The sequence below is a fragment of the Pipra filicauda genome, unplaced genomic scaffold (genome assembly GCF_003945595.2).
Source record: "Pipra filicauda isolate LSUMZ 115617 unplaced genomic scaffold, ASM394559v2 scaffold92_size2517590_pilon, whole genome shotgun sequence".
In the NCBI taxonomy this organism is placed as follows: Eukaryota; Metazoa; Chordata; class Aves; order Passeriformes; family Pipridae; genus Pipra; species Pipra filicauda.
In genome coordinates, this window is record NW_024105120.1 from 931,008 (window position 1) to 1,003,096 (window position 72,089).

At 38.3% G+C, this 72,089-nt stretch overlaps 1 protein-coding gene across 2 annotated transcripts; it reads right to left on the bottom strand.

The window, feature by feature from the left end:
* Window positions 1-40,274: 40,274 nt before the first annotated feature.
* PCDH18 (protocadherin 18) lies at window positions 40,275-51,156 on the bottom strand. Of its 2 annotated transcripts, none has more exons than XM_027729666.2 (4): window positions 47,344-49,848; window positions 46,299-46,387; window positions 46,023-46,186; window positions 40,275-41,826 (listed from the first exon to the last, which is right to left on the bottom strand). In XM_027729666.2, the coding sequence occupies exons 1-4, from the start codon at window positions 49,846-49,848 to the stop codon at window positions 41,156-41,158; spliced, it is 3,429 nt and encodes a 1,142-aa protein (XP_027585467.2). In that variant the 3' UTR covers window positions 40,275-41,155. The 2 variants fall into 2 exon arrangements, with proteins under 2 accessions (XP_027585467.2, XP_027585468.2); XM_027729667.2 differs by having other exon boundaries at window positions 41,156-41,826; window positions 46,299-46,384; window positions 47,344-51,156.
* Between the last annotated feature and the right edge of the window lie 20,933 nt (window positions 51,157-72,089).

Genomic DNA, 72,089 nt, shown 5'->3' on the forward strand with positions numbered 1-72,089 from the left:
TGCTGTGCTTCATGGCCCGATCAACTATTTATCAAGCCAATCAACAGCAGAAATAAACTACCTCTAGGCTTTTTATGAACTGACCTGATGTCAGTTTAATAAAGAAACAAAAAAGGCCTGATCTCATTAATCCAAGCTTTTCTTCTCCCATCCCACTTAGGAAGGGTATCCCTTTACCTATTTCCATCAGCCATGGCTGGCTACTGTTTCGTTGGCCATTTGGATTGGAAGAAAGCTTATTTAATTATCATCTAATGAGAGCTGAATGATAATAAGAAAGAAAAGAAAAGCAGATAAGGAGAGGAAAGAGTAAGGCAATTAAGGGATTGTAGGTGGGTGCTGAACTGCAAGCTGCAGTAACATGAGAGGCTGAAGTATCAGGCTTGTGAGGAAGTGGGAGGGAATCACAGCCCTGGTGGGTGGTGTGGGGAATCGGGGAATACAGAGAACCATGCCGTGATGGGAGGCCAGCACATGGCTTGCTGTGATCAAAGGCACTTGGTTCCCACTGCAAGCATCCCAACAGGAAGCAGCTGAGGCTGGGAATGCCACTGGAGGAAGGCTACCCACAATAATGAGAGTTTTTTGGGGACCAAAGGACACGTTTCATGGTTCCAGGAGAGCCTCCAGTTCTTGTCGGGGAAAGGAAGTGTAGTAGATACTCTCCATCAGCCTTGGCTGTTCATTACATCAGTTATCAGCAGGTTTATTTTCACTTCTCTTAATATGGTTTTCTCCAGAGCAGCTAATTTAAATTTTGCCCCCCCCCTTTTTTTTTTATTCTTGCACAAAATTCATTCATCACTAAATTTCTTAAGGAGATGTTCTTTCAGTCATCTAGAAAAACTTTCTCAGTTCTCCCACATTAATTTTGATGTTTCACAAGTATCTGCAATCCTCCTTGACTCAAGTTTTCCACAGTCATTAATAGCAGTTGTTTGGATGCATTTGACACCTGTAGATGCTGGCACTGGCAAAACAAGACAGTAATAAACTCCACCAGCTTCAGTAATTTAAGGCACCTAAAACTCATTAAAGATTACAGCCTCAACACCAGTTTCTGAAACTTGTTCTTGCACTTGTAAAAGGAAATTTGGTGTGAAGTTTCACAGCACATGGTGCATCTGGAAACATCTAATTTGAGCAAAATGTCTTTCTTACTTTATTGTGTTGGGTTTTTTTAACCAAAAATGAGCACCAGGAAAGTTACTCATCAATCTTTTCAGGAACAACAATTTCAAAATCCAAAGTGAAGAAGTATTAAATCAGAACGCTGAGTGAAAAAAAAACCCTAAACCCAATAACTTCTTCCCAACAGATCATATCATAGCTTAAAAAATTGTGTATTACTTAACTCTTCCAAAAAAAAGGCAATCAATGCTACGTCTATAACACCTTAAATAAGTATGAGTTCCTAAGTTAGATCTAGTAGGTAAATAAATTCATATATTTTTATTAGGGAAAACCTTTTCCAGCTTTTACACATCATGAGGAATGTTCAAAGCAACTTGCTGTCATTACTGTGTTGCAAAGTTCATGATGACCAGATTCTTCTTAAATCTTAGTTATATCTAGAAAACACAGTGACACCTTGAAATGTGAGAGATGCTTAAATGTGGTTCACTTTGGGTTATTCCATCTTGAAACTTACTTCCATATATTGAAAGTGTTGGAACAACTCATAAGACAATCCATAGTTTGGGGTTTCAGTACAAATCCCCTTTCTCACATGTGTCTCCAAGGGAAATGGTTCAGCTTGGCAATTTGATATTATTTTTAGATTACAAGTTATTTCTAATGAGGATGGTAATTAGCAATCCCTTTTGCCTATTCAACATGCCATGGAGTTCAAACACCATTTTAGACACTTCAAACAGTACTTCATGCTCCAAAATTAAGTAGATCTGTGTATCCTAGACCTTTATTAGAAACAGTATTCATAGAGATCATAAGTCACAAAATATTAGCCTACTAAGCTTTGGAAAACAGAGAAGATTACACAGTTTTAATTAAAAACAACACAAAAATTAAAATACTCATCTGAGTTTTGACTTAATTTTCTTTCAAAACTGAAGTAAAATATGGATTTAATTTTAAAGAAATACTTGGCTTACAAATCCTGTAGCTGTCATATGTCATACATATCTAATTGAATATAAACAAAATATATAAAAGAAGTGAAGTTCTGTAGCAGCTTTGGGAGTTAGATTAGATCTCAAGATGAACAAATAATAATGACAATGAAATAGAAATGCTAACTATCTTTCATTATACATCCTTCATTGTCAAGTTAATAAGGGTAATGATTTTTGCATATTTTAGACATCTTTCTTCATGAAAGAAAATATTTTGTTACCAAAAATACCTCTATTAAGATTTAGAGCTGTAATTAGAAATACAAACTCAATTAAGAATGCACAATTAAATTAAAACTGTGCATCCCATAACCCAAACTTATTGATGGATAGTACGACTCTAACACTTCATCTCAGCGGTACCTGGGAGAAATAACTCTTAACAGAATCACAGAACAACTGGGTAACACTTGCTGTCCTATCTCTCCTCAATGCTACTGTGAGCTGGAAGAGCCACAGCTCAGTAGTTTGGGGGATTTTTGGGTCTGGACTCCAGGGTCTGCACCAGGGGAACAGGTGGCATGTGAGGACATGTGGGATGTCACTGTACTGCTCTGCCTGTGGCTTATTTGGGGTTTATTTATCTTGGGGTTGTCCTGTGCAGGGCCAGGAGTTGGACTTCAGTGATCCTCGTGAGTCCCTTCCAGCTCAGAACATTCTGTAATAGAGTTATCCAGACTGCTTCCAAGCCAGGAGATCTTTCCAGGGAGAAAGAGTCCCTCCCAAAATACTAACCTCTGTAGGGGAGCATGGCTGTTTCTTCAGGCAAACTGCAGGCCTGTTGCTGTTGTAAACCCTTTTATTTCATGTGGTGTATTCATATGCTTCTCAAACCTATAGTCACTATTTAAAACTATTGGGAACTGTATCAGTGTGGTCATGTCATGGCACTTACAGCAACCCTATATATGGGAAATAAAATGGTCTTGTTCTGTTATATATATAGTGGGCCAAATTCACAGTGCATAAAAATATGTAGCAATATGCTTAATGAAGATGTTTCCCAGTATGGTAGTGCAGCATATGTTTATGTTTTTTGGCTGTCTGTCCATTTTTATGCCTCACAGTATTTATTCCTTTCATTCCTTTAATTTTTCCCAGTTAGAAACAAAGGGAAGTAGTATCATGTAACCAATTAGCTCCTTGAGGACCGCAGGCAAATGTCCCACAGATGGTTTGCAGAACACCATACGTTATGTTCCTTCCACTCCACAACTGAGTCACAATATCCCTCTGCACACACAGAGGAAAAGTTCCCAGGGAGTTTTCAGGAGCATTGTTTCACCCAGAGCCTGGGACCAAGCACTGCAGTTCACTGGTACATGTAGCTCTGCAGACAGACCAGGAGCTTGCTGTATACAGACATAAACCTTGCAGGATTCCCCTCTACTTGTTCTCTATTGCTTGTCCTGTGCTTTCTTTTTATTTTAGTTATGGGGGCAGCAGTCACCAAGGAAGCTGACTTAGCACTTTGAGTGCTAAGAGTACCATGTTACATTTTTCATCTCCCATCTGGCTTGTGCCCCTTCCACCACCAGCTACATGAAGTAATACAGGGAGATGTTGGTGCTTCCCTCCATTTTCAGACTTTGCAGCTGTTTATAGTGAAGAGGACAAAGGGTTCAAGGTCAGAAAAGGTGTCTGTAACAAATCAAACACAAACCTATTAGAAGTGAGAAAAATCTTGTGTCATCAATTCAACATGCACAAATGGAGCAAAAAAAGAAAGTGGTTTCTGGACATTTTGGAAGATAAGAAATCTTCAAATTTGAAGGTAGTGTGCTTTCCACATCACTCTTCAAAAGAAGATGGCAGAACAGGATCAAAGATTTGCTCAGTTTTGCTCTGCCATAGGAGGACTTCCCCCTCTCTCTTCAGGTTCCACTGTAGCCAGGAAGCAAGCTAGTCCTTCAAAAACGTCACATTTTCTCATTTATTGCTCTCACACAGGCCTGAATTTGTCTTTGTTAAATCAAAATTGAAGTTTGTTTCTATACCCGATTTAGGGGTTTTTTTAATAGCATTATCCCATCCTTCCCTCTCACAAGCAAAAATAATCTGGAAAAATATTTCCAGCCCCACTGCAAGAGCTTTTGTTTTAACTCTCAGATGTCTCATCAGTATTCCTAAAAGTGCAGACACATTGTGAAGAGATGTATTATAAAATGAATCAACCTTTCAAAGGAAAGATGTCAGGATTTGACATGTACAAACATGGGAACTTTCAAAGTTGTGTGTTGGGGTTTTATTTTTTTTACTTTAATCTGGTTTCTGTCACCAATTCATCCCGCATGTGGTTCTGGGGTAAGCCACCTTTTTGTTGTTCTTTTTTTGTCCCTCAAAAAGAAAATCTCTGTACCTATCAATCTATGCACAGTATCTATTTAATCTATGGCAAGGATTCAACTTTTTTGTACACAGCTTTCAATTATTCAGCACTTGCTGTCAAGACTAATGCATGCCTATCAGTTTCTATCAATGCACAGTGGATGAATATGACACTGCATTTTTCCCAAATGTCACCAGGTTCAGTATGTAATAAAAGCTCAGAGTTTAGGCTAAATCATAGTACCCTGGGCTCAGATTTACATGAATCTACTTGGAGGGAAGATGTGGGGACTCTTTCATAGCACTGCCATAGCACTCTGCATGTGCTTTATTCCTTGGACAAAAAGGAAAGTTTTGGTATGTTGATTTGGGGCACATAGGACCCAGGTAGAGTGCCTTGATGGAAAGGGTGACAATCCTGCTTTCTCTCTTTCTCTAAACATCCAAGGACAGAGCTGCAAATGCCATATGCTGGGTATGCTTTGTTCTTGCTGTGTCACGGGGATAGCATTTGCTTAAACCTTATTTTTCATCCAGGTTATAGATATTTCTTATAGGTTAGTTCAATTTTGCATCTCTCCTGTAAACTCATCCTGTTGACCTGCAGTAAGCGATGACCATCTGGTTGGTTGCAGAGATCATAATTAAATTAACATTAAATCCTATTTTAGGAAATTCCTTCAGTTAAATTTTATTATATTGGACCAGCTTGAGGATATTCACACAGGTGTAATTTCAAGTAAAAAGCTGTCAATACATCAACTTCCCTTCATTATTTTTTGCAATATTTCTGTTCATGGAGTGCAGAGATTATTGCTACTGACAGTGTTGATAATTTAATTACTAAAAGGAGTAAAATGTAATAAATTCAATTCCAAGCATTATTCCTATTATTTGATATGCATCAAGAAAAGATTATATCTCAGACTGCCCTTATTTATTTATTTGTTGGTTTGCTTAGGTTATTTTTATTTTTTTATCTTAGCTCTCCAGAAAATCAGTAAAGTCGTTACACTAGCAGAGGAGAAACATTTGAAGAAATACTGTGGGGGATTCTGATAGACCATTTAAGTGCACATAATTAAAATAAAGATAGTAAAACTCATTTGGTTGTAGCTCATGTAGTATATAAATTATGGAAAGCATAAATCACAGAGAGTAACCCTTCCTTTTACTGTATTTCTAAACAAAGTCCATGGGACTCTGCTCAGCAACTAACACAGGTTGGGTAGAAACAAGAAGTGAAGCAAGAAGACCTATGGTTACCTCCAATTTGGAAATAAGATGCTTGAACTACCACTTGGTGCAGTATAGAAAGAGCCTTATCGGACTGAATTTCAACTGGACATTAAATGATTCAGGTTGGTTTGGCTCTAATTATAGAAGATGGGAGATGCCACTTAAAATAGCTTAAAGGATAAAATACAGGGAAAAGTTGATGGCATTTTTTCCTGCGTCCTGACATCCCTGTTTAGTCAGCAGTAAGCCCTGTGATTTGCTTCCACTGGCAGATGTATGCAAAGATGGTCATAACCAAGGCGCTTCTGGAGCACAGAGAACTTGAACGGTTACATCAAGGGACTATTTAGTACCATAGAGAAATTAAATGAGCAGAAATTCATCCACTGTCATAAATGCCAAGCTTTAACGTCATTATTGTGCCCATAATTCTCTTGTGATATTGTGCTTATCATTTACTTGTGCTCACCAGCAGGGAAGAGCTGGTGGGGAATGTAGGGCTCCAAAGCAGCCTTGGCTGCAGGGACCATGAGATGGTGCAGGCTGAGATCTGCAGGGCCATGAGGAGGTCACTGCCTTGGGCTTCAGGAGAGCAGACTTTGGCCTCTTCAAGGACCTACTCGGTAGAATCTACAATAATAGATACATATTGAAAGGGAGGAAATTTAGGCTGGATATTAGGAAGAAATTCTTTACTGTGAGGATGGTGAGATACCGGAACAGGTTGCCCAGGGAGATTGTGGATGCCCCAACCCTGGCAGCATTCAAGGCCCTGAGCAACCTGGTCTGGTGGGAGGTGTCCCTGCCCGTGGCAGGCAGGACTGGCACTAGATGATCTTTAAGGTCCCTTCCAACCCTTAACATTCTATGATTCTATGATTCCTGTAGCCTGTGATATAAATAAAAATACTTCTTAAATGTATTGTGATGCGGCATGGTTTTATTCAAGATTTGACACAGTGCACTCAAAGCCTGGTCTTCATGAATATGGACACTGTGAATGCACTGTGCTTTATAATAATGAGGTCTTGTATATCATAGATTTGAGAGCTTATTTTGAACTCCTTGGTTTTATATAGTGTGAGGCAGATTATTACGAAAGCAGTAATGAGAACACAAGTGAAAAGGGGGAAAAGAGGATCTTCTGGCAGGATCGAACAGCAACTACTTCGTCTTCTCAGTCTAAAATTTGTCAAGATTCTGTTTTTAAGAGGAATTTTCCTAATTTGGGTTCTTAAGTGGTTTTTTTAATTGTTTTTTTCTTGCATAGAGAGTTTCCTCCTTTGCATTTACAGCTTGATTTTCAATGCAGATATCTTTCACAGTATGAACTTTCCCGTTCAAAGATCTATAGCTCATTTTTGTACGTCTGTGCCTATCTTGCATACATCCCATAAAGGAGATGTTCCCAGGGTACTTAAACCAGCTACAGTAGTCAAAATTGCCTTAAGGCTAAATCTATTCTAACACAAATTTCGTGGAAAAGTTCCTAGTATTTTCCAGAGGCTATGAAGCTATCATGACTACTGGAGTCTCAAAATCAGAATAGCAAATAAGCAGAAATTCTAATTTCCTCATCTCCAGACAGAAAAAACCAACTCCCCCTCCCTGCAAAATACAACAAAAAAAAGGAAAATAACCCTAAAACTGCATGCATAATTCATTATGTTTCTAGCTTTGAAAATTTAATGCTTAAAAGACAAAAGATATGTTATGAAACAGTATGTTTCATAACAAAATTTTCCTTTAGATTAGCTTTTTGTTTTTAATTATTGTTTGTTGAAGTGATTCACCCTTGGGTAAAAGGAAAAAAAGGGATTGTAACTGACAGGGACATTGGTGAGGTCAATGCTTATAATATTGGTTTTACAAAGGCAAATTATTTTGAGAATTGTGAAACTGAGAATATTCCATCTTTTTTATGTGCTCTGTACAACAATTACAACTTCAACACAATCAAGCATTCAAATATAAATGCTGCTATATCTATTAGTAGCTGGGTCAAATGTTCATATGTGTTTTAAATGCCCAAAGTTAGAACACTGTTGATCCTCTCTTAATTCAAAGCCAAACTATTTTAATGAAATTTCCGTGTTATTTTCCCATAACAACAAGCTTAATTCAGTATCATTTTTTTCTAACATGAAAGCATAGATGTTGTAATTAAGTTTTCACTTCCTAATTATCATTCCCATGAAACTGTCTGTAAAATTAGTAGGCATAGAATGTTTTTACAGTGCCTGAGTGGCTTGGAAGAGTATGTCTCATTTTCAGAAGAGAATAAAGAGCTCAGACGATAATGACTTTCTAGAGGACAGTGACTTTCAATTCAGTCAGCAGCTGATTCAGCATAGAAAACATCATGGAATGACAAAATCTCTCTGTGTTTCAGCCTTGTTTATTGAAGTTACTGTATGCCACTGAGGTTTAGATTAGGCTCATCCATGTACTAAAACAACACATTTATAAATGGTCTGATAATTTTTGTTCTTTTGCTGCCAAATGCTAATCAATAACATGTATTACTGTCATAAAATCAAATTACAAGATATCTAAATGTATACACATACATGAAAAGCTTAAGCTCTAAGATCACACCCAGTATTGGGCATATGTGAGCAGTACCATGAGGGTAAGGCAGTAGCTATAGCAATGCAATTGAGACCACTCAAACAATGAAGAGGTTGACTCCATTTAGAGAGGCCTTAATTGCCTCTCTCAACCACTTCTGAGCTTCTCGTGACCCAAAATTATTTGGTGGTTAACATCCCGAAATAGTTATTTTAGCAGTAACTTTATCCTTGTATCCCAGCAAGACAGCAAAAAATTAAGAAACTGGAGACAAAGAGCTGGAGACAATATTGCTCTTCAGCAGTAGGTACCTTGTAAGATCTTTTGCCTGAAGTGATTTAAATTGGCTTAATCCTAATTCTCTTCAGATCAGACAGGTCTCAGTACTGCTTTAAGTTTTCGTGTCCCAGTTTTGTGTACTGATGATTCCATCTTGCCATTGCCCCTGTAAACTCAGACTAATACAACAAGTAGAGACTTAGAATTTCTGGAAAAATGGAAAAAGAGCAGGACTGTCTGGAAGCTTGAAAGGTTTATTAGCAAAGAATTTGTGAATTGGTAATATCACTGCTGATAGACAATATCTCTGTATACAGCAAACTTACTGATTTGTAGATGAAGGCTGAGTTACTTATTACAGGGGTGCTTATGCTGATCTTGACGTGACTTTAGAACTATTTTTAAAATTTAGGTAGAAACTGAAATCGAATATGGCTTTAATTGTTCCTCTTTCTGGGATGTTGACATAGCAAGAGTTCAAATGATGGATATCAAGTTTCTAACTGGTGATAATACACTTTTTATATGATCTTTTCATAATAAGGCTGTTTATTCTGTGAAACAATTATTAATACATACTAATACAAATGATGGATAAATCAAAACTTCAGAGTTAATTATTTTGTCCGTGATCCACAGCTGAGTTATAAGTGTTCATTCTAACCTAGACCATGTAAAAATGTCTGCTTTCATGTAGGTCTGTGTGAAATACAGAGAGTTCAGCTGCTGATACCAGAACTCTGAACAGCTTTGTTATATGGATTAGTTATAAATATGATCGTTTAATTTTTGTGGCTACATCTCTCCTCTTTTCTTCACCATAAAAAAAAAAGTTTTGCACAGAAGTTGTTTGTTTTTCTTAGAAACTTGGAATTTGCTTTGAAAAATCAGATACATGGGCACATACATGCGCACCCACTCACACAAGAGTATTTTTCTTGTCACAAAGGATGTCCAGGTACTGTTACTCTTTTATACGCTTGACTCAAAGTATACACAGTGTATAAATCAAATTTAGTTTTCATGGTAGATGCAACCATGCAGAATCAATGTAACTGTGATACAACCCTCCCTGTAGATATGAATTAGTGGTGGAAATGCTGGCACATCATTAATGATAATATCCCCTCTTCTCCCATTCCCAAGATCATAAAAATGTGATTCTCTCTTACTCCCATGTAGGGAAGTCATCAAACCTCAAGAGACTCAAGTTGGAGAAATTCACTAAACAGATTCCAGGCTTGTTTTTTTTAAAGCCCCATATCGTGGTTCCTAAATAGTTTGAGTATGGTCTTGAATAATTCATACCCAAACCTTTGTTGTTTCATCAGATAGTAGATTTCCAAAGAAGTCTGTCTCTGTTCCTCAGCTGGCTAACATTATGTCTTGTGCATTCCCATCTCAAAAATATGTTTCTAATTAAGTCACATAATAAGAGTTTCCTGTGCAGGAGAAGGGATTGGGAAAAAAATAGTTTTGAAAGTGGAAGTTTTATTCCACTTAGGCCTGTTAAAATCAAGCCTCATTCTGTTTAAAATAATGAATACATAGAGAGAAAAAAATTAAACATATATTTGTTGTTCAAGGCGATCTGTAGCCTCATCTGTGGCAAGGAACATAATCCTCCTCCCTGAAATAAAAAAGAGCTTCAACCAATGAAATTCATTTTCCGTCACTCAAAGTGAGCTTCTTCACCTGCTGGCTATGAAAGCCTATACTGGAGCATTAGGTTAGAAAATAGATTGTTGGTCATTATTCCATCCTTACAGCAGCCCTTAGGAGTGGAAACAGAGTCTGGGGAGTATGAATTCCCATCCTCTGGGACTCTAAGTCAGCTTTCTAGTATCCTCTGGTTTTGCCACCTTCAAGTCACCTCCTAACTTTTAATTTGATTTTATTTTCCTCATCCTCTGAAATGTATTTCTTAAACAAATTAGCAGATGTCAGCTCTACTAATAAGAAGAAAAGGGAAAAAAGAAATTACAAGGTGGTCCTGGTGCCTCAGGATCTTCTTGCAAAACATGCATCTCTTCTACTCTCTTCTTCTTTTTCATTTCCTCAATAAGCATTTCTTAACTAAAAATGTTTAAATCGTGTCAGATTTGGTTTTGGATTTACCACAAACAGAAAGTTCATTGAAATCTCTGGTTAGTCTGACAACATTTGGAATAGGAAGTTAAAGGAGAATGTAAGTTGTTGCAGTTGTTTTCTCAGTCAAAAGGGAAGCAAATGGAACTTGCTCATCTCCTCATGAATAAGTTATTTAGAACATTGTGTTACTGGAAAAATACCTTCTGGGGTGACACATATCTACATGTCACTGTACAGACAGAAGTTGACAATGTCAAAATGAAAATACTGCTCTTTTAAAAAAAATATTTTTTAAGGATTAGTTTTTTTATTTTCATAAGTATTTTATGATTCTAATAACATTGACAAAAGAAAGCACAGAGGAGGTGATTTTTTTTTGTATCCCTGTTCCTTGAAGGAAGTACTAGATTTTTTCCAGAAAATGGTATTTTAAGTACATTTTTCATAGCGTCACATAGTGTCATAAGGCTTGTGCAGGACAGAACAGGCCCCTGCTAAATTCACGTCTCCTATCTCATATTCCAGGTAAGCTTTGACTGTCTCTCATGAGCATCTCATAGAAATGTTCTGACATCCAAGAACTTGTGCCAGTGAACTCTATGCCTTGCCACTCAATAATTTCATTGTGCAACATTGAATATATTGCTGTTTGCAAGATACAGACAAGTACAAAAAATAAAATCAATGTTAGGCCTTAGAAATTTGAATGGAAATTGCAATAAAGATTGTCATGATAAATTATTACAATGAGGAGAGTGTATGTCTTGCTGGTAAGATGCAACTTTAGTATTAGGCAGTAGATACATGTTATTTGACCAGCTAAGAAACTTAAATCAAAAGACAGACTCTCAAGCATGCCAGATTTCTTTCAGGTAGGAAACAGGGATAGTGGTATTCAAAGCTAAGTACAATTGCTTGAGTTTGCTGATAATATTAATAATATTATTAATAATATTAATACACAGAGTGTATGAGAAAAACATTCACCATTCCAGAGAGTCTTAGATTTCTTACTAAATGCTTGTTATAAGGGATGTAAGGAATGTTTCTTTGTTTTCTTTTGGGGCATTTTTTGGTTGATTTGTTTGTTTGGTTTTGGTTTTGTTTGGTTGGTTGGTTTGGTTTTAAGTTTAATCATCTTCAAGGAATAGGGGAAAAGGTCTCAAATAGTACTTCATTTTCTTTGATATGGCCAGGACAAACACACTTAAACAAGTTCTACCTTAGGTAAGCAACCCCTTGAGTTAGGCTACATTTTTCCATTGCTTTCAAGTTCCTCTTTTAAATTTGAGGTACAGAAACTACTGCTTTTGTTGTTGTTGTTGTTGTTGACAAAATAACTTTTGAACATGTGCAAAGAAGATATTTGTTATTTCAATCTTTTCCGATGTGATTCCAAAGCTTCTATTCTGGCACCATAGCATTATAATTTTTCTGTAGTCTGTGATCACTATGTTCTTAAACATTTACCTCTAGTGTGACCCCAAACAAGTTATGTATAGAAGAACACTGAACAAAGCCATGGTTCTTCCAGAAAGCTGGAGTGTATTCCTAGATGTTCCCATAGTCACTTCCTTCCTTAGTACTGTAGTGCCATCAGTTTAATCAAGAGTTATGATCTTTGAAGGGAACAGAAGGATTTTCCATATGCAAATGAACTGTAAGAGAATGCTGTGGACACAATTGTGACTGTAAGAGCAGAACCAGCTGTCCATTAAACACTGCATACAGCTGTCATACTTTTGCATAAGGTCAACTTTCACAACAGCATACCCCCTAAAACTATGTTTTACTTTGTATTTTGGGAGGGACTAGGTCTTACTTCCCTTTCATCCCATATTCACAAGAGGCAGACAATTCACTCCCATGTAATCAACAGTGTAATTAATTATAAGCACTCATCAGACATCCCCCATCTAAAAGATTAACAAACCTGGTGTTGTTTATGAGTCTGGACTGCTCTTCAGCAAAGTGTAGACTGACCGCAGATAATGAGATAAAACAAGAGAGATGAACTAGCCAGAAGTATTAATAGGTGGGTTATTTATATATCATATATACATTAAAAGCAGATGGATGTAATAAGGGAGATAAAATGTCAAAACATAAGTGTAGCTAACTAAAGTGCTGTTTTCTTTGCAGCTGGATTTCAAACATCTTTTGACTTGAAGTTAACTCAAGCTACATTTCTATTCCGTGTAGAGGAAGATGAGTTAATTGTAGGCAGGGAGAACGCATGGTACCAGATTTCTTGATATATGCAGCTTACTGAGGATATGTGCATATAAAGCCAGATTTTCATGGCAAATCTCCCAAGACTATGAACGAAACACGGAATTGATGAAACCTGTACTGAATCCACTGCCATATTCTGAACCAACTGGGAAAACAAACGGGATTTCTTTGCTGTCAATTTGTTGTTACAGAAAATATTGAGGATACACTTCTGTTTAAAATAAAATTCTAGGCACAGTTATCAGTTTTTAATTAGAGAGCAGGAATTATTGATGTCCTGCTGTTCCCTTCAAGCTTTAAAACCAGAGCCATGTAGACTCAAATCATGGCATGACAGAAGGCCATGTTGCCCTAAAGCATTTTATAATGTTCTTTTCCTCTTTTTGGCTGCAACTTTTCAGCAGTAAAATCAAGTGAAGATCCTAAAAGCAAAAATATTAAAGATGAATCTCCTTGTGTATATGCAGGGAAAATATTTTAAACAAATCACATCTAAACAATAAACCCTTATCCAGTCAAGCTTTGCCACCGTTAGCTTAATTTTCACCAGTTCCTTTGATTGCAACTACAGAGTCCATCTGATCCTAGAGGGTACTTTTACATTTTGAGCAACATGGTCTAGTGGAAGGTACCCCTGCCCATGGCAGAGGGGTTGGAAATAGTTGATCTTTAAGGTCCCTTCCAACTCAACGACTCTATGATTCATTACTCCATGATTCTGTGATTTTAATACATGTACCCACTTGTCAGTGAAAGGAGGCTTCCACATGCATAGTTTGAGTAAATTTTTCTCTCTGGCAATGTCTGTCCTAGGAAAGGTCTTATCAAGAGGGAGCTCATCCATTCAGGCATTGCCTCTGGAAACTTTCACTTGCAACTATTGGAATTCCTGTGAAGGGTCTACTCTGACCACATATATGAATCTTTTATAACAGGTCTCTGGGTAATTGTTGCACAGATCATGTGGTACGGTTGTTAACTGAGAGTATTTCAAATAACAAAAGAGAAAAAATCAGTCTTGCCAGGCTGTTTTCTGCCTATGCTTGAAAACAACCTTCTCCACCTTTTTCAGATATTTTTTCCTCGATACCCTTACTAATCTCTTTATTTCCTGTTTCTAGACTAGCATGTTTGATAAGTATAATTTCTCTGGCATACTGTACTGCCAGGGCTGGCTTTCCAAACAGGTGCAACATTCCTACTTGCTTATCTTTAGCCAAAATTGGTTTTGATTCTATTCCCAGAAGAGATTGTCCCTCACAAGCGTGTTGTGAGAAGTCCTACTGAATCTCCTAGATCCCACTGTGGAGCTGGAGTTCTATACATTGTACCAGTATGAAAAAATCAAGTAAGAGGTAAAGCCTTGTACAGAACTCCAGGGTGGTACCCAGGGTTTGGGTTTGAATGTTTACAAGCAACATGAGATTTGTAAGTTCTTTACTCTGGCCTAGGTCAAACAGCTGGGAAATGATACATCTCTGTGAGGTCAAGTTCATGGTTTTTATTACAGCAAGTTGCTCTTGTCCTTTTTGATATGAGTCTAGATTGCATATAGTAGTAAATAAAGCCAATCTGTAATAAAGCTAAAATTAAAATTTTACAGTATGAAAAATACATGATACAGAAAATACAGTGAAATTGTATAAAATATAATGAACAGGCCCACAGTGAACAAACAGAGATTGCATCTGAACTAAACCACCCAAGGCAAAACCAATTACAAAAGTATCTGGAAGGAAATATGCACTCTATTAATTTTGCATTTTGATGAACATGTTTTATGCATTTATTGAAATATCTTTTTGGCTAAGTAACATTTTAAAGACAAGAAAGAGAAGTAAATATTTTATTTAAACCAGTTGTGTCTAAAATCCAAAGTTTGTTATATGTGCTATGGGTGATTTAAAATTCATAAAGCTGCTCTGGTTTGTATAAGAAGGCAATTTTGCTTTACACAGAGAAACTTACTCGAAAAAGAAAAATGAAGCATTTTGTCAGAAAAATACCTTAAAACTGATATGTCATCATTAATAACAGGTATGGGCTTCTTTTCTATTTTCTTTTGTATTTTTTTTAAATCACAGTTAAGCTGCGAATATTTTTGCCAGAATTTCACTGAACACCTTCTTCTGTGCTTACCTCAAGCTAAAGAGATTTGATTGCAAATCTGTTTCAGGGTTGCCAATCTCTCTGCTTGGAGATTTACTTCTGAAGGTTTTCTTTCATTTTTCTTTCATTTTGTTTTAAAGAGTTTACTAAGAACTAGAATTATTTTTTTTCCATATAGTTAGTAAAAGTCATTAATATTTATTCACAAAGACCACCATTGTGAGAACCTTCAAGGTGTAACACAAGACTAAGGAAAATATCCTTCAAAATATTCTGGAAGGAAGGAAGGAAGGCTCGATAAAGCATAGCAAGGAAGTGATGCAGAACCATAGGTCCTGTTCCTATATAGCACCCACAATATTTCTTTCTACTTGACACACTGGAAATCAAACGATTATTTTGCATTATTTTCTGATATATCTTACAAGGCAGCTGCCTTGTAAGATCCTGTTATGCTACACCCTGTTCAGACTGTTGAACAGTTAAACTGCAGTCAGATGTTGATTGTTCCCTTCTTTCAGATACAGCAGGGAGCAACCACTGGAGAAGCTGAATGGAAAGATAAGGATTAAGATGAGGCTGGACTCTTGGGAAATGGTCATTAGGGACAGGAAGAATAAAAAAATTAAATCCAGTACTGACGTTTTCAAAAGTTATTTTAGGTTATTAGTAGTTTTTGTCCAGACAGACGATATGTGCTTCAACAAACACATGTGGAGGAGAATAGTGCACCAATGAACAAAAGGCTATTCATGCCCTTCTGTTCAGAATATATTTAAAACTGTTCAGCTCATGTACCTCTGATGCTGAAAATTCAGAAGTTAGAGCTGATTTAGGCTTGGGATACAGTTGCCTTAAATCGTCTAAATACTGCCTTTACTGACACTATGGAGTCAGAATTCCTCCTCATCTTCCACTGCTCTATCTCCCTGCTCCCTCAAGACTCCATCAGTACATACCATTATATCACAATATTAGTGCAGAGCAGCACAGGGCTGGTGGGCACAGGTTTTAACCTGCATAAATAATCTTTTTCTTCATTAGAAATACTTAAATAGAATTCAATGCTATTTTCTCTGGTGCACCACTGAATTTGATATATGCAATGAACAAAAGAGGAGATGACATTCTCACAGGAGTGGTTTTGTAATGCTTTAAACATCTCTGAACTTCTTAAGAGTGACTTGTTCATAAACAACCCGTTGTTTTACAGTCTTTGCAAAACATGCTTTCAAGGTTTCTATTCACAACTGTGTTATACAAAAAAATGTATATGTATATACCTTTTATGGTGTGTATTTATAGCATATACATTCAATATATAGAGAGAAAATATGTGAAAATGGAAGAGGACACTGAATTCCCATTTACAGAATAAAACTGTGTTCAAGGGAATGAGAAGGGTTGTGTGGGACAGGAATATCTATGGATGAGGAAGACATGAAAAAATTCTCATATGCTCTGCATAAATGAAAAGCAACGTCAGCATTTTGTAATATGTGTGCCGTTTGTTCAAATCTGCATTAGCTAGTTATACCTGACTGAAAGTTTTCCCTCCAGCAGGACCTAAAACCAATGTCAAGACTGATAAACTCAGATGCCCCAGGCAAAAATCAGGACTGACCATTTTCATGCAAAATGCCTCCTCTTTTATAAAAACAAAGCAAAATTAAATTCTGGCTATTTCAATTTCTGACCTTTGTCTTTTTCAACAAAAAGCAGCGTTTATATCAGCAAAAATATTCGGAAATTTTATTTGTGCCATGCATTGTTTCAGATTTTCTTAAAGAGGTTTTGCTCTATTTGAAACTGTATCAGCTGTAGGAGTTCTACCGGCCTTAAAATCAAGGGTTGTGTTTATTGTACATAGGATTGTAAAAGTATACACCAACCTAAACAGGGAAATAGTGTAGGGTAAGTCAGACACAGACTGGAAAAGTAATTATATACTGGGAATAAGAAGGTGTTTATTATTAACTTTCCTTCCCACTACCTATCAGATGAAGTTTGTTCAACAGTAAAAACTGCTGCAGTTTTGTTCTCTGCTGGTTCTGTATTATAGAGGACAAGCTCGTGCCTACCTCACACCCAGAGACGGGGTCAGCAGGTGGCCTGCTGCTCTCAGCTTGTGCAACCTCACCACGGCCTTTTTTGGGGCCATGGCTTTGATCTGCAGCAGAATTTAAACAATGTAGTTACTTTACATTCTGAAAAGTGAGGAAAACTGCCTGCACTGTAGACTTATGCCAACTGCTATCTCAAATGTAAAGGCAAATTTTGCATAGTTCATTCTCGCCATATAAAGAATTTATAGTGAAGCTAGTTTAAATTAATGCTCCAATTCCCAATAATGCAGTATTAGTGAAATAGCTTTTTTTTTTTTTTTTTTTTTTTTAATGCGGAACTGTTATTACGGATTTTGCTTAATTTCAAAGGACTTTTTCAGTCTCTCCTGACATTTTTTTCCAATGTTGTACCTGGTCAAATGAAACAATGGTTTTATCACAATGAAACATCACATTACATTTGTACTATGTTAGATTACGTGTTGACTTAACATTTCAAAACAAAGTATTGCTTCAGAACAAAGGCTTAGATTTTAATCATCCTGTTTGCTCCTGTTGTATTTGTAAATAACAATATACAGATTTTTTTTTTCCTCAGCATATTTTATTTTCAGTGAAAAAGTACTTTCTAAATAAAAGAAAACTCACTTTGGGAAATTATTGTGCATTGATCCACCTGGAATGATTTGCTCAGCCTTCTTTTATACCATGCTCTGGGTCTATAACAGCTTAGTGGTTTAATGGATCAATGCTGGTGCATAAGTCAAATATACTCACAAGGCAATTTTGTCAAACTATCTTAAAGGCTGGAGTTTGGTTTTTTGATTGGTTTTATTCAGGGGGAGGGGGTGGAGGGAGGAATACACATCCAGGATACAAGCTAGACTTTTAAAAAAAAACTTGGACCCAGTTCAACCTTCCAGCACGTTTAAGAAATACAGTGATAAAGCTTTTTACCCATTGCTCCCAAAGAGCTTGAAAGGCTCGCTCCCATATGCCATTCTGTTTCTCAGCCTAGGGAGATGCTCGCTGTGTACAGCCCTGTCAGTGCAGTCCCTGAGATGAAATTTTAAGACCTTAGAACAAAATTTGACTATAAAGAAGGGATTCACATGTGGCCTAAAATTTCTACACAGAGTTATACTTTATCATGATGGGAAAGCACGAAGGGGGAGCATGTGACACTATTCCTTTCCATCTGGTGAAGCTGTTCCCCAGAGCCCACAGTGGGAGTAGAGCTGATTCCTCAGAACCATGCAGTCCTGCGCTTGGGGGCCTCCCCAATTAGTCCTTTAATTTACTGTCACTTAATAAAACGGACCGAGTAACTCACGCCAGCAGAGATGGAAAACTCCTGGCCTCCAGCTGGGGTGGGTGTTCTCAGAGTTAGCCGAGCTCTCAAGCAGGTACAAAAGGCGCCCACATCTGAAGCTGGGGAGACAGAAAGGAGACCTTCAGCCTCCAATGAATTACACACCAGCGCCGGGCCCCCGGAACAGCAGATCAGCCCTCACTTTGAGGAATAAATCAAAGCTTTAATCGGGACTGTCAGTAAAGCAGGTGTTTTGACTGCCTTTATGGTTCATTTTTATGCAAAAAGGGTTGTGGGGGATACAGAAATCATGGGGGATTGAAAATAAATGGCACTGACAGCACTGATCCCACCAGGCGAGAGGGCCAAAATCGGTCTGTCTTTTCACATTATGAAATATACCTAACGGCAGGCTCTTTAAACCCCGCGCACACAATGCGCGGTCTGTGCGCCCGGGACTTGCCTTTCTCCATCCTCCTTTCCTCCCTCACTTTCTTTTTTTTTTTTATTTGATATGCCAAGGGCCCTTTTCTATTCTTCGGTGATGAACTGCCCCAGCAGCCACAGCAGGTTCAGAATGTTAAAGAGCCGCCACTCACCCGAGCTGACAAAGGGATCCCGCTTTAAAGGGCTTAAAGGACACTGCAGACACTACCCGAGACATTACCCTCGTTTAGGGTAATGTCTTTTTCATCTTGGTTTTCATCGTTCAACAACAGTAACAAAAAAAAGTCATAAAAATGTGTCCATGTAAATTTTCTAGCACGGGCTGGGACAAGGGGGCCCAGTGTTAGGAGAGAGGCCTACACAGCAATCCACAGGGATGCGCCGCTCCTGCTCCTCTCTCCCACATCTTCTTGTGGGCTGACAGGGGGGAACCACCACCAACCAAACTTATACTTTAATATTGAGATTTAACTTCACTTAATTTCTAAGTCTCAATATTAATAGTGGGCATAATTTTAAAGTTACTTAAATAATTTGGGCACGCTGAAGATGAAGCATTGTGGTGTCCTCTAATATTGCAAACAGTGGTTTATGTTCTAATGCAGCATGCTTTTCCAGAAAGAAAAAAAAAATAGGGCCTTTTTCTTCAGTTCTGCTATAACTCAATACTTTTTACAGTGTATTCTGTAACATAATTTGAAATATTACTGCAGGGTATTGCCAGTAAATTTCATTTATCATTTACAAACCATAAAGCAGGTAAGAAAGAAAAAAAAAAAGAAAGGAAAGTGCTTCCCCTCCTGTAGTTTCACACAGTTTTTCATGTCTAGTACCTCACCACTCACAAATGACAGTATTTCAGCAGCTTTACTAAGGAATTATTTCTTTTATCTTTCCATATAAATTAAAAAAATATTTATAAAAGTAACACCCTGGATTGGATGCACATTCTTAGGACAGATTACCTGCAGACAACTTTTTAAAAATTTTTTATTGATTACATATAAATTAAGAAATTCATTACACTTGATTGCAATCATTCATACTGCTGTTTCCAGATAGAAAACTTTACATCTTTGTTTAAAAAAAAATATGGATGTATCTTAGAACTTGCATAGGAAATGAGATGACTATTCCTATTTTAAAGGTAGGCTGATGCCCTCGGTCTCCATAAATGCGTCTTTATACATCTTTGGGTTTTGATCCTCTAAACTACTCCATGAATTCCAAAGGAACTTTAGCTATTACATAGAAGCCACTATACTTTCATTAAAAAAAAACAAACAAACAAACAAAAAAAAAGTATTTGTGGGCTTCTTGTAAGTAATTTAGACTCTGATTTTCCAAACACACATTATTTTTGCCCCTATAATAAGTCCATTTAAAAGAGTAAGATTATTATAATTATAAAATACATACTTTCTCCTGAAATCCTAGGTATTGTCATCAGCATTGGCATTCATGTTGCCTTCCTACCAAACCTGATTTCAGTTTAATTTGTCATGCCAATGAAGTCATTCCATGCCAAGAAAATTCCATGTGTGCTTGCAGTATCAAGCCTTGAAACCTTAATTTTCTCAAATCTTTCAGGGCCACGGTTCATGCAAGCTTTGAAAATCAACTGCTTCCAATAATTTGCTTTAAGAAAGATGATACAAGTCATTAATCATGGTGAAGATTTAGGTGCTGAGGATGATAGTTTAAAATTCATTAACTTTTCTCTCTGGAAGAGTGGTTATGCTCAATAATATTTTGGATGTTTAGATCATAAGGTAATTGCAATGTTTTGATTAATAGTCTCTTCAGAAAAGCTTGACCAAGTTTAATAAGAATTAAAAGTCTAATTCAAATTTGCCAAGTCCCCGTTCATGATCACCTATTTAACATTCATATTGTGAGTCCATCAGCTGTTAGTCTAGGCATAATACAATAAACAGTAATTGATAAGGAATACAACAATATTTATTTGCATTCATCTTCCACAGCTCTGCAATGATTTTTGCAATGAGGTCCATTGTCAGGATCTGGTTTATAGAGTGACCTACAAGTGGTTGTATTGTCCTGAGTTGAGGTGATTTTTTTTGGCATAAGAAAAAGCTTAAGGAACTAAACCAATTGACATGCACTGTTAGCAAACGCCTTAACTCTGAGCACTATCTTGTATTGGTCTCATAAGCCACCAGCGTGCCTGTAACAAACGTGGATAGAGCCTTCCCAAACCTTCCTTCGCGAAGCCCAGCCATGATGATGATTTAACTCTGAGCAACACATCACTTGTGGGAGTAAAATCAAACATTCTCATTTTGAATTTCAAGTCAATTTTTTTCCCAGAAAGTCAGACATGGACAACACTCAGATTTCTGCTTTCCATCAGAACTCTATTTTACTCATGAGTAATTCTGGTATTGATGGATTCTCAATTGCCTTGTATCAAAATGTCAAATCTTTCCATCATTTGTTATCTGCAGTAATTTCAAATGTGACTTAACATGCAGGGGTGATGTCTGACTCATATATACCAAAATGCTAACATATGGGCACTGTTGGGGTGAATTGAAGGTGAATATATTGCAAAATTGTAAATAAGCTGGTGAATATGTCAGTTTAAATCTACATAACTCAGTCTTGAAGACTTTGTAAAAATGCATGGATGGGTTGCAACTCTCATCATTCCTGGCTAGAGCTGTGTTTTGTCCTCGCTACCCTTGGTCCAAAGACTGTTTCTACCCATTTCCTACCCAGTAGCACGGTGTGGCAAGAGTTTATTTTTACCATGTGTTTGTATTGCTCTTTCCACAGTGGGATTTCAGTTCAGAGTGGTACATCTAGATACTGCTGAAACACAAAAATAACAAACAATAGTGCCTTCAAGCTAAAGATTTAGTCCCCAGATATTCTCAGAATCACTAAAAATCACAAATACTGAACAGCACATGAGACACCAGATAAACCACAAAAAAAACCCCAGTCTCAGATGGAGAGAGGAGGAGGAGGAGAGGGGTTGAAAACATTTACTTACTAAAGATAGTGTTTGGTTGTTGGGTTTTTTTGTCTTCTTTTTAAGCCTCATAGACCGACTCTAATGTTCATTGGTTTCTAAGTGGATTATAAATTCTGAGTTTCATTTAAGCATACTTAAGTGGACAGACAGCCCACTTTTAAGAGGCTCTGTCTCAGCTGATAGGTAGTACATAATGCAGTTGCCATGACCACGATCATCTCTCTTCTTTTAATGAAAACCAGACGTGGTTATACCTGTGTTAGTCTCGTTTTTACATCAATATGGAATCAGCAGGATCTAAGCCACAGGTACAGGGCATACAAGGCCAGAAGCTCTGGTCTTGTCTTTCAGTTTAATATTCATGTCAAACTTGCTGTACTTAGCACCAATTTGTGAAGATTTATAATGAAAAGAGTGATGAGTGGCATGTTCTCCACCAGGTTTCCCAGACCTCAGGGGATGCTTTTTTTTTTTCCAATGGGGCCCTTCCTGGTAGCTCAAGGCTCTTCAATGCCCAGACACGTTGTAAGGTCAGCTTCTCCATCCCTGTTTAAAAATAGATGGTGGATTAGCAACAATAATTTTTCTAAAGACTTTGTGAAGATAGATTAATTATAGCTCACATTCCTTTAGCAGCATTTCATGGGTTCTGTTTACATGCTGATGAATATGGAAGGGGGAGCAGAGAGTTTGCAGATCTAAAGATGGTTATCTTTAGACTGTAGTCTGAGCCGGACTAAACTTGCACGAAAATTTAAGACTTATGGAGGGTGCCAGTAGCTCAGGGACACCCTCAAATCATCAGAATCTCATCTTCTCCTCCTCCCATCAAGAAGACATGATGCCTTACTCAAAAAGAAGTTATAAGAAAATTCAGTTGAATCATCACTACCAGAATAATTGCCTGAAGTTCTTATACATATTCCTGGAGACTGTTAGTCTAAGTACACTCCTAACCCAAATGGTTTAGAGGCATTAACACTGCAACACAAGACAATGACAACCTTTGGTAATAGTAAGTAATAAGCCTATGTGGGTGAGTTACTCTTTAACTTGTGACTAATGTGCTAGGACACATTCTGAATTTTTGAATTTTAAGTCCTTTTGAATGTTACATTGAACAGCTATTCCTATCTTTAATGGAAAGGTATAAATCTTGTCCCTCTATCTTGTACTCATTAATTACAAGATTGGAACTATTTGCACTACACAAGATATAAATAAAAATATATCTTTGGTAACTCAATAACTTGATTAGTGACTTAATTTGTCACTATTGAGATTAGAAAAGATGTGAGTAAAAGAGCAATCTTTTCCAGTAATTCAATTAGTACTGATAAATGATTTGCACATAAATTTTCTTTATTTATATTCACACTTGCCTAAAGAATGCTGGCCTTCCAATTAAAAGAAATATTGAAAGTGAGTCTGGTTTGTTCTCTTTCAAATGCTGTTATGGCTCTCTAAAAACTACTAAAATTACTCCTCTTAAACAATATATAATCAAGCAGTAGAACTTACTGCCATAAGCATGCTGCCACTATGTCAGAAAGCATAGAGACTATTTGGAAATGTTTGTTTAGGTTGGAAAAACCGTTTGAGATCATGGAGTCCAACCATTAACGTGAAAAGTAAGAAGATAACAGACATTAAACACAATAAGTATATTTTTAAATATATTACATGATCTATATTACAGTAGAATAGAGCATAGTATAATCTATTTAATTATGAAAAAAATTGTATTTCATTTGCCAGAAAAGAGGAAATATTTTTGGGTATATATTACAAATCATCAAAAAAAAAAAAAAATCTGAAGTTATTCTGCCTTAGCTTCATGTTTGGTTTTAAAATATGAAAAAATATGTTTGGGTAAATTTACAATTTTTTTATCAGAAAAAATGTATCAAAAATGTAATTTGTTACTTAGAAAAGAAAATATAATAATAATATAATGAACAACAGATTTGTAATTCAAAGTGGTTTGAAATTTAGAATATTATTTTTTTCACTGGAAAAAGTATTTCTGTATCTCACTGAATTTTATTACATACTTTGATGTTTCTGAGCATAGACAAACACTAAATGACAAAAATGTGCATATAGGCCACTTAATTCTCTCTCATATTCTATTTTCCATTCTATCACAACACATTCTCACTAAGAGAAACTGTTATGTTGTGCCACTGCCTATGAAAATAAGCATTAAAAAAATGTATACCATTCATATTTTTCCCTAACTTGTTTGGCAGATTCTGCTAATCTTGCATTTAGTTAAAATATTATCCAATTTATATGATGGTATCAGTCTTTCTAACAGTATAAGTCTAACAGAATTCTTATTAGTCTGATTCATATCTATACAATTCTCTGCCATGTAGTCCATCTTGTTTTCATTTTGTTTGACCTTTATCTACTTCTGTGTAATAAACCCATTGGCAATCTTTTGGGAGAAAAATGGTATATAAACCTGTCGTGATTTAGTAGTAGACAATTTAATCAAATTTGGTGACATAGATTTGGATACTCAGAGAGTGTCTAACTAGAATGAAAACCATAACACTTACTTGGTTGAATATCTAATTTAATATTTAACAATTCAAATTCACATTTCACAGGCTAAAAAAAAATTCTCTTTATTTCCCTAATGATAAAGGAAGATATAATTATAAAGCAAAATAAAGAAAAAGTGGTAGCCGATTAACATTTAATTAAATGGTCTTCCATCATGTGAGTGTGAGAATATTTACTCCCATCCCCTATTTTCCAAGACTTCTTCCCTCTTGTTGGGATTAGGAGTCCTAAAGTAGCCCCAACCAGAACCAGAGTAAAAGTAAGACAAAGAAACCCCATGATATGATTTTTCTTTTTCAGAACATTCTAGTGTAGATATTAAATAGCTACTTCCATGAGCTGTTCATACCTCTTTTAATGACAGTTCTATTTTAGATACATAGAGTTGGGATTTCTTTTGCTTTGTTTTTTTTGGGGTTTTTAACCCCCATGAGATGGAAGAGTCTGTCCTGGTTTTGGCTGGGATAGTTAATCTTTTCCCTAGTAGATGGTGCAGTGCTGTGTTTTGGATTCAGGATGAGAATGATGCTGATAACACAGTGATGCTTCAGTTGTGTCTGAGCAGTGTTTACACCAAGTCAAGGACTTTTTGGCTCTTAAACCCAACCCAGCAATGAGAAGGCAGGGGAGGCACAAGAAGCTGGGAGGACATACAGCTGAAACAAATGACCCAAACCGAGCAAAGGAGTGTTCCACACCATATGACATTCATACCATAAAGAAGGCAGAAAGCTGGCCAAAGACTGCTGCTCAGGAACTAGCTGGGCATCAGTCAGCGGGTGGGAGCAATTGCACTGGCCAAAACAAAAATTTGTTTTGCATATTCTAATTCTTAAACTATTATTATAGTTTTTGTTTCCCCATTCTTTTCTGTCCTTTTAAACTGTACTTATAGCAGCACAAACTGCACCTCAGGAAGTCTTCCATAATCCCCATATCATCACTGGTGAATCAGAGCTGAAGTCAGTCCAGTAGTTTAATTATCTGGGAAGCGTCATCTCTGGGATGGTAAGATTGATGGAGAGATAGACAACAGGTTAGCAAAGGCATATAGTGCTTTTGGAAAGCTCCATAAAAGAGTTTGGCGTAATAAACACTTGAAGAAAAGTGCAAAGATCAGTGTTTACAGAGCCATAGTGCTGTCTACTCTTTTATATGGGTCCGAATCATGGGTCATCTACCGCCACCACCTGCGAGTCCTAGAACACTTCCATCAACGCTGTCTCCGTACAATCCTAAACATCCACTGGTCAGATTATGTGACCAATACGTCTGTTCTAGAACAAGCAGCAGCCACAAGTATTGAGGCCATGTTGCTGAGAACACAGCTGTGTTGGGTAGGACACGTTTCAAGGATGAAGGACCACCACCTCCCTAAGATCTTGTTTATGCCGCCGGCTGCCACATGAGAGGAGCCCCAAAGAGGAGATACAAGGACTCCCTGAAACAACATCTCAACCTTGGCCATATTGATCAACATAACTGGTCTACTCTGGCCTCCAATTGGGAGACATGGAGACACACTATTCATAATGCTGCTGCTTTTTTTTGGAACACGCTTAGAGGAGAAAAGACATTCTTGAGGAGAAAAGACAACGCAGAAAGAACTGTATCTTGCCAATACTGCCTAAGGAGACTTTCCGCTGTGCCTTTTGCAACTGGACTTGTCAATCTCGCATTGGCCTTTTTAGCCATCAGCCCATTTGCAGCAGGCATGGGTAGAGTCCTCCTCAAATCTTCGTTTGCAAAGCCTAGCCATGAATGGGTAGCAACACGTGAATTTTTCCTTATTTCCCCACTTCCCACAGGGGGTGGGTGGGAAGTGAGCAAGCAGTTGTGTGGTGTTCAGCTTCCTGCCAGGTTAAATCACAGTACTCTCTCATTTTTCAGATATAGTTCAAACTATATCAGTTTTGATTACGTTCTTTCCCTTCTGCTTATCACTGCTCAAGGGAAAGGCTACTCATCTCCTGGGGTCCAGAAGGTGGCCATGAGCTTCCCTGGACTTCTCCATGAGATTGCGAACAACAAACTACTTCAGACACCGGTACAAACCTCCTTTGGGATTACAGAATGGTTTGAGTTGGAAGGGACCTTAAAGATCATCTCATTCTAACTATGCGCTGGTAGAGCATAAAACCTAAAGTAATGCACAGAGCTGTCCTTTCTTTCAAAAGTACCTGAGATCAAAGGCAAGTTTTCCCCAAAACACAGCCATAATCAGTTCATCAGTTTGGCCAGATATTGTAGCTAATAGAAATCTGCTCAGCTACCATAACTTCAAAGGACACAGTCATTTTGACACTACAAAGATCAGACTCACGCTACCTCATAAACTGGTGACTCCAATCATGCAGACATCGTATGGTAACAATTACAAAAACATTTGCTGTCCAGAGTCTTGGAGAAGAGTAAACTATTTTTGCCAATAAAAGAAGACTCCAGCATAGTTTGGCTTCCTTAACACCCACCATGTCACATTTCAAGATGCCAGAGTATTTCTTTTTCCAAAAAAAAAGAAAAAAAGAAAAACAACAAAAAAACCCATAATCAAAAGGTTTCCTTAATCTTTAAAACTGATAACTAGTTCACTTCAGATCTTTCACATGCTAGGGTGAATAACTTGCATTTTAAAATATTTTTTATGTCTGTTTCTTGGTCCTACTCAAGCATGCATACCCCATGTTATTTACAGTAAATGTCTGACTGACTGCTCGGGACTGCATTTTAAATTGTCACATCAGCAAACACCTTCAGTAAAGAGAGGAAGAGTGTAAGTACAGTTGTGCTTGCAAAAAATTAAACAAAGCAAAAACCCAGTCAGGTGGTTTCTGAGTAATCTGCCAATATATTTAAAAATATGCAATTAAAAAAACCCCAAACCCAGATAAACTACTTCAACAAAATTTGACAGGGGAGAAAAAAATCACAAAAAAAAAAAAAAATCCTTTTTTGGCAGCTGTAGTTACATCTGTAGTTGGGTGACTGAAAAAGACTGACATAATTACAAAGTCTTGAATTGCTACTCATGTGACCTGGCTTTGGTGGCAGCAGTTACAGGAATTTAACTTCAAAAACAGAATAAAAACAGAGCGCAGAGCTGAACAGCAAACAGAGACAGAGAGGCAGATCTTATTTCATTTAAAATTCCGTTATTTTTTGCTGTCAGCTGTCCAAGGTGACTCAAAGGGACTTCTCCTGTTTTCAATGAAACCTTTATAACTTTCTGACTACTAGGTCAAAAGACATCAAGTACCACGATTTTTTTTTTTTAATTTGTAAAATTTCCAAATTGCTGTCGAGTGTCCTCTTGGAGGATATTCTGCCCATCAGAAACTATTCAGGGCCCCACAGGCACAGCTCCAGCATGGGAGCACTGCAGCCCCAGGAAGGAAGGCAGACGGGAAGGGTTTGGTGCATGGGCACAAAGAGAGAACAGCTCTTACAGCAAACCAAATTATCGTCACAGCATTTGGTCACTTCCTATGCTAATAAATTCCATAAGAGCATTCCAAGTCACAAAGTAAAGGGGTTCCCCATCTGTATGATCATCCCCCCAAATTTTCCCTCCTAGCTCCCGTCATCTCACATGCTGTTAAACTGCCTCTGGCTAGAATTGACTGGGTGAGGCTCCCTCCAGAGTTTATTCATGTCATTTCCAAATATAGCCAGAGGGGACATGAGAGTGACACGAGATGTACTTTCCACTTCTTTCCTTCTCTGCTAGCACTGGAAAATGGCCTGCATAACATAATTATTTTCTGTCTCTAATTTCCATCCTGTTATGCTTTACAGGAACTGGATGAGCTGCTTACGCAGAGCTCCTTGCCAGTTTCTGGACTAAAAGCAGTGCTCTGCTCTTTCACTTAAGTCTCCCACCTCTACCATTTTAAATGGTTTTTTGGTAGTTTTTTTTTTAATGACTGCATTGTTCATTTTACTGCCTTTTGCAGTCCTGCAATTCCTCTAAATTCCTGTCTCTTACCGAACTTTCTTCAAAGTCCTAGTATTCCAATCTGAACTGAAGCTTACATTTAAATTTAAACATGCATCTCTGTTACTCATCACTTCCCCAATAGCCTCCAACTAAGCAAAGACACACACAGAAAACAAAATTACTGTAATACAGAATAGTGCAGGGCATATCGTGGGGATATTACATTCTTCCTAGTGTTCTCCCAGCCTCCAACCATTTTCTTGTAATGGCCAGTTGCTAAGGCTATTACTTGTGATCCTATTCCATGATGCTTCTTAGATATTCTCTGTGAAGAGCTGTGCTCTGCTCTCTAACTGATCAAAATGGTCCTGAGGATTTCTCTTAGACAACCAGCTGCTGTTGCTCCAGTCTTCTCTTAATCATGTTCCACATCAAGGAACATGTTTGTTTAATGTGGAAGCAGGATGAAAATGTGGATTTTCTATTTGTAGTGTTTTGGAGATCAGCTTTTGTGCTCTGGTAAACCAGGTACCATTTTCTTTGTTAATGTCCTTCTTGAATTAGATCCAGGATGCATTGTCTCTCAACCTTTGCTTTTACTACTACAGAAGGGAGATGGGACATTTAATATATTATTTTTCTGGATTAGGGAATCAGACAACTTTTTATGAACTGTATATGATTGGAGAATAGAGAAAACGAGGGAAATAAAACCCAGATATGCGAACAGTTATGCTAAGCATATGCTCACTGATCAAAATTATTAAGCATTTTCATTATCCAAGAGAAAAAAAAATATTCTGTCATCAAACCAGTCAAGAGAAAGTTTTACGGCATTAAACTGTCATAGATACCAAGATGTGGTTTTCTTTAAGCTGTAGTAGAATCTGCCCTATTTCAGAAAATATTTTTTTTAAAACAAGATATTTGTTCACCCTGAAGTTCAAACTGCTGGGATCTATGACATTTGGCAAGCTTTTACTAGTAAATACCAGTCCAAAAATATCAAATTACTTCATTAATAAGCATAAGTTTGAATGAAAATTGTGGGTTTTGAAAACGCTGTAAGAGACCATTTGCCACAGTTTCCATTACCAGTGACACTGCCCAGGCTATGCTGCCGTAAATTTTGTTGTGTCTTTGCACAATAGAGGTTTGCATTAATAGGACAAAAGTAGTTAATCTCCTGGCTGAGACAACTCATTGTTAAAAGCCCTTCTCAACCTGTTTCGAGCACAACATGGAGTAGAAGGCTGATTGTTTATACATTAATATCTGATTTTGGTTGATATTGATGAATGATATTACAAATATCCTTACTTTGTCTCTAGTTTGGATGCTATTTCCCCCCCTGCCACTTGAAGTCATTTTTATATATATATATATATATATATATATGTGTGTGCCCTTCTGAAAGGGCAAGAGGGAAATTTGTTTATCTTCTGGTGTCAACATCATCACAACCAAAGAACCTGTTGTATTTTCTGATGTACTTGGCTATTGCTGATTAGAGATATCTTTTTACAAAACAGTTTTTGTCAGTGGTCTAATTTTGTTGTTTTGTTGTAAATCAGAATAGCATCCTTCTCCATGCACTCATATGTTTAAATAACCAGTGTATTCTCTCACTGAGTGGCTCTTAAAGTAACTTCATTTTAAAAAAAATCCTTTTTGTAAAGTTAAGAAAACATTCAGAGTAGCTCACAGCATTGATATTAACTTTATAAAAACCTTCATAAACACTTTTGTATTCAGTCACTGTTTGTTTGTCCTTCAGCCAATTCAATTCAGCCAGGATACAAATTTTTCTGATTTTATTTTTGGTCTCCTTAAAATGCAATGAAAACAAACAAAAAACCCCAATTCCATAGCAAGAAAACACATAGAAAATAATTTAGAGAATAGTCTTCTTGTCTAAACAGATTGAAAATAAGTATTTTCCTGAGTTTCATTTGTGTTACAAAATAAATTTGGGTCCTAGCAATATATATTCCAGGGTTTTTGCCCAGTAGATTAAACAACCATAAATATTGAATGATTCAACCTAGCAGCCAGTGCTGGCTGGAGTGAATTGCACATTAACTACTCCTGGAGCTCTAGGAGACACCAGAAAATTGTGCCTGAGTAAGCTTGCTAAATTAAGCTTCATAAATGTTATTTTTCTAAATACTTAAATTACTTATTTTACTAAGGGCTCACCTGAGAGTTTTCCAATGTGATTAAAATGCCTCCTGGGTCACAAACTGCTTTCTGTGAATTACTAAAGCTATGGAAAGAAATACTGGGAGGGGCAAGGAGACCCTCCAGAGAGTGAGGACCGGATCACCATCTCCAAGCAGGATGGAAAAAGACAGCAACAACAAGTATAATTGTGCTTCATCTCTCTCTCATCAATAATCTCTTCTGAAACAAGTGTTTTAAAACATGAGGTAAAAAAGTAAGGATAATTACATAGTCTCCAAAGTGTCCCACAAAAAATGTTTGCATTTATAAGTATTTGGAGAGATACTTCTGTCTACTCTATTTTTCCTTTTAGGTGTCATTTCCTTAAATTATGTTTTATGGGAAGATACCACTAAACTGTGTAATGCTACTAAACATATAATATTAATTCTAAAATAAAGCATTAGCAGCAATCTATCACATCTTATTTAATTTCACTGGTCTTGTACAATGTGTCCCAGGCTCAACATTTAACCAAATTGCCCAAAGACACTCTTTCAACCATATGTAATGTACAGTAAGTAACTCTTCTGTAAATTGTCTGGGAATATACTGCAGAACAACTCTCAGGAGAAAAACTAGAGCTGAAATATTTTCTCATGCACCCTCTAGCTGGGTGACATTCCTCTCTCATTCCCCATTTGCCCTCAGCACAACCAAACAGATGCTACCCTATGCACCCAAGTTTGTTTGTGTTTGCCTCCTGTTGATATTTATGAGTGCTGTTTCTGATACCCTCACAGCATCATCCCGATTTTGGCAGCAGTTTCTGTGTGTTCAGGTTCCAAGGGGAATGGAGAGAACACAAGCTGTCTCCAAAATGAAGGAATCAATTTTAATTTCTGAAGTCAGACGGGCTTTCATTTATTGCCTATTGACTCCATGGAGGGATAATAATAGTGTTGCTGCTTTCAGTGAAAAAGACCATTATTGAGGACAATGTGCTCAGTCAAAAAAGATGCCAGATCTCACCCTTCACTCCCCAGTTTATAAGCTGGGCTTTTTCCAGAAGCACCATTTGCTACCTGGCCAGCTCAGTCAGAGCCCCAGGGCATAGAAAGGGCATGGATCTTTTTGGATGTTGGTCCAACAACCAGAGAGGAAATGAGAGAGTGAGCACAAACCTTCTGCAGAGGCACCACCCCATGAGCCAGCCACTCTCGTCCCGCCAGCCCGAAGAGTCACCATATGTTTGGCTGCCTCCCATGCAGCCAACAGCCCTTGGATTGAGGTATCAGATTCATTTGGACGACTCCTACTAGTGCTGACAGACATCCAGCCTTTTCAGGCCCCAGCCAAGCTGTAAACAGACCGTGTTGGAACCACTGGGCTTGTTGAATCAGCTCTGCAATAACAGAATCTACCCCAGTCCTCATCAGACCAATCGTACCCAGCAGGCAACAGACCCCAGACAGGATTTACCAGTCACAAAGCACAAGGTCCAGCAAAGCACCTGACTCAGAGGATTTATCCATAAGGCATATTCCATGTCCAACTAAGTGTCCCCAAACAGCCTTAGTACCTTCTCTGAAGCACAGTTGTCCAGGTCTTTTCCCTGCTCTTCCTTTTTCCTGGGAAATCTGGGATAAGAAGAAGAATAGGAAGGGGAGTATTTTTCTCTTTGCTCAGTTCCAAAACAAGTTGCTAAACTAACAACAGTGCCTTTCAAGAGGCTTCTCTTGAGTTTCAGGGAAATGGTATCTATTCTAATTCTTCCACCACACGCTAATTAAAGTTGGTACTGATGATACATGGTTTGCCATTCTACTGCAGCTTCATTTTCAGCGAAGCACTACCATTAAAAACTTACTCTTAACACAAGCGTTTCAGGAGTTTTAAGTCATGGCAACGATAGTAAAGGTGGGTTGTAAGTAGATGAAATAACTTCAAGTATGCAAGAACCTATAAATTTTTTTATAAATTTTTTTTGCCATAATATCTAACCTTTAGTCTTGAAAAAGACTAAAGCAGGGATTTATGAATATGTTTCCTCTTTCAGTATCTGTTTTTATTTCAATCTAAACCCAAAATCACTACATTTACTTGCAAAACAGTAGTGCATTCCACATACAGATTCTCATTTTATATTTTAATTTTTTATACTTATCAGAAATTAAGCCATTAGGAACACCATAGCATGCAGCCATTCGCAAGAACATGATTGATTTTGACTTTTCTGTAAAAGTAAAAAACTGATTTTCAGTTGAGTAAAATCTTCATGAATACCTGTGGCTATGCTTTATATTTTAATTTTTGAAGTTTCATTATAGTTTAATTGCCAAATAATCCTTTTGGTTCCTTGCTGACACATTTTAACATATGCTGTCTTTTGCCTAAAACTTGTATTTTAAGATTGCACTTAATGACACGTGCATACCTTTTCCAGAAAACAGTTTCACTGTGATATGAAGGAATGAGGTAATTTAATATATGCAAAAGTGTGGAACTATACATGCTGACAAATTGTCTCTCTGCAGAGCTAACTTGAGCTGCTGCATATTCTGCGTGAGTGTTTTGCTGTAGACTTCTGTAAACAATGTTGAAGAAATCTGTGTTGAAGTTGTTACTTCTGTCCACCCACGCTGGAAGGAAGCCACTGAGTTTTCAGTTGTTTACAAATGTTTCCAGTGATAAATGTCTTTGCTATTTCCCATATGAAGTTATGTACTCAAACATGTGCAGCTTTGCTGATCTAACTGCTACAGTGAGATGAGAGCCATCAGAGAGAGCTGAATTTTGGTTGCCCTTCAACAAACACATCTACACTTGAGTTTTTGTTCCACAGACTTTTAAGATCATAAAGCAGGATTGTTATAGCACCACTTTGTTCCTTAGAGCAGTGTTAATGCCTTTCACCTATTGCACCACTGAAACTGCAAATGCCAAAATTATATTCTCTTTCTAAAAGTTTTCAAAAGTTTAAAATATAGGACTTTCCACAGGGTCAGGTCAGACACAACGACAACAAAATATCCAAACACAAAGTTGCATAAAAGGGTTATAATATCACTCACTGATATTTTGAAAAGATTATAATTAAATAATTTCACCACAAACACTTTTCTAGCCTGGATACAAATAAGCATGTCCTTTTTAGTTAGGTGACCTAATTATTGCAAGAATTTAAGAAAACCAGATGGGTCAAGATAAGCCCAAGAGGTCTCAAGCCTGCCAATTTAGCAAGCTTATGCTTCCATTTTATTTGAATAAAAAATATCCATCATTGTTAGAGGTGCATTAAGCCACTGTGGTTGTTTGTCATAATTTGTATAAAAGCCAGGTTACCTGTCAGTTTACAAATATTGTAGATAAAGGGCATTACTTGAAACAGCACAGGCCTTATTAACAAGAAAATAGGAATCTTTTTAACCTGTTCCTCTGCTTTTCCTTTTTCATGGTACTATATTAGCTTGGATATGGATTTTTTTTTTCCACACTCTCTCTCACACAAGGCAGCACCTTCAGCTCATTAGACTACAAGGTTCTTGGAGTTAACTTTTTCCAGGGCAATAGCCTCTCTTACTACTTTATCCAGGATTACAGAGAAAGAGTCTGTCCATGATCCATTTGTACATATGAAATTATTACCAGGCTCAGATGTGCCTCCCTCTCCATTTCACCCATGTTTCATTGCAATGTACTTTTAAACATGTCACAAATCTGTTTATGTGTGGATAGAGAAACCGTTTTATTTCAAGACCAGCTGGAGCCTGTGAAAAGAAGACACAAACACAATCCTCTCTCATCTAGACTTCGCTTATTTTCCTTGTCTTAGCTATTTTAGCTGTACGTAATAGTAATTGGATAGTCTGAATTCTCCTTCTGAGATCTAAATATAATCATTGTAGAAATCTTATCTTTTAAAAAGATAAGACACTAAGTTGTGACAAGTTATTATAACACACTACCATATATGAGAGACTGTTTCATTTTCCATACACAGCAGCAAGAACATTTCCTTTTAAGGCATAATTCATGGTTTCTACTTAAATCTCCATGATGACCCTAGGACACTCCCTTATTAGCTGGAAATTAATCTTTCCAAGTCGGTAAAGTTTGAACTTCAAAAATACCATTTTGCACCAAATAATTTAATAAAAAAAAATATTCGAGGTTATCACTGTCCATATTTGCTGTACAAACTCTGTGGACTCTACATGTGGAGGGTTCTCCTAGAACTTTGGAGACCACACTGGCTTCCCAATTCATTTGCCCACCACTGCTATTTATTTTTCCCCCAAAAATCATTCAACGTTTTGTGAGATTAAGGTTATTGGCATCCAAATCATTGAGAGAAGAAAAAAAAAAGAAGGAATTATTTGAATGAAACAAATGGAAAGTAGGTTTCCTCTTGCATGAATTTTCACAGTGATTGAAGACTAAGTGCACAAAAGAATATATGTATGTTTTAAAATACCAGGATCTATAGAACTCACATGCTTTCTGTGCAATGCACAGGAAGAACTTTGTGCTTGACAGCAAATGTCAGTAAGAAACAACCAGTAAGAAAAGCAGATGATGACAGCAGGGATTAAATTTTCAGTCTATGGGGACGGATCACCCTCCACAGTCGTGTCTGAGAGGGCAGCATGCTGGACTTGGATTGAAGGTAAAAGTTAAAAAAAGTAGTTTAAGCTAAAATTTTATTTTTCTTAAATAAAACCCCACCATCATCCATGCTATCTTCAGGACTAGGGCTTATAACAATTCTTCCTCACAAAATATAAGTACATGAAAGTATAGCATGTACTTTTACCATTACCAGAGCTATCAGACAGCCCAGCTTCAAACCCCTTTGTCTTCACAGGAAGCTTCAATTTCTTGTCCTACCCCACTAGCCTACCATACAATTTCAAATATTCCCATTGAAGTTGCTGCCTTTGTTTAATGTTTAAAACACATATTTTTAGCCACAGAGAGGAAAAAAAAAACCACAAATGAGAGTTGAGGGGTGACTGCCTGGAAGGGCAAACAATTGCTTTCCAGTGCCTAGCACAGCATGCATCTCCTTTTTCTCTTACTCAATTTTCTCTGCAGTTCAGTCTCTTATGCATGTTCAGAGAGGCAAACCTCTGCAGCACAGAGGCCCTGAAATGAGTTGGGCAACGGATTGCAAAGTCATGCACTGAAACTGGATGACTGGTGAAGCTTTAAATGGTTCCTGTAAGCCATAAAACTGTTTGCATGGTCATTTCTCACTGTATTTCCCACCCTGCTACTCAGGCAAGTAGTAGGAGAATGCGTGCACTGGTCAGATTTCAGCTTCAGTTATTACCCATTTTTTCCAGGGGCTCCCCTGAGTTTTAATTAAACAAGGTATTATTTACCAACTCTGTTGTAAATAGTACAGTTACAGTACGGTTTAAACTGTTCCTATGTGTCTCTTCAGAGAGGTTCTTTTTTCAGTAGTGGGTCACTTGATCCCAGAATATTATTTTTATAAGTGCTCACTGATTTATGATTCTACAGATCTGAGCACATAAAGTGCAACAGGGTTGTAATTATAAATATTTTTTATAGATTGAAATTACGATATTATCACTTCCTTTTTCTTATCTATATAAACCATGTCAGAGAATACGCTGCAGGACAAGTTTTGTGTGCAGGCAGAGTCTGACCCTGGGGTAGGGAAAGGAGTTAAATTCTACCTGAAAGTGTATCAACCTGCACTGTTGAAAGAAAATACATGTATACCATAGTCTCCCAGGGATCTCAGTTCAGATGTTATGTTAACCTAACACTTAAAATGGAGGATTTCAAGTCTTCTAATCTTTGTGAGCAACTGAAATTCTCTGTGGCTTGCAGAGAAAGAAATTAAATTTCTTACCATTTTCTATGAATTTTAATTTTTCATTAAGAAAAGGATAGGAAACTGTAAAGGTTAAATATTTTGTGGTGGCTTTCATTTGCTTTCTATTTTTGTTCTTAAACATAGCAACTATATACATAACCAGAGTAAAGAATGTAGCATCCTCTCGATGTACTTATCTTAATGGGCATCCAATAATAAAGTGCAATGCAGTGGTGACTTTTTAAATACAACTTAAATAAGTGGTCAAAGAACTCTGATAATTTTTCAGTATTTTTTTTAATGTAACTATTTCAGAATTGAATACAAAAAACTTAGATGGAACCTGTAGAAAAGTAGTGGTTGAGCATCCACTAATAAAATTTTGTATTTTTTCAAAAGGCTTAACATTTCCATATATAGAAGGAATGCCAGAACCACTAGCACATGGAATGGTTTCGGTTGGACAGGATGTTAAGGATCATCTTAATCCCCTGATCAACAACCCCCTGCCATAGTCAGGGACACCTTCCACTAGAGCACATTTCTTAAAGCCCCATCCAACCAGGCCTTGAACACTTCCAGGGATAATCAGTATTCTGGTAATTACTATTTGATGATATTTATTACCTTTTCTGTCATTATGATACCAAGAAGGATAAAACTGGTAAGCATTATAGAAGTGCTAGCAACCTACTGTTCTGGACAGAATAATCACGCTCATGTTTGGTGCTTAAACCACACCAGCTAATCCCACCACCCCTAAATCTCTACTAGCTGTCAAAATGTGGCAAATCAATATTTATTGTATATATTTTTTAAATCTGCATAATATCAGTTTTCCCTGTTCTTGACATGGAAGAGATTTGCTGCTAGGGTTTTTAAGTATGTGTACACATACATATATAAATAGATACATAATTTCTCTCATTTATAAAGGAAACCTGAGAAAAAGAGGGACTCTAAAGTAGGATTAAGGTAGATTTTTCCCTCATTTACTGCTATCTACAGATCTTTTAGTAAGCTTCCTATTGATAATAAATACAACTCAAACTCTGATGCATTTCAGATATAATCTAAGTAAACATTTTTGCTCCTGGAGACTGGTCTTATTGCTGGTCTCTTTGCATGATAAGATTCTTGCAGCAATGCAAATACCAAATACTATTACTGTATGTTGGTACAGAAGTCCCCTCTAGGAAAACCTGACGTGTTTTCCGATATTTGGATGCCTAGTGCTACCAGAGAAACTCTTTGCAGTCTATGAAAGTCTCCTCTGCAAACAATGGCTCTTTAAATCATTGAGAATATCCATGTGACATGGGCCAGTGGACATAAACTGATTTAAGGATTTTAAATTTAAAACAGGTTGATAATCCCTAGTGGATGATGTGACTGTGAAAATGGAGCTTATCAGGCTGCCCTGCAAGTCTGCAGACAGAGCAAACCAGTCTGAGCCTGACTGTCTAATATTTCCTGCTCTAGAAATGAAGAACAGTTTTCTACATTTATTTATGAAGTAGGAGTCTACACCACTTGAAGGGGAGTTTTGTACTCAGCTGCTGATTTTGTAGCAGACAGCAATGCCTTATCCAGGTCAACAGAAAACTAAAGTAATTTACGAGGTTAATAGCTATTTTCAAACTATCGCCTTGTACATTTTTAACATAACCATGAGCCCTGCTCTACACCTCACAAACTGTGCATGCCCAGGCTGGAATCAAATCACCAGCCACTTCCTAAGCAGGCACGAGTTTTGTCTTTGGAGTTGCTCTCCTGAGCTTCCCTCTCCTGTGCAAAGTCAGCAGTGGGGAGGTGCAGCCGTGCAAGTCAGCTCTTTTCACTGCATACAGTCACCCAGTAAAAGGCACTGGGTGTGGGGGAATTCAGGAATCCAGCTTACAGTTGCATTGTAATTACAATTACACATCAAAAAAAATTAGGGCAAGAGAGGATTTGAAGGGTGTGTTAGGTAGATGCAACTAAAGAGGTAGAAACTGGGAATTTCATTTATTGGCAGTGTTATTGGGGTACCATGTACTCTATAAACATGTTTATGGGCTGTGCAGGATTAGTACGTGGGTCAGATTTTAATGGAAGTGAAGTCAGAGAGCCAAGAGGAAAGGAGAATGAGGTGAGGGAATCTGGAGAATGGGACCAAAACTGGATACTGAAAAAGAGAGAAACTGAAAGGGGAGGGCTGAGATGAGACAAAAACAACCTAGGTAACAACAAGCTATGCCTTGGTGAACTTTAGGACTTGGTAGGACTGCTACAGCATCATGACTGGCTTCACAGTCAGCCTGATCTTGTTGCCATGAAGAGTTGACTTGCAATGAACATGGGGCATGAAATACTGTCAGGAAGCACCAAGAGCACATATGCCCTGGAGAGGGATGCAGGAGATAGACGAGGAGCTGAGAGCAATCCCAACACAAGCAGTACCTGCACAAAGTGCAATCCTACAGTACCTGAGCACAGCAGGTTGAGCCAAGTGGGGTGACAAAGGGGTCAATTCGTAGCCCTCAGCACATCAAGGTGACAAACCAGGATGAGGGTCTATCCAAGGACTCCTGGCAGCAGCAGCTGGATATGGGTTGGAGACACATTTATTAAGTCAGTCCCAGGTACATCCCGGGAGGCAAGGGTGGATCAACACTCACACAACAGCTGCCTGCCCCACGCTGAGCTTAAACCAGCTCCTGAGCCCTCGGAATGAGGAGGAGCAGGAAGGACCCAGGTGAGGCTCGTGAGGCCAGTAAAGCCTATTAGTGGGAAGGAAGGGGAAAAACAGGGAATAGGTTTTCAAGTATTTAATAAATGAGGTGTTACAACTTCTTCCTTTCAGTAACAGACGGCAACTCACTGAGGCTCAAATCTTGTTGGCATTCAAAGGTGCTATAATAAATCTCCAGATCTGAGGTCCTGGTATTTCTAACCAGTATAGCTTTATGCACGAGCTCCTGATGTGTAAGCAATTTGAGAATCTCTCCCTTGTTCAGGTGTCAACAAATGTCCTCACATCCTCATATATTGCATCTATAGCGCTGTGAAACCAATAATGAGACTAAAGTTTCCTTGCACACAGACAAAACAAATAAATCTTGTGCCTGCAACAAGATTCTTGGGTAATACTAAACAGGATTTTTCTGTATCTAACATTAAAAAAAATATTCTATAAGATACTTGACAAGGGCAATTCTTCAGAATAAAAGTATGTACCAGTTTTCATGCCCAGATCGACTTGGATTATTCCACCAGTTTTTCACAGGTAAAAAGTATATCCTTTAACAATATGCATCTGCAGCTCTGAATGAAAGCCCAAAATACCAGTTTTTCTGGCCGTCTCTGATTAACCTAACACTCTCCTGCAGTGAGTATTGGAAGTCCAAAACCCACCCATGTTTCTCAACTGCAAAATCCAAAAATCTATTTGTTTACTATTACAACAGTCTCCTTGACTATTACAAAAGTCTCCTTGTGTATTTATTTGTACAGTCATTGTAATATATTCCCTTTCTCCCATTTGGAGTCTGGTGTGTTTTGTCTGGGAAAAAAAAACATCTCACATTGGATTGAGATGTGACAGGGGGATAGGACTAGGGAATTGGATTTTGGAGATCTCAAACCATGACACAGGCTAACCAAGAAAAAGAATTAAAGGGACCACACTGACTTTTATCTGAGCAATATTAGTTACATCACCCCCTCAGTGGCAATAGCACCACAGTATAAATTACTGTTTTCAGGACAGAGAGAAGCCCCACTATAGAAGGACTGGATTCAGTGAGAGCCATTGTACCTGCAGGTTTGCTCCCTTCTAGGAACTCCAAGCATTTCTGTACTACTGTACAAATACAAGACAGGCACACTTATAACAGAGAAAAAATATAGCTAATATAAAATTATAGCTGCTTTGTAGAGGCAAAATATAGCTGCTTTTCTGGAAGATGCAACATTCCTTTTATTTTTGTGTCATTTACAAAGATAAAGCAGTGCATTGCAATTTTTTTATTTACATTAATTGAGAATTCAGCTTGAGGTCAGAAAAGCTGATTTTATTGCTGTCTTTCAAGTATACACCACTGACTTTAACTGGCTTTGCAGTGAAACAACAGCACAATAAATTGACATTTTTTTTTGCAGAGATCACAGTGGAAGACCCATCACTGAATTCCATAAATTTTTCACTGGGGAAAACACTTATCTGCCAAAGACAGGAAGACCCCAGCCTGCAATAATCCATTAATTAAATGAGAAAATGACTTTATAGACCAAAGACATCAAAATAAAAAAGGACATTTTAGGTTTCATGGGAGTTGTCAAGTCTTTATTATAAAACGTTGCAACAAGATGTTGGATCATTTATTGAAACTAATGTTTGCATAACTTTTCAGTGGTTTGAATTTGTATTTGAAACATTTAAAAGAAATAATAAGGGAAAACAATATCCCTTTTTTGTTTTGTTTTTTTTTAAACATGCCTCTGTGGCAAGAACACTCAAAGTTTGACAAGGGTGGTACCATTTATATACATTTAGGAAAACATGCCTGCTGTGGGTGTACAAAAATAAAATTTATTTGTTAAATTACACATAAATATAAGGTACAAATGTATTTTTAAAATACAGATAAAGATAATCACACTTGCATTGTGTACATATGAAAATACAGTATTTTAATATTCAACATACACAGACACATTTATGATAAATGCAACTAGTTGGCAATGCCAGTTCTTCTCAGTCTCTGTTTTGTTCTTTTTTTTTTTTTTTCCCTTCCAGTTTTCCATAAATATGGAAAAATAGGCTTTTGAAACAATTAGTTCTGCCGGACATCTTGCAGCAGTTTATTAATTTCTGCCACCAGCTCACTGGCATCCATGAGTTCGTGTTTGCCATCACTGAGGTGGTTGAGTACGTTGTCAAAATCATCTTCCTCGTAATTCTCCGGGATCTCCTCCATGGCTGGCAGCCACTTGGAGGAAGGCTGCGCGCCCAAGTGAGTCCCCAGAGTGGGCCCGTTGTTGGCAGGGTTTTGGAAATGTGTGCTGGCTGCCCAGGCTGCCACTGCCGGTGGATAATTTACAGTCTTGGCTGGCAAATGTCCTTTCCTGCGCTCCAACGAGTTGGAGCGATCCATCTCATCGCACTCCGTGTAGGCATCTAGGGAGGGAGGCAGCAGGCGCTGGAAGACGCTGCTCATTTCAGAGAGGAGGGAGGAGGTGCAGGTGTCCCCCGACTCCTCCTCACTCTGGCAGTCCTTCCCAAATGTTGAAAAGCTCTTCTTCTTCTCACTGGCGTCAGCAGCCTGGGCGTCATCCTCGAGGCCCTGATGCTGCTGCTGCTGCAGGTGCTGCTGGGGCGACTGGAACTCCTCCCCAGGGATAAACATATTACTTCTGTAATCGGAGGAGGGAGAGGGCAGTGGTGGCATCCAGCACTGGTCAGAGTGCCCCAGGACCCTGCACTCCTCTGTGCACAGTCGCATCGCTGCAAGAGAGACATGAGGAGAGTGAGCATCCCTCTCCTGCTGCAGATAGCACCTACGTTCACAGGGACTGACACCAGGACTAAATGTCTCCAAAGATGTTCAAATCTGGTGTTTGGTTTCATTTTCTGTGCGCAGGAAGGTGGCAAATACAAATGGTCTGGATCTAAACGTACTTGCATTGCCAAATTGTCTCCAAAAAATGGGAACGACCAATGCAGAACATGTAAGACAGCAATGCGATCGCTTAACTAAGATTGAAGATAAACATGCAAAACCCAGGTGGAAAACAAGCATTTGTGGCTTAAAGCCATTCATCCCTTTGTACAATGCTAGCTCATTAAAACAAATATAAAATAAAAGGAAGATATTTCTACCTCCAAGCATTCACTTGAGTTTTAGTGAAGTCTTCCACATGCAAATAGTGAAGCGTATCAGAGTGGGAATAAATGAACAGGGGAAATAAAGAACAAAGAATATTAACATGCAGAGGGATCTCCTTCTCCATTAAACACCTCCTTTTATCTGCAATGAGGTGTATGTAGAATTCGGCGTGATCCACTGCCATATTACCTTTTCAACTGAATCAGTTCAATTTTAATTCAGTATCGAAATACCTAGGGCTTAATTCCTACTCTGTGTGACTCTGGTGTTTACACTGGATTTATACTCTCAGGTGCACTTGCAGCTCTGTAGCTCAAGTCACTGGACCATGCTGGCTCAGGTGCTGGCACAAGGAGGGCTCTAACCCACCAGACGGACACCCAGGCACAGGATGAGGGCTGAAGAGCAGAAGACAACAGAGCTGCTCTCTCTTGGTTTATTGGTTTATTGATGTCTCTCAGGTAGAAGAAATAAGATGGGGCAAGTGACTGCATCCCTGAGAGCTACACTGCTCTGAACTAGACCATGAAGGAGCACTGCAGGAGTTCTCTCCAAACACTCAGAGGTCTGGCAATGGTCCCTGGAAGCAGAGACAGGAAAAGCCCAATTTGACAGACCTGCAGAGAGGGATGTGCCAGGAGAGAGGTCAAATTTTCCACTCCAAAGGGCACTGATTGTAGGACACAGTCTTGTCTCAGACTAGGTCCTGCCTGTGCGCCTGGCAGAGTTGCTGGAGAAGACCTGGGTTCTGCTGGGGCCACTGACTTGGTTTTGAGTCACATGGTTCAAAAGACAGTTTTCAGAAATGACAGACTCTTTACATTATGCATATTTTGACCATAAGAAACTTCTGCCCTATTCATTTAATGGTTAGATTACCCCACACAGAATAGAGTTACTTGTTCTTTCTCTGTCCATATTGAGTACATAAGAAATGTTTGCATTCATGCCCTATAAGTTTCCCTTGCTCCCTCATCACATTTCCCATCTGGCTCTGGATCCACTCCGTTTATCAAAAAATCTTTTTGCAGTGGTGTAAGCAGAACTGAACAGAGTATTTCAGCTTAGGACGTACCAGTGATTGATAAAGTCCTACTCTCATGTTGTCAGTGCTATTTATCTCTGCACTTTACACAGCCTGTCATATTGTTTGCTTTCCTAATGGCCTTTCCGTTCCTACAAGTATAAACTTTCTCTGTGTCTTGCAAGCGAGAGTATGAATTTCTTCAAGATTACAAGCTCAGGCTGCAGTCTGGAGAGTGCACAAGCTGTTACAAAATAACTGCTGACCCAGGCAGCTTCAAACAAACAAAGCAGACTAGAATATATCAGTGGTTGAAGCTTTGATAGGAGTGACTGAAATGCCTACTTTGTTCCCATGTATGATGATTTACAGAAAATTAGTTAGAAAGGACAAAAAACATCTGAGTGATCCATGACCAGTTCTCAAGTCATCCCAGAAGGTGAGAATTACTTTTCTAATTAAGAAGACTCTGTTAAGACTCCTTTAAATTCATTAGATACTTTCAGTGGTCTAGTATTTCATTAGTAGTGAGTTTTGTCTTAGTGTGAATTTTGTTACTGTTGTTATCAGGAATGGTTTTGGTTTAAAATAATAAATTTTTAAGTTCCTGAACATAAGATCAAAAGATACTCTGAAGTAACTGAACGGTGACACAGTCTGTCCTTAAATCAGCAATGAACTAAAAAACGCCCAGATGCACAACAGTTTTTTTTCTTTCTTTTTTTCCAGAACTTAAAGTTTGTTGGTTAAGTTTTAAAAAGAGAGAGAGAAAAAGGAGTCTTTCAAGGACAGTTTTTGAACTTTCTGATCATATAATTTGTGAAGTTTTGAGGAACTGGCTCCATTCTTATCCAATTTCACCTTAAAGGGACAAACTGAAAGGACTTTCCCACAGGATTTTGCCTGTGTCCAGACTGACAATGCAGAAACCTTTCAAAATGGAGAACAGGAAATCTCCAGGAAGTTTTCTTTTCCTCCTTTTTATTTATTTGGACTGCAGAACAATTCAGGTCTCATCTGAACAGGTTCAGAACACTTATCTGATGGATTAAGGCCATGCATAGCAGCAAGTGGACAGCTGGGTGAGATTAAATGCCAATCTTGACAGCCCAACACAGTTCTGTCTGCACTCAGAAAGAGCTTTCCTTACTTTGAATGCAATTAGCTGGGCATTTTGGGAAATCCTATGCTTTGGTTTCCTGTTTAGAGAGGGAATTGTAAGAGCTGAAAATGGGTCATGGGCATTTTAGCCAGCTAAGAGGACAACCATTCCTGTCTGCTGGCAGCCTCCAGCTGCCCACTGGAAAGGGACAGCTCTTCCTTGGCAGCAGTGGGGCTGGATGCCAGTGCAAACACCATTGCACTTGAAGTTCCCTTGGCAACTGAGAGCTCCAGCAGATCCCTCCCTCTGTCCTTGCTAAGCATAGGAGAGAATGAGACATGCCTCATGTTAGCTGGCAGAGGAATAAGCAGTAGGAGTTAGGGAGGAAGAGGATAAAAATATATTAGTACTCCAGATGTAGGCTAAAGATTTGGAAAACATGGTAACTTTTTGAGGCCTTCAGTTTTGAGCATGTTTGAGGAGGTAGGGGGAGTGATACAGATCTAGTCTGGAGCAAAATATACTAAGGAAAATTTAAAGTTAAAACGTATAAGAAAACCAAATTGAATTTTTGGTGTTTACTCTTGCATAGCATAACAGCAGGTTTCTCAGGGTAAAGCACATCAAGGTCAGGTACAACCCTCCCACTGCTGTTTTCCCTGGCAGACCAGGGAAGAAGGTCCAGTACTCCACCTCCTCTGCTCCAGCCCTGGGTAATGCATGGGGGTCACTTTAGGAGGGACATGTGCTTCACCACCCCATAAAGCAAGGGGCCTCCATGTATAAAATTACTTTACTAAACTTTTAAGTTCACACTCTTGGTTCAGTGAACTATACGGAAATTATCCAGCCCTGTGATTATAATATGATCTGAAGTAAGAACAAGATCTAGGGTACAACCAGAGGCTGTATAATTATTAAAGTAATTACAAAATTCTTCTATCTGTACTAAGCATGACTTCCCATGACTTTTTATTCAACTTATAGCTAGGTATAAATTTAAAAGTGATACTTCATACACATGAGTATGTACATGTGCGTTTATCCTACTGCCACTCACCCTTGTCTCATTTTTTTCTTTCTGCCTTCTGCTCCTGAATTGTACCTCTTAGGCTCTCTCTTCCAAAAATTAGGATTGCAATATTTAAAATCTGGAACATACTTACAACTTTCCCTTGCCACTCAAGCTCATTTTTCAGTGGGGGAAAAAAATACACTTTTCTTTCTTCTCCATCCATATTTCTAGTCCACTTTTAACACACAATTTCTGAACAGTAAAAGTTTGTATCAAACCCACTGTGGAAAACCTATCTCCCAAATTATAGTTCAGTGTATTTTTAACAAACCACAACTGCCTGGCTTTGTGAAAACATCCACCCAGTCATTAGAAGTCTAAGGATTTGGAGAAGATTGTACTTTTAGAGGGAATCTGGAGACAGCTCATGATGTGAGTAAAGAAAAAAAAGAGGAGGAGGCATTGCTCTGAGTAGATTTGCAGCTGTGTCTGAGGTTTCATTTTAGTAGGTATGTCAAGGCTTCAGCTCAGTATTTACCATGAAGCAGAGTAAAAAGGAAGGAAACACAGGACGTGAAAGCTAAAGAATTTTTGCTTTCTCAGGAGTAGTTTTATCAAAGTGACAGCCAGGCAGCACTGTAAATAAACCAGTCAGCTTCCATTGTGCTCTTACCTGCAGGAATTCTTCCATCTGTAAGGAAAAGGTCACTGAATCCTTCCCCAAGAAGTCTGTCAATTGGAGACTCTCTCCCCAAATCATAATCACTGTCTCCAGCTTCACTATCACCCCGACCACTGTCTTTCAAGCTGAATTTATCCATATCTTGTAGGGCATATCTGTAAAGAGAATTGTGAATTACATTATCTCAGATATGTTATAGTCCACTTTTTGATTAAAAATATATGTCCATATCTTCAGATGCATGTACAGAATAGTCTGGATTCTCACCTGTAGCTTCTGGAATACTTGTTTCCTCGAAAACTTGGCCTTGGCTGATATTGGCCCTGGTGAAGCATCGAGAGAAGCTGAGAAACCTGCTAAAGAAAAAGTGAAAAGACTGATCCTTTGTAATGAAAGCTCAAGTTTCTAGTTGTAAAACCACTAATTTGCTTCCCAGGTTTGTTTGTGGTTTATTTTTTTGCCCTTTAAAACTTAATTAAATCAAATAACTGCACATATATAATGCAATACGACAGACTATTTTGTAGTGTAGTATCTGACACAGGAAATACCTGAAGACTACAATGAGGAAATGCACTGCTGTTCATCCGCCTCTGAACTCATAATAATTGATTCATTAACAAATAAAACAAGTAATTAAAGAGAGGTAGAGTTTTGGTTTGGTTAAATATATGAGAATCAGTCCTTTACCATTCCAGGATCCTAATTCAAAACAAAACATCATTGCTTTACATGTAAAGAGCTTCCAGGACACAGATCTCATTTATTTAAGACATTACCCAGCATTTGCAGTAAAAACTGAGATGGGCAGTCTCAAAGTTTGAGACACTATGAACATATATTACAACAGCTGTACCTAAACTGTGTCAGTGTTTAGTCTTTTAGTTCTTCACCCCCATCAATAAAAGAATTTCCTAGATTGTTTCTGTATATCAATACTCAAGCACTCTTTCTTAGATGGAGCTGTAGAGAGGGAGAGGGAAGGCAAGGAAGAAAAGAGTGAGCAGTAAACTAGATCTGTCTGTGTTTCACTTCACTGTTTTGACCTTACAGGGAAGAACCAAGAAATAATGCTATTAATGATAGATTTAATGCTGTTCCCCGTTTAATCCAGTACCTCAGGGTAATGGAATGAGTCGATACTGGAGTAAAGCTGAAAAGCTATGGCATCCAAGAGAAATCCATGACACACCCCCACATTGGGCATTGACCTCATTGCCTCTTGCTCTCACGAGTTGCGTGCAGGGATACCTGCACGTTCCCAAGTGAGTGCATGTGTGAATGATGTGCAAAACTGAGGTATGGACCTTACCTCGACAGCTGGCGTGGCATGGGTGAGCTCCAGTGAGAAGTTTTCGGGCACGTGGTTAGAGGAGATGGTCACCAGGCTGTTCAGCGATTGGTGGCTGTGGTGGCTCTGTCGGCTGCTCATTTGTCCCCTCTCCAGGGTCGGGGATGACGATGGAGAAGCTCTGTGGTGAGACCTGATGGGTAAAGTGCCATTAACCGTTGGCACTAATGTAATGTCCCCTTTGTGGATCTGTCTTGAGGGCCGTTTTGGGTGGTGCTGGTAGGTCGATTCCGCCACGCGACAGTTGTAAGACCTGGTGTCCTTTTTCTCTCGATTGCATCTCGTAGCAAAGATAACCATAATGACCAACAACACGGCACATATTGATCCTAGGGATATAATTGTTATCATGGAGATGTCCAGAGAGGGTTGGCTTACCAAAGTTGCTTCTGTGCTTGAAAATGAATAAACGTGCTCAAAAACGGTACATTTCAGAAGGGCTTTAGTACTAAGCTGAGGGCTGCCTTTATCCTGGACTATCACTAAAAACTCCCATTGTTTTGCTGGAACTGATTCAACACTCACATTGATAGAGATGTCACAGGTTTGGGGATCCATCACGAAGATGCTGTTTTTCTTGTCAGCTGCTATGGAGCAGCTGAGTTCAGAGTTCATACCAGAGTCTCTATCTGTAGCCCTTATCCTGGTGACAAGAAAACCAATTCCAGCATCTTTAGGGATTGAGATTTCTGCTGTGCTGTTGCGTAGCGCTGGCCCCACAATGACAGGAGCGTTGTCATTTTCATCAATGATGGTTAGCACAACAGTGGTATTGCTAGCAAGCTGCTGGCTCCCTCCATCCCTAGCTTGAACCACAAAGGCAATTTGGTTTACTTCCTCATGATCAAAGGTTCGCAGGGCATAGATCGCCCCGTTGGAGGGATCGATGGTCACGTAGGTGGTTATGGAACTCCCCAAAATAGAGTTCTCCAAAATAGTGTACGTCACCTGCCCATTGTCGCCTAGATCTGGGTCTGTGGCTGTGACCGATGTGATGTATGCTCCTGGAGAGTTATTTTCCAAGATAACAACTTCATATCTGTTTGTCTGGAAGCGGGGTGGGTTGTCATTTTCATCACTGATTTGGACAGTAAAGTGTTTCACTGTGGAGAGACTTGGCGTTCCCTTGTCCTCCGCTATTACAGTCAAGCTGTATTCAGATCTCTTTTCCCTATCCAGAGTGGCATTAGTCAAGATTAAATAGTTATTTTCATAAGTCTTTTGAAGCTTAAAGTGGCCATGCCCATGGAGCTTACAAACTATCTCTCCATTCACACCAGAGTCCTTGTCTTGCACTCTGACTAGGGCAACAAAGGTGTCCAAGGGTGACCCTTCAGAAATGTAAGCTATCTCTTCTCTCTCTGTGGACATCAGGTTTAAGTTAATTTCTGGTCTGTTGTCATTCACGTCCACAACTTTAATTATAATTTTGCAGTGAGCCGGAATAGAATTTGGCCCCATATCCTGAGCCTGAACATCAATTTCATAGGATTTGGTTACTTCATAGTCCACTTGCTTCAGCAGGGTCAGATGACCTTTTTCCGAATCTATCTTAAAAGTCTCTATAATTTTGGCAGACACGTGACTACTAAAGGAGTACACAACTTTCCCATTGGCGCCCTCATCTGGATCAGTAGCGTTGAGGTCTATCAGCAAAGTCCCAATGGGTGAGTTTTCCAAGAGCTGGATCGTATATGACTGTTGCTCAAAAACAGGGCTGTTGTCATTGGAATCAGAAATGCTGATTTTCAGGAGGGACGATCCAGACTTCTGAGGCACCCCTTTGTCAGAGGCAGTGAGTTGGAGTTCGTAACTCGACTTCAACTCACGGTCCAGCTCTCTAACCACAATCAGCTCTGCATATTTAGCACCATCAGTCCTGGTTCTCACCTCAATGCTAAAAAAATCATTCGCAGAAAGGGAATAAGTGTGAAGGGAGTTGTCTCCCACATCTGGATCAAAAGCACTGTCCAAAGGGATCCGGGTTCCTACAGCTGCACTCTCTGATATCTCGATAGGGATAAGAGCTCTGGAAAACTGGGGAGAGTTGTCATTAATATCCAGCACTTCAACTTCAACATGGAAAAGCTGCAGATGTTCAGTGGGCAGAGTGATCACATCAAACTCTATGGAGCAGTTTAAGTTTTTCTGGCACAGTTGTTCCCGATCAATTTTAGCTCCTATGCTGATTTCTCCATTATCCTCACGGACTACAAGCAAGGGAGAATTCCCCCTCTGCATGGCTCGAAAACGAACCGAGGAAGGGTTAGGCATTTTTAATAAAACGTCAGCAACATCCTCCGATAGTCTTGCAATTACTGATCCAACCCTCTGCTCCTCATAAATCCTGTATTTCAAATTCTTGCCCAGCACAGTCTTATTGAAAGATATTATCATCAGTGCAAAAATGAACAGAAAGTGCATTTTACCGCCGATTCCGTGCATTTGTAAGTTTTTGCAATTCATTTCTCCCAGCAAGTTAAATAGCAATTATTTCGCCTTCCTTCCGTACCGTAAACCCAGCGCACATCTGGTCCTTTCCAACTTGAAAATGCCTTCTTTTCTAGACAGCCAAGTATTAATATCTTACAGATCAGAAAACTTTTTGCTCTTTTTTATACACACCGTGCCAGGAAGTCCAGATACAATCTGTAGGCAATCCCCGCTTTCTCATTTGACTCCGCACTCCTCTTCCAGGCTGAGATGCTCCGGGGCAGCGCGCTCCTCTCCCGCCGTCAGCATCCAGGGACGGCCGGGAGCCGGCGGGATGGAGCCGCGCAGCCCGTCCTCCCGCCCCTCTCCGCGCTCGCCGCCGGACTGAACAGCCTCCTCGCCGTCTCCAACCTAAAATCCTCCGCAACTTCACTCCAACTCCCCAGACAAAGCTTTTTCCCGGCCTGTGCCGAGCCGGGTCCAGCCAATCAGCCCCTCGCCCCGCCGGGGAGGGGCGGGGGGCACCGCGGCCGGGGCGGGGGGACCGGGGAGGGTGATGGGGGCGGCTCCTCCGCCAGCCCCTGCTCGCCGCCAAGATTTGGGGGTGGGGGCATGCGAATGACTAATGGGCAACTTTAAATCAACGTCCCTCCTTCCCCACCCCCCGAATTTTTGTGGCGGTTTCAAGCCGGGGTTTTGTGATTTTAATTCCTCCCCCTTTCTGCCACGAGAAATGAGGACCGCGCTGCTTATTTACATACTTTTAGGTTCCCCTTGTTTAACTCGCTGGGAGCTTTTAAGTGGGTTTGCTTAGTAAAGGAGGTGGTGGTGCCGCAAGAGCGTCTTCTTGCTGCTTATTTACCTACATCCTGCATGTCCTCAACGTCTATGCTCCTGCCCAGAGAGATCTCCTCCACTCCGCGAAACCTCTCCCTCCTTCTTCCCAAGTCAGGAACATTTTGCACACTCCGGTCCTTCCCCGGCTCCCTCTTGCAGCATCTCTGCCCTCAGCCCAGCTGCCTCTGCCTGAGCCCGGTTCCTCTGTGTGTTCTTATGTGCGATTGTCTCTGTGCTTTTTTATTATTATTATTTGCTGTTCCAGTGCTTCTTCAGATGATCCTTTTCATCCTGTTTGAAACAGCACTTCATGCTCCACCGCGACAGTCGGTGCTAAGCACACCTTCTACATGCCAAGTGTTTTAAAGGAAAAGAAGCCATATGACAGATTGTTTGGAAAGTGACAAAATCCTCCCCTTTCTGCTGTTGCTGAAAACTATTTACACTCCCACACAATTGCCCATAAATATATAATCTTATGACTGAGTCGAGCATGTATTTTGTGTGCACCAGAAATGTTACAGATCCCTACGTGAGCTTCAGGCTGCATCCAGGACATGGAAGCTGATACATTCTTCTCATTTCAAAAGTAGCTATTTATGTGACTTCTACTTCCTCTTTTTACATCTGCTTTTATAATTTTAGCCACAGTCTTGCTATGTTTTTCTTTGTTTCTCTGCTAACTTTGTCTACTTGTTTATCGGTGTTGCCCGTAACGATACCATCACTCTTTTATTGCTCTTTTCCCTCTCTTATATTCCCCACCCCCACCATCATATTCAAAAATATAAAGAGTAAATCTCTGATTTTCCCAATTTCCTTACTCTCAGCAGAGCTCAGGCAAAGTCACTAAGAAGGTTTTTGCTAAAAAGAAAGCAGAGGAGGCTCAATGTGAACTCTCCTTCTTTTTCAGCATTCACAAGCATTTTATAAGCCATTGTCTCTTTTTTTTTTTTTTTTACAAACCAGCACCGTGTGGCAAATTGTGCAGAATAGAAATGTCCATAATGAATGTATTTAGTACTGGGTCACGCTGATGAACATTCTGCCCCCATGAATAATACTGTTTTACAAGTTTGCAGCCCTTTCAAATTGCTGATCCCTGAGCCCTATAGGCAAACTAGAAAAGCTAACACAAGCAACTGGGACTTTAGAAACCCATAGCCATCTGGCCTAAATCTCTAACAATCCAAGCCAATAATTATATCAATTCAGGCTTTAGTGAACCCCTTTGCAAACACCAAAAGAGCAAAAAAAGGAATTAGTGGCCATTCTAAGTTCTGGTGGACAGAATTCAAAGATAGTATAATTCCATTAGTTCATGGACAGCTTTTTTTGCAGCTCTGATAAATCTTTCTAAAACATTTTTCCAAAGCACCAGAGTAAACTCTTTTCTGACGATAATTGGGAAAAGAGGTTCAATTAAATGCTGTTCTTAGTGTCAAAAAAAAGTATTTTGTTGATAAAAGAAGTCACTGCCCCTTTACATGATGAGTACAGGAGATGAATAATTCATAATAAAAATAATTTCACTTCTTTAAAACTATTACGTACACTCCTAAATGATAACATGTTCTTCCAAGGAACGGTTTAGTACACTTAGATATGCAGAACTTGCTTTATGCAATTTTTATCACTTTCCAAATAGTAATTCCACTTCATCACATCAGTCTTTCTCAGAGGCACACCATATATTAATAGAGAGCAGGATACCTACAGATAGGAATTACAACATCTCTCTTTTTCTTTTTTTCCCTGTTTTGGATTTTTTTTTTTTTTTTTTCATTTTACAACTTCACCAGTCAGGTTGTATGTCATATTACCACTTAAGTGCACACTGACCACTTACACTTATAATTATGATAAAATGTCCTTAGCACAATAGTCCTTACCTGAAGTCTGAATTACAGTAATGGAAAAGTCTTGATTTAATTTTTTTTTTCCAGCTGACATTCATTTGAACCTGCAAGTGAGGAGAAACACATCTTGAGGGTTTTTTGCATAGATGGGGTAATATTTATGTGCGTGGCACTTCAAGAACTGTTGCTTCTCTGGGGTGCTTAGGAGCCATTGCAGCGTTCCTGAGGTCTATTTCTCCAACACCCAGTGAAAGAGTTTTGTCTGAAAGTCTCTTAAACTCCAGTCCACCTTTGACATGGCAGGCTTCCCTTACAAAGGAAAGGGAGAGTCCCACGTGCAGCCAGCAGAGGCTTCTTAGGGAGTGTGGTATTGTGAGTGCTGTTAGGCACGTGAGTGGAGTGCTGCTGGCCTCCTGCAGACTAATCTCAGTTATTCCCACCTAATACAGATCTATTCACCACAAGGTTCCTCCCAAAAGTTATGCTCCAATTCTCCAGTGGTGTACCTGAGGAAGAAAAACAAACTGACTCCACATTGCACTTCCATTTGCCTACAGTACTGCTTCAGAAACCACAGCTGCACAGCAGATTAATTATTTTTCACTTAGCTGAAAGTAGGTTTATTTCTGTGGTCGATATACTTTAAAGCCTGTCTTGTTTCTCTGAGGAGTTTTTCTGAGCTCTCAAGCATATATTTTCTTCTAAAAGTTTCTGATCCCCTAGATGCACAGTACATATGCAAAACTTAGGTGACAAAGAACTTTGCTTTGAAGAACTACTTTCTTAAATAGTCCCTCAGCAGGGACAGGGAGAAAGAAGATAATTTTTTTAACAATGCACAGTGAAATTAGCATGGTGCCATTTGTTTCATTCCCCTCCTAGAACACAAAAATGATGTTTTATTCACTTTCAGTATGATTTATTGCCTTATGTTGCATTATGTTACAAAATGTCACATGAGCTATGCTCCAGCGCACAAGACATCGCAAGATAAAATTTGATTTGACACCTGTGCAATGAATGTGAAAGACAAGCCTTCTTAAGTCAGAAGTGTATTTTAAAAGAACATTTCCATCCCAATGAATGACAAAACTGAGGAGTTTCCTCTCTCTTGCCTCTCTTCCTTTGCTTCTCTTTCTTCCTCCCTCTCTCTCCCTCTATCCCTCTTTGACAAGCTTGTTTCTCAAAGTAAAACTAATGACAGAGCTCTCCCTGGCTTTTGTACTTTATATTTCCATCTGTTGCAGCATGAGTCCAAATTGAGTGAAGAGTATCCTTGTAGGCAAATGAGTGTTGCCCTTTTATACTCACTCTTGGGCCCACAAAGCTGATTAAAGGTCAGTATGATACTGTTCTTTGGAGTGGGTGGAAACCCAATTTCAGTTGGATTGTTTGCAAAGACAACCATATTCTAGTACTCATCACAAATTAGTGCTGTGTTTGTCTGATATATCAACTACATAATCAGTCACACTTATATCCAGTATTCTTTCAAAACTGAGGGACATCAGAGGCTGAATTATTTTAGGAGATATTAAAGGCAGAGTAGACCACTGGACTACCAAAAATAAGACTTCTGCATCACAGTCTTCTGAATTAAGACCAGATACATTAGGCAGGGCATATATTTTGATCTGTGAAATATTAAAAATGTATCTCAACTAGACATCAGTTACCTAGTACACATGAAAAGGCAGCCTAAAATGGGGCCAGGCATCCTGTCAGAAAAATCAGAAAAGCAAAAAATCCACCTGAGGTTATCAGTCCACAAAACTCCATACCTTGACTATATGCACATATACCCATACCTTACAGTACTTCCTGCTGAGGATACCCTGACTTAACAGCATCTGTTCCCATCAGAGCACTGTCCCTTTTATGCAGTGCCCGGGACAAGCAGTCTCAAAGGCTACTCTGTCACCTCGGAGACATCCAGAAAACATTTGGTAAAGGTAAGAGTTGTATCAGGAAAAAGTATCTTCCTGCCCCAAACAACAGCCAGTCAAAGCCCTGGAACAAAAGGCCGGGACCCGGAAGAAGGAACAAGCAGAGAAATTTAGTTCACAGCCTTGATCTTTTCAACTCGCTTTAAAAAAAAATCAGATCGGTCATTAAAATACATCAAACCACAAATTTCTATGCACCTGCTGATGGGTGAGAAAAGTTTTTTCTGAAAAGTGAGTTTAAAATTGGATTTTACATTATCATCAATCATTGCAGCAAAGGGCAGGGGATCAGATTTTCTGCTACATGAGTAAATTTTCATGGTGGTTTTGCAATGCAGCATTGTGTACATAAATTGTGAGTTAAACCCATATAAGTTTGGTAAGTGCTGTACCTAGATATTCATTCTCTTTCTGCACCAATAAAATGTTTATCTCTCAAAGTTTTACCAAGTGAAAAAGAGAGAAATGCTTGAGACTTACAGTTTACTCGATCTCTATTATAAACAAATGCCTTCAATATATCAGTGGACACTTTTGGATTTTTTTGAGGATTTGTTATTATGGCACAGTATCTAATGGAAATTCCATTGTTTGATCACTTTAGTGGATTTGTCATTTTGTTTAGTTACTGCCTTGTAAAGCATGAAGTGGAATGTCTCTAATTGATAGCTGTTTACCCCAAACTGCCTTTAAGAGCAATATGCACTCTTCAGCAAAATGAGGTTTTGAGTAGTGTCCATGTTTGGGATAAAAGGCACCAGTCAGGACTGTAACACATTTCTTTCCCACTGCACCTAAGACAACAAAGGTAGGACTGTGTGACCCTGTTCCATCTTCTCACAAAGCCACTCAAAACCAACTGTGGGTCCTGCTGTGTACAACAAACATAGTCTCCCATTTCCTAACGCCTCATTTTTTCCTTCTGATCATCCTCACCACTGAAATACAAATAATACAGAGAGCCAGATGCTTCAGAGAACAGTGGCTCTAACCTTTGCTTCATGCAAAGTGGAACTCGAGGAACAAAGATGCTCTATCACCTCCTGTTACCCCCTGTAACCATCAAAACGATGCAGCCACCATGGGGCTGGGGTGGTCACTACTGCAGTCAGAGACCCCAGACCTCTTTTTTCCCCTCAGGTAAAGCATCAGCTCTTTGCCTGAGGTACACTTATCTGTGGTGTACTGGCTTTGGATTTCCAACAACTGGATTTATTCCAGATGTTAACAAATTCCTATACGGCCTGTACAGAGATTTGAAACACTGTACATGAATAAATTTGAAAGGGTTTCGGTGTCTTGCACTGCTGCTACTCTGCTTTGACAAATATCTCACTCTTGTACCCTGCAACACACTATCTAGCATGTGATGATATTTTCAAGGCCGCTCTTTATACAGAGCAGAAGGAGCAGTTGCATTTGAGATACTTCTTTTCTTTGCAGGAGTGGGGTTTCTGTAAGGAAAAGCTATGAAGTTTGGTGTAGATGTGAATTTAGTCAGGGCTGCAATACATAGTCTGTCAAATTACTGGCTCAGTCCAAAGCTTTTCATGGAACTATAACTTTGTCCATCACCCCTGGGAGTTTAAAAAAGGAGCATGATTACTGTTTCAAGTGTCTTTTGACCAGACAAAGCACATGTTCAATTTTCCACTGACACCCTAAGCCAAATGATCCAGATCCACTCATGTGCACCTACCATGCCAGCAGCTATTTGCTACTAACATGCTCCAAGAAGGAAACAGGTCACTCATTTTCAGTGGAGCCAGAATTCAGCTGTGTGCAGCCATGGTGCAGCCAGAGGTAACTCCAGAGTTCTTGAGATGCTTTTGCTTCTTTGTAGTTGTGGAACTGACAGTGTTAGGTTGATGGTTGGACTTAATATTCTTAGAGGTCCTTTTCAACCCTAATGATTCTATGATTCTATGCCCTGAGGCTGATGGGAAACATCCCAACCCACAGGAAGATTTTCAACAGCTTCATAGTTAAAAGTGTCTTGAAGAGCATGAGGCCCACAGGAGTGCAAAGCTGGACGCAAGAGTCTTGTGGCAAGAAAGGACATTTCATCAGATTTCTCCAGAGATAGATGTTCTTGGACAAACATTTCCTGGAAGAATCTAAACCTCTCTCTATTGCAGCATTTAGCAAGCTTGCATTACAAAGGACTGTCTTTAAGGGACCCTTAATGGCCTTTTCTCTCTTCAAAACCTGGGGCAAAATCCACCACCCAGCCTGCTTTGTGAAAAAGGAAGAAATATGTTGTTTATTTTATTTTACAGTAAATATTTATACAGTACTCCACATGGGTAACTGCATTTTGTTCTTCTTGATTTTTCTGGGAAAAGAAAAAAAAGAGACGAAAAAATGCTCCCTCCTTCAATGTAATGGGAAAACATGTGGAAATTTAAACCTCCTGTAGGAAGCAGGCACAGTGGGAGCTGTAATGGGAAAAAGGCAGGCATGTTTTATCAGCAGAATATGTAACATATACTGAACATCCAGCTTCCCAAGTAAGTGGTTAACAGTGCTCAGTAAAAATGTTTCTCTTTAGAGAATCAAATGGTCCTCTTTTTTTTGTGGTTTTTTTTTTTCCCCAATAGCTGCAGTATGGTAAAACTGATGCCATAAAGTCATGGCAAGAGACAGCAAACAACTTTGTTATCATAATAGGCTTTTTTTTCCCTCCTTCTTTTTTTAACAATGGCTCTAGCAGGTGGCATGTGGCTGAGACCGGGTCTATCACCATCTCCAGGGTGCCAGGACGTCCCTCAAAGTTTCTGTGGGAGGAATTTGTTGTTGGGATTTGGATTGTAAAGGCACGTGAGCATCTGCTGCCTGCTCGGTCTCATTACCATTGACACAATTAGCTCCTGCAGCTCTTGGCCAGGCAGCCAGAGCAAGGACTCAATTTTCTTGCCTCTCTGACAATGCTCATTATCATTCATCTGAACCTATGGGCTCCTCTGCCTCTGAGTCCGGGGCAAGGGGCTGTGAAAACAGATCACAGAGAGAAACACTCAGAGAAGGAAGAGCAAATTGAGATAATAACTACAAACAGCCTGAAATCCACGGCCTTGCATCCAGCACTGTTGGTAAACTTTCAGCATTCATAGCAGCTGCTCCTTTCCCTTCTGTATATGTTACTCTATTCCTGTAAACTGCTCCTTTCCCTTCTTTATATGTTGCTCTATTCCTGTAAACCACATTCTATGGATTTATTCTACCGTATGCTTTCTGTAAGTAGCTTATAACCTTTTTCTGCGATTCAGGAGATATTACACAGCATTACTATTGCCTTTCTATATCTCCAACCACTTGCTAAGTTCTGACAAACTTTCCAATTTTTTTTTTTTGTGCATTATGTACACAAAAAGTCCATTTCCCACTTCTGAGTTAATTTGAAAACCAGGTTAAAAAGTAAAATTGTTGCTCCTTACATAATCATGGAAAGTAGGAGTTTACTGACATCTTCCTCTGGCAGCCACAGTCTAAACAAAATGTTAACCCATATTTGCAGATAATGACTTCACATTCCTCTAAGTGTCCTCACCCCACATAAAACTGCAATTATTTTACATTTCCTTACAACAGACGCTGCATAATTCCTCCTTGCTGGCCTTATGTCCTCTTATTGCTACAAAGAACCCTCAGCCATAAATGGAAGATTAGAGATGTCACACATTTTTCAAATAAATCACTCGGCTAAAAGCAGTGAGGAGGGGAAGGAGAAAGAGGGAAAGAATTTAAAACAATCTATCTCCTGGATATACATCAAGGATCTCTGTCTCTGAACAAAGAAAGCAGAAAGGCTTCAAGGCCTGAATCTGCAATAATCCTGCAGTTTTTGAATGCTGCATACTCATGATTTGTGACCTTACTGAAGAATATTAGATTAAAGCAGAAATACTTTTACCGCAACACGTTTTTTCCCGAAACTCAGCCTTTACTAGGCTTTGTAACACAGGAGGATGGAAAACATCACAGAGTGCTGGAAAGGAGGCAGGGGCACGACGTTTGCTTTCAGATGTTTTTAAAACTCAAGGAAGTGTTATTATTTCCATAAATCATTACTAGATGTTTATTTTCCTCAACCCCCCCTCGCTGTCTTGTTAGAGAAAACATAAGCTAGGCATTGGCATCGCTCAGGGCTAAAAAAAAATAAATGGGGGCATTTTAATGAGTTTTCCAAAATGATGACTGTCACAGTTTTAATCCCAGGTTCGTGGCAGTACAGAAATTGTGCAAGCCTGGAGCATTGAGGAGAGGAGGGACAAGGCCATCTCCCCTACAGCCGATGTGGAGAGCCTACCCTTGTTTGCAGAACTGCCCCAGTTCCTCTGGCTTTGTCATGGAAATGTGAACCCTGAAAGAGGAGTCTATTATGTCAAATTACAAATTATATTATAGGGTTTTAAGTAATTGTTTGCTGACTGTTGTCATGCACATGTGGTTTGTTGGAAGCTGATGTAATCGTTTTGGCAAATTTCCACCAGCAAGAATCAGCCAGGGTGAACTCTGAAATCAGCTGCTGTGGGGGTTCACATCGTGCAATTAATGGGTGAAAGACCAGCACGGACACCCTTCAAAGTTAATTTACGCAGACCCATTTTAGAAGTAGTGCATTATCTCCCAACTGTATGAAATGTATTGTGGACATATTAGCATTCACGAAATTCATTAGAAACCCATTAGTTCAAAGAAAGAGTTCTGTTGCTTTCATACTAAAAAAGTTTACATCTTTATGGCCAGCAAAAAGATACAAAGGGTATAGAAAATATAGCAAAAATATTTGCTGTGTTTTTCTGGCACCATTTGAACAAAGTTTTCTTCCACCAGAAAGATTTTTGTTTCAATCAGGCATCAATTAAAATAAATATGCAAGACTATTCCAAAATAACCTTAACTTACTGGAATGCATTCTCTCACCAGGCTACATAAATATGGGTACACCCTCATTTTTTTCACTAATTCTTTGGTACAAAACATCTGTGTCAGATTCTGGAACACTTCAGTATGATGTAATGAGGCAGCTGGCATTTCTTTTTCATAAATTCACTAGCCCAAAAAAATTAATACTGTGGGGCAGAAACTTAAAGTGTAAACTGACATATTTATTTTCCAAATAAAGCTATGTGGGATTTTCATTTAAATAAATTGTTAGGGTTGTAGGTATGTATATCTATATATATATGCATTTCTATGTATTTATGTATATAGAACATTTTTAGAGAAATAAGTTCAGTAAAAAGAACTTTGAAATATACCTTGATAGCTGCCTTTGCAGTTTTCAAGTATTTATAATTGTTGTTTGAGAATGTTTTTTCTTAGGACAATTGGTCTTTTGCCCTTCTATATACTTCTATAGACTTCTATCACAAGCTACTAAGGAAATGCAGAATAAATCTAGCACACACAGTATGACACATGGATAATTTCCATTAAAGTTCAATATATAGATAAAAGGAAAAATTGACAAAAATAAATGATAGAGTCTAAGAGAATTTGCTGTACTGCTCTCAGGGTCAAGTGTTACTCAACTTAAGCTCCAGTACAACGTTTAGTATTATTGCTAGAAACTGTTTTCCTAGCCCTCCTGTGTTGTTTTAACACTGACTTTTTAATATTTACTTTTTTATAGCTTCTATAACATAGTTCAAATATTATTTTTTTAGTACCTTGGAAAAGAAACAGTTCAATAGTTAACAATAAAAATCCCTTAAAATTTGTCACTTGAATTCTAAAAGCTATAAAACCAAGTGATAAATGTAGAAGCACATATTAGGAAAACTTCAGTGTTTTGACAAGTTGGATAGTTTTTGTTGTTAACTTTGTTTTATGATCGCTTTAGACAAAACACCTGCACTTGTTTTAAACCAGTTAAGTAATATGCAACCCGTCATACATGCTATACAAGCCAACAGCATGTATTTCCCCAGACCTGCTGTGGTTTGAAAAGTAAACCAGGGTGCTTTCTTTTTCAGCTGTGCAAATCTTTTTCTTAAACAATTATTATTTCTCATTAGGGATCACATCAGCTCATATAGGAATGTCAAAGAACCTTTTCCTAACCTGACTTTAACACCAGCTTTCGTTTACAGCTAATGAAGATAAACTCCAAATTCTTTGTTTATCTGAGCATGAGAAGGATAAAGTCTGTTTACTCACCTTCATGCACTGATGAATTATAATTTCAGCCAAAGTGTTCATCACTGAATCCAGATCAAGTTTAAAGGAAACTCCTAGATCATACAGATGTCTGCAGCCAATTCAACTTTGGAAGTTATAGTTTATAAATCCTCCTAAATAAGTTCTGTTCATATTCTCTTTCTGATATCCACCCAGGTCAAACAGAATTCAAGCACAAAAACAATTGATCTGTTAGTAATCCAGCATAGTTATGATCCCTAACTAGTACCTGGAGAAGATATTATTCTCATAGCTACTCCTCAAACTTCATGAATGGCTCGGGATAGTTTAAGTTGCTTGTGCCATTAGGGCCTTCACTGGAGTCTCTCTAACTTTGGTGGATGTAAAAGACTACCTCTTACCCTTCAGTTTATTGGAGTAAAATGGAAAACCTGAAGGCTGCAGGAGGAACTACCACGTTTCTGATTTACCTGGACTGTATTTATCAACCCACCCGAGTGCCTCTAAAGTCCACCTCCCAAAATATCTGCTACTGGGCCAAATTCTGCTGTCCCCAGCGAGCAGTCCAGGTCTCTCCTTTTAGCAGGATTAAAAGAAGGAGATAAAATGTCTTTCACTGTATGGCTACTGATGTGGACCACATTCATATCTCCTTTGCCAAAAACAAGTGTAACTGAACGGATCTCCCTTTTTTATAAAAGAGATATTGCCATTGTAATAACCCACCTGAAAGAATATGTTGTTTTACAGAAATAAACAAAATAAAAAACCTCTGAAACTATGTAAGGCCTGTGATGAGGGCTTACATGAGACCAAAATGCCTGACCTCCGTTCTCAGCTGAGGTATAGCCATACTCTTCTGATTCACACCTTGATGAAAAGAGAAGGACACTTCAGTGTTATTTCCCTCAAAAATTACTAAAAATTACTGTTATTACATTTAATTTGTGCTGCTCCAGAAACACAACAGAGAAATAGTTGTTTCTTTTTTTTAACAGATGGAAGAATCGCCAAATTAATTTCATGGACATGAGAACCCTGAAGGTTACTAGGTGTGTCATTGTGTGTGTACACAAATTGTGAGAGAGAAGAGAGGGAAAGAGAGCTTTTATCTTACAACACATAGCTAGTATTTTGTGGGACAACTGACCTACTGTAAAATCAATGTTCAAAATACAACGATTTTATCACTTATGGATTTTATTATATGTGCTTTTTCGTAACGTTATAAAACCACAAAAGCCTTGTGTACTTCGAATCAAGTGCATTCACTGCATTATTACTTTCAGTAAGAATCATGACTAGCCTAAGAGGAAAAAAAATAAAAACCAGTCTTGAACTAAAGACATTACATAAAAATAAATTTACATATGATTCCAATAAAGTCAGCCTGACTTTGCTAACAGACAGGTTCTATTATGTTATCTTTGTCCCATTCTTGCTGATAAAAAATTCCCCTAAAAAGTTACTTTTTTTTGAAAACTGAAAAAACTACTCCTTTATAGCTGTTTTCAGTTCTCAGGCTCCCAGTTACTATGTGGATGACCCTGTGTTATGATGCAAAATTGCTCTCTCAGTATTTTTACCACTTATTACAGTAGTAGTAAGAGACTGACAAAAAAATCCAAGCTTGCAAACGTGCAGCCCTAAAGTTATCCCTCAGTCCTAAGTCTTTTCCTAGACAGGGCTTTGCTTCTGAAAGCTGAATGCTATATAATGCAAGCATAGTGCACAATTTTTGCAACAAATATGACCTGAGATACCCCCCAAAATCAGTGGTTGAGTCAGTTCTTCCAACTTTATCAACTTAATAATGAAGCATCTGATACACACAGTAATCGTCAAACAATCAGAAAATTACCCTTAAGATACTTGTTTCTATAACTAATCAGATTGAGTCAAATTCAAATGTTTGGTTTTGTTTTTTTGTGCTAAGTCCCTAAGAAGAAATACTTCTTTCATAATTAATTAGACTTTTCTTTCCATCCATCATTGATATTTCCATATTCTTTTAAATACAAAAAATTCAACCACTGACCAATTTCTTTTGCTAAATTACTTCAGTGGATGACAGCCTGTCAAGTGACTTATAGGGTTGTTATGGCACACAAATGCTACGACCCATTACTATGGCAGTAACAGAGAACACCTACAAAACTAGTTATGGACATTTACCTTAAATGGAAAATACATAGAAAAACATCTATGTATCAGATTTGAGGGGAAAAAAATTTCCTTTTCCCATCATTATCACTGTATTTGATCTAGATGCCTTATGCTATTGTTTGTTTTATCAGAGGGGCTGCTTTTGCTGCTTCTCTGCTGCTCAGGGTGATGTGTTTTCTGAGATGGCTTAAAAGTAGTTTATATATGTGTATATATACATGCATTCACATACACCTTTTTAAAATTAAATAGAGTGTGCCACAGAACCACTTCCACTCAAAGTGGGTGCCACACTTGGGGCTTTCTCACATTAAATTGTTTCTGTGGAAAAGGGAGTAGATCCTTTGTTAAAATGTCATTTCTGTAGAGGGCTTCCGCTTATCGAGGCTAAAACTTTGATTTTGGTACCACATTTCATGGGACATGAAGAGAGAATAGAGAACTGCCGTGCTGTTCTGTCTGCTGTCTTTATAGCTACACAAGGAATTGGCTGCGTTCTCAACTCAGTTCCTTTTTCAGGGCTGGTCAACAGGCAAATATAGTCCTCTGAGTCTAAACAAAACAGAACACACACAAAAAAGACATAACAAAGGTACTGAGAAGGGATGTCATGTTCCATGACCCTGCACATAGGAGCAGGGTGGTTCTGCTGATGCAGAGGCCCATATGCTGGGAGCCAGGACATGTGGGGGTCATTAACTCCCATCCAAGTTACAGAAGTTTTATGCAGGAAAGACAAAGACTTGAGCAATGAAACATTTGGGAAGAGCCCACAAGTCGAGAAAATATTTTGTTTGAAAACGTTACGTTTTGTGGGAAAGGGGAAGGGAAAGGGAAGAGGAAAGGGAAAGGGAAGGAGAAGTTTATCCAGTTTAAATGCATTTTGTTAACAGTATGAAATTCTTCAAAAGACTGAAGAATCCACAAGAGTTGGAGGTGAAATCTAATAGAGCACATGAACCATGTCATATTTCTTTTCAGGGGGTCTGCCTATAGCCTACAAATTACTTGTAGAATATATCAAGGTTCATCTTACATTTGTCAGGGGAAACGTATATAAGTATATATGTATACTGTATATATGTGTCTATACATATATACTATATACACTATATACACTCTATACATACAAATAAAATCTATCCCTCTAGTGGGAGACATTTCAGGTCCTTAGGAAGGATGAGTAAAGCCATGAAGTTAAGATATTCATAGAAATACAGTTGCTTAAATGTTTTAGTATGGAGTCCAGTTTTGATCAGAAAATGTTGTCAGAACCAACACGTTGGCATTAAAATATCAGACTTGATAAGTCAGCCTGTAAAAAAATATATATAATTAAATTACTCCTGAATTTACACTGGATTTAAGAGCCACAGAAAATCCAGAAACTAGCTTTAATTGGAGCAAGCTAAGATCCAAATGGAAACAAATGCCACAGTGTGGAAATAGCCTCAATGCCAAGACAACTCACAAGCTGGCTGCAACCAAACAAGTACAAATGATCAGGAGAAATGAAGGACATCTAATGTTTCAGCAGCAGTAGCCAATTCCCATCTCCTTAGTCCACATAATGGTTAAACCTGGCAATGGGCAATTGTTTCATAAAACTTATTCTGCCTAGAGAAAAAAAAATCCTCAAAGCAGCCCAAAGCCTGCTGGGTCAGCCTGATCTTTGTCTTTGGAGTGATCTGCTTGAGAAAACTGCTACTTTAATACCAGCTCAGCCTTTGCAGCTCAATTGTAATAATCGATTCTTTCTAAAATTAAAAAGGAGATTCTCTTCCTTCATTTATAAAGACTTTACTTTTCCAGAAATCTATCATTTATACTCCTGATCAATTCCAAGAAAACATTTCCATTGTGATTCAAAGCTAATTCCCGTGACACAGCTGGATCTGGTCTGTGCTGCTCGGGTATTCACGGCCTCACAGTGGCACGTCCATGGCCTTTTGCAAAGTCTACTTTTTGCAAAGTCTATATTTTTGCAAAGAACTCACAGAGGATGACCCAAATTCTCTATGTATATGGATGTATTTAACCTCAAGGAATAAGTTGCCTGACATAAAAACACCCTGAACATCTCCTTGGCAAAATGTGACTTCAGTAAGGCTTCACTCCCGTCACTTGCACAGCCCAGCCAAGAACCCACTCGGGTTCTGGTGGTGAAGAAGGATTCAAACATATCTCAGTATCCTAGATATACAAGTACCTCATTAGCACAGAAGTCACATACATATATTTTTACTATACTTTTCAAACTCAGCTTCCCAACAACACCTTATTGATCTGTAGAAAAGTGTCTGACCTGAAAATCCACTTTGCTCCTATGTGTATGAGATGAATGGCAGATTAAAAAGCAATAATTTCCCCAGAGAACAACACAGAGGGAGTGGAGAACTTCTGGATTTGAAGACCTTTCTTTTACTCCCTAGAGGAAAAAAAAGGTGTAAATGAGAAAAATAAAATTAAGAATCATAGATATGAACAAAACGTAGGACTTGAAATACATTGCTAGAATTGATTACATTTGAAGTTGTTGGATTACACTGGAGTTTCTTCAATAAATCAGTAAGTATGATCTTGACTCTTTGTGTTAAGTTGGGTTATGACACAACTCAGTTAAATTTCATACCGAATTATATTCATTATTGTGGAAAATAAAATCAAATGTCAATAATAATGATCATAGTAATAATAAAAATAGTAATAATAATTTTAGTTGTTTCATTATATAAAAAACATTATACTGAGTGGCCTGATAATTCTGATAGTTTTAGTATAACTAATGAAATCTCCTGACACAGTTGCTTAACTGAATATATATGTTATTTCTGAATAATGCATACTCTTCCTCACCTAACCTGCGCTTATTTTTTGGTTCTGCAATTTTACAAATTAGTTAAAAAGAAGAAAATCCTTTATAATTACCCTTTTTGTAGGTATGTAGATATGAATAAATGTATGCATGTACACACATTTATTTAGTTTGAAAGTTTATAAAAGTATGGATGAAGTTTCCTTTGGCATTCTGGAAGAGCTGGAAACTGTTTCAGTGGTAGGAAGTTTCATAAGTTGATGTTTAATATTCAAAACCACAGAGGATATTCTTGTTCTATACAGGTAAATATATACATTCTATATAGGTACAACTATCCCTTTCCTACAACTGGGTAAGATTTGAAAATCAAACTGAATCACAGCTTAGTACACAGTTCAGTGTGATTAAATAACATCTCTGGAATTATCAAATAAAATAATTAATATTATGTATAGAGTCTAATTTGCAAGTGAGTTTATCTCGGTCTGGAAAACTGGTGTGAGATTTATAAATGCATGGGGACATTTTGTTAAGGAAACACTCTTTAAAGCAGCAGTTTAGGACACCTAAGTATCACCAAAAAAGCATCCAATCTTTCCTGGAAATATCAGAAGTAAAAGTAAATTTGGGTCTAAATTTGAAATCGTTATAGCCTTTTAGAGCAGCTTTAAGGTGAAATTTGGATAAGGTCTTCAAGTGCTAAGCTGCAAGGCAGTTAGAGCTGTCTGTGCCACCAAACTGATGGCTCAGTTCTATTCAGGAGCTGGGATTTCAGCTCACCAGCTGCTGTGCCCTTTTCAACCATGGAGCAAGACCTTCACCCTTTCTCCTTCATCCTCTGATTGGCAGCGCAGTTCTCCATTAACAATCAGAAGAGGCAAAAGGACAAGTGAGAAAGAGAAGGAGGAAGAAGAGAGAGTGGGCTGGAGAACCTTTCCAAGCACACACAGCTCCCCTACAGCCTGTTTGACAGATCTCAGCGGAGAGTGCACTGTAGGAAGAAAAACATGTCACTGCTCTAAAACTGTCTTTTCTAATTCAGTGCATCCATGTATTGTTATAAATCAGTTTCCCAGTCACTGAAAGATGCAGAGACAAGAGAACAACTTTGACTGTTAGCTATCAACTCAGATAATGAAAACTTTCTTTCAGCATTAAGCCGCAAGCAGATTAAAAAAAGGCTAAAAATATAAATTAATGCTGAAAGTTTTGCTTAAGAAATGGTTCCTTTTACTCTTATGCCTATGCTTGTAGGAGTCAGGCATTTACATTTATCCCTGTTCTGGGGTTTTAAAGGGAGTTGCACAAACATTTGGAATTCTGTGTTACACATTACAACCACTTATGTTTCCATGTTCTTAAATCCTAATTACAGTGTTGTTGACTGGCAAAACTGTTGAACAGTCAAGGATCCAAGGTACCATGCTTGAGTTTAATTTATTACCATTTTGTTAGAGGTTATCATAGAGGCATATTGATAATTCTATATACCTTACACTTGAGAGTCATATTTCACATCCAAGTTCTCTGAAATATGTGTATACATACACACATTTTTGCAGGGACACTGGTAATTTCACTATAAACCTATGTTATGATCAACTGAAGACTGAGAGTATGAATAAGAAATGGAAAGATAATAGTACTTGAATCCCATTATTGGAATGATATACTTATCCCAAGGTCAAACCTATAAGCCAAAGAAATTTTGAATGAGTGGAGAAGGGTTTTTTGACTCTGAGAGATGCTTCCTTCTTACATATACCTCACCAGAGTGGGTAGTGTGCTGTAAATGCTTGATTTTTCTGAATAAAGAGTCAGGAGCACTGAGAACATACCTGGTCTTCCAGGCTCACTTTGCCACAGTGAATAAAAGGTACTATCCAGGAGCATCTCAGGAAAATAATAAAACTCATCTTCATATTAGCATCTCTGCTTTATTTGACAGCAAATATGTATTTTGCCACCTAAATCTCAGGGCAGACACCTTATTTGTATAACTTTGGTTCATCAGGTTGCTTCATAAAGAATGAAACCTTTTTCTAAATTATAATCTTTTGACCTCCAGCAGACTGGTGATTTACAGAGCCACGAAGACAACATAAAGCATTTTAAAAACTTTAAAGCACAATTTAAACCTTTTCTGGTGAAACCTTGCTTCTAATAGTACGCTTACTGCTAAGTACTGACAGTTTTCTGAATAAAAAAATTCCTTTTAAAATGAAGAATTTACTCATGTTATAAATATATTTTACTCCAATCTGTGAAAAACAGCTCAGAAAATATAGCTACAGTTTCATGGTACCTGGTAGTAAAAGAAGATCATTGAGGACAGAGCAGGAGGAGAGAGAGGCTGCACAAGAAATCCCTGGATGTCTGATGAAAGGTGAAATGACATCTTTGATGTAAAAGCACCCTAACAATGTAAACTAGAAGGATGATGTACATAACCATTCTAGTGTAATGGACATGATTTTCACTTGGACAGATAAGATGTTATTTAGATTCTGTCATGAAATATAAGTCTTCATTTTCTTTATACATTCAAGTAACTAGATTTTCCACTCAGCAAAGCAGCACAGTTAAGTAAGTCAAGGAATAGCATCAGATGCTCAAAGTTTAAACACCCTCTCTCTTTAGGGGCTGTTTTACTCACTCTACTTAAAGAACTGACTGTAGTAAATTTATTTCTATGTATCTCAAGTGCATAACTCTCTTTTCTCATGATCATTTCTCTATTAACAACTGGCCTGTGCTCCTGTTTGTTTACCTTTTTGTTGGAATGGGGAGGAGAAAACAGGACCTTATACAGACCAACCTCTTTGTACTAGCAGCCAGTGGATGTGTGTGTGTGTGTGTAAGGGACGTTCCTTAAGACTGGAATACCATAAAGTCAAGAGTGGGTAATTTATCACATGCAAATTTCAAGCTATCTTTTCTATATCATTAAGGGCCTCATCCAAACATCCAAAGTCAGGGGAAGTCTTGTCTGGTTCGAGTGTTATTCAGACTAACCTAATAAAGAGATTATCAGGGAGTTTGTCATTACTTAATCACAATCTAGAAATTATTTGTTTCTCTGTCCCTTTTTCCTTTCCAAGGGAAAATGTTATTTAGGTTCAGTCAGGAAATGCAAGGTTTCACATTTTTATGTATTAAAGTAACTAGATTTTCTACTCATTGCATCCCTTTATGAATAACAATCCTGGACATTTCCAGGACATGTTTTCTCCTCCAGTTGTCAAAATATTTAATGTTCACAATTAGGCACTGCAGTTAAAAGTGCTACATTTTCTTTCTGCAGTTTTGGGAAGAAATGATACCTTGGTCCCACTGGGTCATCTCATAGCAGGTTTCTGAAGGCTTCTGGGAAAAACTGTGGCTATATTCAGGGTACTCAAAGCCCTAAATGCTGTGATTTTCAGAAACATATTGAGGAACACTAGCTATTAGTTTACCATCCTCTGTTGGACATGTGGATTGAATTATCACCTTCAAACTCCAGCTGTGTCTTTTGGGAATGGAATATGAGAAGATCAAGAGAGGGAGAAATTCCTTGCCAGTTGGAAAGAAGTGGTGGGTGCAGTCCTGGGGATTAGCAGTGACTGAGATCAAAATAAGAGAAGATATGGAAAAGAGGAGAGCCTTCCCTGGGCATCTCCAGAATACACACTGTGGAAGAGAAGAGTTCTGGGGCGAGGGGAGCAGAAGTATGCAACATTCCCTGAATCAGAGCTGTCTGGATGCTTCAGGTGACAAGCAGAATGGGTTCCCAGGATGAATGTAGGAGACCAAGGAACAGAGAGGAGCAGAAGCTGGGAAAAATGCTGCAAGGGGGATCAATTAGCAGTTGCCAGTACAGGAAAGAGAGAGTGAAACCCCTGGAAGCAGCAAATAGAGCCAGCCACCTGGCAGAACAGGGGAAGAAAGGACCTGATGAGGAACTGCAGCTTCTTCCTTTGCTTTCCTGATGATTTGATCTCGAAGCAGCAGCACATTTCTTGTGCAGATGCTTAAACAACATAAAAACGTACTGGAGTCAGCAGACTGCAAACCAGCCTAACAACATGGTATAATTTCTGTGTTCCTGCTGGAGCAGGCCAGGATGTTTTCAACTAATCATAGTTTTAGCAAAATATGCTGTTTCACCTAAATTATTTACTAGAACCTGTTTCTCTCAAAAAACTTTAAATGAAAACTTGTCTAAAGACTAAGGTCATCCAGTAAATTTTGGCCACAGCAAGAAGATCTGCTTCTGTTCTGCTCCTTTTCTCAAAACATTTGAAAAGTTTTGCTTTTATTTTACTTGCACACCAAATGAAATGAAATTACAATTTTCAAAAAACTTTCACAAATGGGAACTTATGAAGAAGAAAACCAAAACAAATCAACTTCCCAGGTCATAAAGACTAGCTTTCAAAATCCTGTCTTAGTCTAATCTAATCTTTCCATCACAATGCCAGGAAAGGAGTCTCTGTGTAAATAAGCATTGTATAGACCTCAATCAGCATGTGGGTAAAAGAGTCATGAAAAGGAGCAGAGTAAACATGGCCATTCTCCTTTCTTCAGGTGAGAGACCTAATAAACAACAGTGCATAAACCTGAAGAAGACTTTAAAAGTAAGATGGGTTTTATTTATGAAGAATTTCTGTAATTATTTTCATATTGATTTATTGGTCCGTAATAGTCATTTGGCTATCACTAATCTCATTTCCGATTTAAAGAAGAAATTTCTTAGGTTAAACCTCATTTAAAGTTTATAGAATCAATAAATATTGCTTTTTTAATTTTTTTTTCAATAAATGGTAACTAGTTGGGTTCCCTGGCAGAAGTAAACAAAAAATAGTTTTACTGTGCAGTGATTTCTCACTAAACTAAAGAGAATTGGTAGAAATTTCAGAAATGCTTTAGCAATGTCTGAAATTCCAGCTTTCAAAGGCAAGAGTTTTGAAAGATGCTTAAACATCCAATAATCTGAATAATTGCAGGAGGAACCTTCAAAAGTACACTGAAATCAATGATTTAGGTACCTAGACACAATTGAAATACTAGTTGAGCTAAATATTTAGACTTTTAATACCTTTTTAAAAAAATCTAGGCCTGACAGCTTCATCAGTCATCCAACAACTGGAAAATCCTAAGATTCTTAAAGAATTGATGCAAAAAAAACCAGTCAGTATTACAGGAAAAACTACAAATTAATCAGTTCGGGCCATAGGAATAGTGCATGAGTAAAAACCATAAAATTTATATGAGAGGAGACAAATCCAGCTGTAGAGGATATTGTGGGGAAATAGAGAAAGGGAGATTTTGATTATTTGGATGACGGATATAATTGTGGAATTTAACTTTTTTAAGAAAATTAATTCAAAACAGAGAAAAAAGCTCAGGTCTCCTTAACATCTCCTTGTAAAGCTAACTTGTATTATTAATAAAAGACTAGATTATATTCCTCTGAAGAAGAAGAAAGACTCCTGTATCCCAAGCAGATTTGTTATTAGAGCTGACACTTTCCAATATTACAACAACTTTTGAGGCTTTTATTTCGGGGTAAGGTAAGAGTAGGATTAAAGGATGGTTCTGGAGAGAGAGGAAAAAGGGATAAGTGCTGTAAGGGAGAAGTTCCAAGGACTATTTTTTACACAGAGTACCTTCTTTAAGAATACTTTTACTTGGTTTGTCAGGGGTTTTTTTAATTTTTATTGGGTAGTCACCTGGTTAGTTATTATCTTTCTGGAAAATTCATATGTAAACAATGAACAAGAGCATTGCAGAAACGGTTGATCAGCATCACTCTTTCCTGCTTCATAAGAAACACCCAGATGATGGTGCATACCACACAACAGAGGGGTGTCACACTTATAGGAATACAGGGAGTTGTTCCCGAGTCCTCTCATCTACACCCTGAAAATCTGTATGGAAAGAAGCAAACTATCAAAAAAGACACTAATAGGGCCATTATGGAAGAAAAGTAGGATGATGGTGACAGAGAAATTTGATGTTGCTTGAAAGGCAGAATTAATTCTTGTCTTAGTACTTCCACAGAAAGCTAAAGGTCACATCCTGAAGAATGCAAAGGTGAAGTGTTAAAAGTTTTATGATAATGCTAAAGCAGACAGACCATTAAAAGTGTCTGAAGTTTGCAAGGCTTTATAAACTCAAGTAAATTGAGAAGAAAAGAACACATGAACTTTTCCTACTTACTTAATCCTTGATAGCCTGAATGATTACCTCTTAAACAGGGTTAGCAGTTTAGAAATTATATTTATGCAGAAAAAAAAACAACCCTAAATGAATAGTGCAGACCTCTGCACTCAGTAACATAAAAGAAGAAATATCGTTAAGAAATGAGACACTTACACATAATTTAGAGCTATTTGAAGTTGCTGAAGGCAGCATGGTTTCAGGAAATAAATTTTTCCTTCACCAACATGCATTGTGGCCAGAGGGAAGAAGAATTGAGATAGTGTATGGGTAATAATAGCAAAACAGACTCGTAAG

What these genes read in the sequence shown, in the direction of transcription:
- PCDH18 (XM_027729666.2), bottom strand. Translation starts at nt 49,848, where the DNA reads ATGAATTGCAAAAACTTACAAATGCACGGAATCGGCGGTAAAATGCAC. An exon ending in AAGTATTCCAGAAGCTACAG is followed by an intron (nt 46,187 to 46,298) that starts GTGAGAATCCAG and finishes TTCTCTTTACAG; the next exon opens with ATATGCCCTACAAGATATGG. An exon ending in AGATGGAAGAATTCCTGCAG is followed by an intron (nt 41,827 to 46,022) that starts GTAAGAGCACAA and finishes TCTCTCTTGCAG; the next exon opens with CGATGCGACTGTGCACAGAG.